General features: G+C 35.4%; 1 protein-coding gene and 1 pseudogene across 1 annotated transcript; both read right to left on the bottom strand.

Moving 5' to 3' along the window:
* Nucleotides 1-16,287: 16,287 nt before the first annotated feature.
* LOC118045992 (uncharacterized) lies at nucleotides 16,288-42,232 on the bottom strand (annotated as a pseudogene).
* Nucleotides 42,233-45,552: 3,320 nt separating this feature from the next.
* Nucleotides 45,553-56,611, bottom strand: LOC118045990 (TMV resistance protein N-like). The gene is made up of 7 exons (XM_035054736.2): nucleotides 56,471-56,611; nucleotides 55,774-56,317; nucleotides 51,546-52,638; nucleotides 51,157-51,432; nucleotides 50,018-51,055; nucleotides 49,034-49,932; nucleotides 45,553-46,866 (listed from the first exon to the last, which is right to left on the bottom strand). Exons 2-7 carry the CDS (start codon nucleotides 56,277-56,279, stop codon nucleotides 45,759-45,761), a joined length of 4,920 nt encoding a protein of 1,639 aa, XP_034910627.1. The 5' UTR covers nucleotides 56,280-56,317; nucleotides 56,471-56,611; the 3' UTR covers nucleotides 45,553-45,758.
* Nucleotides 56,612-63,245: the final 6,634 nt, after the last annotated feature.

Raw genomic sequence — 63,245 nt, 5'->3', positions numbered from 1 at the left:
ACATCATATTTTCACAACAAAGAAAATTTTCAAAACAATATATGTATTAGCCATGCATTTTGGCTTTAATAACCAGTTTATTTAAGCCATGAGAACTAGGCCAATATTTCAAAAATCAAAAATCTTTTTTTGTTTTCTTTTAGTATTTGGGATTACGAATTTATACGTAAAACGTATTCCTAAATATTATTAATGAAAATTTTGGTATGGACGTTAGAACGGTTAGGATTTTACCCGATAAGATAAAGCCTTTCTTACCGAGGAGGATTTTTCTTGAACCATAGACAGACCAACAACTAGAAAAACACGAAAAATACCTTAGATTTTATCAGACAATAAAACAATGCAGCTTACCTTAGGTAAGGCGTATTTGGGGTGCTGATACCTTCCCTTTACGCAACCAGTCCCCGTACCCGATCTTTGAGACCAGTTAGGGTTCCTAGTGACCAAAATACTAGGTGGCGACTCCCATTCCATTTTTCTACCAATAAAAGACAGTATTTTCTTGTATCCCCATAGATATAGATAGATTTACATTGCAGATTAAGAAAATGGAACAACTATATATAATTTTCGCCGCAACGCCGCACACGTGCGACAGAATGGCGACTCCACTGGGGATCTTGTAGACTAAGCTTTGTTTTGTCTGATTTATTGGTGTGTTTGTGTGTTTATTGTTAATATGCCTGTCCTTTTTATTTTCGTATTTATTTTATTTTATTCTACTCATATTATTCATGCATTCTATACAATTGTCTCATGCATCACTTGCTTTATTCTGAAAAGCAACACACAAGCTTTAAGTTAAGGTGGGGAATTAGCGATTTACCCTAAGACTATTGGTCAGGGTTTAAATGCGTGAAACACCCAACTCATATCTGAGTGCCTGCTTGGTAATGGTGGGCATACGTGTCTTAACTGTTCTTGCAACGCCCCCATACTTTCTTTACGAAGAACGTCACTGGGCAGATATGAGACCCTTTCAGACCAGATAGAAAAACTACCCACTCTCACTGATAATTAGAGCTTGTCCTTAGGTTGTGAATCTTACTTTCATTTTGCATCACGATTAATAATTTGAATTCATCAACCCAGGTTTTTGAGCTGAAATCATGACTAAGTACCTCTCTTCCAAGAATATGGACAAGAGTCTGAGTTGGCTCAGATTGCCGAAGGAAAATGCCCAAGAATCGATACTAGTGGTTTACCATGCATTACCAAGGTAAATCACATGGTCAACGACTTAGGAAAGTTGCTGCCTATCATGGAATATGTCGACGAGACTTTGTTTGAAAGGAAGATATGGGAGAATTGCACAGATAATGAGGTTACCTGTACAAGCAGGCGGCGATCAAAGCCCTTCTGAGATTTTGGGATCCAAGTTATCGGTGTTTTACCTTTGGAAACATCGATATGACACCCACCTTGGAAGAATATATGAGAGAATTCTGGACTTTCCAAATGAACAGCCACAGAATCTACCACCGACGCAGATTTGAAGACACAGCTTCGGAAGTAGTCAACTTATTAAGCTTAGGAAAGATCAGCCAGTGTAGAGTCGCTGAAGGGGGTTTTAAATGGAAGGTCATTGAAGCCCGAATGAAGAAAAATGCCGAAGAAGGCAAGTTGGGAGACGAGCGTTATAGGTTGGTGGCCTTCGCCATTTTTGGGCTAAGTGTTGTTCCCTTCCGAAACTGGGGTCATCAGTTTAGAAGCAGCAAGTGTCTTCGTCGAGTATGAGCGTGACCGGATCAAATCCTTCCTCAGCCATCTTGGGGGAAACCATGTTATCTCTTAGTCACTGCCGGACACATGGAAAAGGGGCAATGAGATGTTGCGTCCCTATGTTGTACCTATGGATAATTAGTCATATCGAAGCACCGAGAGACATCTTCAAACAACTTTTGGTGGTTTGACTTGCGACCATTAAAGATTACCATAGATGAGACTTGAAGAATTGGGATGAGAAGGCATGGAGGGATAAGTATGCAACATTGCCAAGTAGCAACTTCAAATGGAAGGCACCGTGGATGAACAACGTTATTTGCACAATGAGCTGCGGAAACAAGACATGGGTTCCTCTAATTGGTGTAACCGGTTACATCAGCTATGCGCCCGCCCTCGTAACAAGGCAGTTTGGCGGAATGCAATATACGCCAAGAACCTTGGGTTTAGCTGATTTCATTGGGTTATTCAAGCACCAACCGTTCATCCAAGAAATGGAGCTTATCCGACAGGATTGGGAAAGACCCGTGAAGGTGAAAAGAGAAGAAGGAAGCAGTTTTGAAACCTCATTCAGCCATAATTATATAGTTTGGAGGAATGAAGATTTTTCTGAAGTGAAGGGTCTCTCTACACAAGAACAGTCTGAGGCGGCTATGGAACCACAGAAAAGGGAAAGAAAGGATGATTTAAGAAAGCAGTTAGACCAGTGTATAATAGAACTCAACAGAAGTAAGGGGCGACAACAACTGTTAGAGAACCAGCTAGAGGAGGAAAATACGATGAGAGAGTTTTCCTGAATCAGCGGTTAGAAAAACAAGAGAAGCAGCTAATGTCTCTAAAGGAATGGCAGAAAAAGGCTGAGGTAGCTGAAGAGATAACAACAGGGGTCCAGGCTGAGTTGAGGAGTCGAATAGCTGATTATGATGAGTTGGTCAAGAAGAAATGGGATAGCAGAAAAAGAATTGGCTAAGGTTAGGAGGGCAACAAAAGGCGTGAATGTTGATAAGGAGACGATGGATTCTTTGAAGAAGGGAAGGAAACTTCTTTTAAAGAAAATAGAAGTTGAAAAGGAGAAGAATCGTCTAGCCAACCTCGATATAGAAGAAGGAAGGAAGGTTAGAGCTCAATACATGGTGCAACTAGAGGAAGAAAGAAATGCGAGAAGGGCCGCTGAGTCTGACATGAGAGATTACCAGAAGAGAGCTGAGTCTTCAAAAGGAAGAATAAGGGCTTTACAAATCGGAGATCGAGGTACGAGAAGAAGAGTTAAGGGAGTTGAGAAAGCCACTACTTCGAGATGGAAGAAGAGATGAGCAAGGCTAAGCAAGAGCGTCAAGAATGCCAAGACTACATGGACAGCTTCGCAGTTCAAATCAATTCCAAAATAGCAGAGCTGGACATCGAAAAGGAGGAGCTACAGAGCACAAGAGATAAGTTGGCACAATCAGAGAATATGGTGCGAGTATTGGAAAGAAGCAATGAAGCATTAGGAGCCAGCAACGAAGCAATAATCGGAGATAACGCTGTATTCCATGATAAGATAAGACATATGTCAAAACAGGTTGAGCACGTAGCCCGTTGTGCGGAAAGGTTGCAACAGCAAGCCACCGAAGTTGGAAATGACGGTTCAAAGTATCGAGAATACATGGGGGCCATGGTCTGTTTTATTAGGGATTTAGCTAATAGGGGAAACGCCTTTTAGAAGTGGCAATGTATAGGACTTCTCTTTTCCATTATTGTTTTGTATGAGCAACTATGTTATTTATAAGAAGTCCATGACGTATTTCCTTTCTTAATGTGTTGAGTAAGCCACTATGATAAGAACTTGGCAAACCCTCCTTTTTGGTAATCCGGTCAACTCAGAAATCTTGTTTAAAGGTTGCGAAAGTCATGAATCGGCTCATAATATTATATATATATATATATATATACACACATTACATATGCATCGCATTCTCTTCATACATTTTGTTTTTTAATTCATCATATGCATGCCAGATCGTGAAACATAGGTCCCATATCCAGAGTCCACCAAACCCGGTCAAGATCAAGAATGGAAAACGAGGAAAGAGCTCAATTAGAGTCGCACTACCAGACCGAGTTGGAATCAGTGAAAAATGAAGTTTCTCGACTGACCAGCCTGCTTGAGCAACTGTTAAGAACCAAGAACGGAGAAGGAACGTCTACCCAACCACCCATAGGAGCACCGTCAGTTCATGTCCCGGGGTTATCTCAGAACTTAGGGGCAGATTCAGCAACGGGGCAGCACTTTGCACCTGCTATTCCCATTCAGCCCCCTCAAGCTCGCACCACTGTAGATTTAACAGCCGAGGGGCCTTCCGATAATAGGTCCACTGGTTCTGTGAACGAGGACAAAATATCAGCATTAGAAGAAAGGTTAAGAGCAGTTGAGGGAAATGATTGGTTTGACGCCCATGCGGGCGTCGGAAATATGCTTGGTACCAAACCTTACGGTACCAAAAGATTTTAGGATACCGGAGTTTATAAGGTACACTGGGTTGGAATGCCCGAACACTCATCTTCGATCTTATTGCAATAAGATGGCTGAGGTGATTCATGACGATAAGTTAATGATCTACTTTTTCCAAGACAGTCTATCGGGGTCTGCGCTAAGTTGGTACATGAGGCTGGATAATGTCAAGATTAAGAAATGGAAGGACTTAGTGGAGGCTTTCCTAAAGCAATACAAGTTCAATTTAGAAATTGCTCCAGATCGAACGAGCCTCATGTCACTGGAAAAGAGAAGCCAAGAGTCAGTGAGGGCTTATGCGCAAAGATGGAGGGACGAGGCCATGCATGTGCAACCCCCGTTAATAGAAACAGAGATGGTGACTTTGTTCGCCAATACATTCAAGGCACCTTACTATGAGCATTTAATGGGTAGCTCATCCCAACATTTCTATGATGTTGTACGCGTGGCCGAAAGAATAGAGCAAGGAATTAAAGCTGGGCGCATAGCGGAGCCTTTAGAAAAGAAAGGTTTTGTTGGGAGGAAAAGAGAAGGTGACGTTAACAATTTGGAGGATGGGTACAAAGGCAAGAAAGTAAATTTTTCGTAGTCCACAAGCACCTACCGCTCAAGTCTCACGCATAAACTTTAACCAATCTTTTTCACCTAACCGAACAAATAACCAACCAAACTACCAAATCACTACCAAGATCACTACCAAAGACCACACCCAAAATACACTTCAGAACAACTGCCGCCTTTACCCATGCCATTGAAAGACATGTATGCCAAGCTGTTGAGCATTGGACAAGTAGCTCCTATCCCTACCCTACCACTACAACCACCATTCCCAATTTGGTACAAGCCTGAGTTGTCTTGCGAGTACCATGGGGGCAATCCTGGGCATGGGATTGAAACCTGCTATGCCTTCAAGAAGAGGTTATTGGAGCTTATTAAGACGGGATGGGTATCCTTTGAAGACAAGCCCAATGTTAATTCAAACCCATTGCCTAAGCATGCTCCAAATAGTGGTGGAATAGGCATGATCGAAGGGGGAAATCAAGGCAAGGTTTTGAAGGTGCCGATGAAAAGGTTGTACGACATGTTAGTACAATCAGGACTTCTAGAGGCAAAGGTGGTAAGGCAATCGGAGAGAGGTGACTACTGTGAGTTCCCACGAAAGAGATGGACATCACATTGAGGATTGTGCAGAGTTTTGCAAAAAGATCGCAAAAATGTTGAAGATGGGACAATTGAGGATTGAACCCATGGAGAGCAGGCGTGAGGTAAGCATGATGGAAGGCCAAGATGAGATGGCAGGAGTTTGCAGGATCCAACAGACTGCAAATGGGCCCCCAAGGCTGGTCTTGACTAAACCGTCCTGCACAAAAGAGAATCACAATGCCATGCCGTATAATTATGGGTATGCCTCCGATGTTCGAGCGACTCTTCCTTTGTTCCAGACGGAGATAAGTGGTTTGACCAGGAGTGGTCGTTGCTTTACGCCTGAAGAGTGGAGAAAGGAAAAGGGTAAGGAAGTGGTAGACCTTGGACAAAGCTCCCGAAGTTAATAAGCCGGTAACGGAAGAAGAGTCGAATGAGTTTTTTGAAGTTGATCAAGCATAGCGAATATTGCATAGTGGATCAACTAAAAAAGACTCCAGCGCGGATCTCCCTTATGTCTTTGATACTCAGCTCTGAGCTGCATCGAAATGCCTTGCAAAAGGTATTGAATGAGGCATATGTACCTCAAGACAATTGAGCATAAAACCATGGAGCATTTAGTAGGGAGGATCCATGCAACTAATTACCTCTACTTCACGGCTGATGAGCTTGATGCTGAAGGGTACTGGACACAACAAGCCTTTATACATTACTGTTAGGTGCAAAGACTGTATTGTAGGGAAGGTGCTCGTCGATAATGGCTCAGCCCTCAACGTGTTGCCAAAGCACATTCTGGAGGAAATGCCGATTGATGAATCTCATATGAAGCCAAGTACTATGATGGCCCGAGCGTATGATGGCTCACCTAGGCCAATACTTGGGACTTTAGAAGTGGAGCTATATGTGGGACCGCAAATGTTCTAGTGACACTTCAGGTTATGGATATCCACCCTTCCTATAGTATGTTGTTGGGAAGACCTTGGATCCACGCAGCGGGGGCAGTAGCTTCGTCATTGCACCAATGCCTGAAGTATATCATGAATGGGATGTTGGTAACTGTAAAGGCCGAGGAGGCAATATCCTTGATAAAGAATGTGGCTGTGCCTTTCATCGAAGTGGAAGATTGCAAGGATAACAATATCATGCTTTCGAGATCGTGAACACCGACTGGGTGCCGGAGAACACTGTGTTAAGAAGGCCAAGGATCTCAGAAGCAGCCAGGATGGCAAGCCTATGCTTCTTAGAACGCGGGATCCCATTTCAGTATAACTTTACTGGCAGGATACCAGAAGGGGTTAAGTCGGCGAGTTTGGAAAATGCTGCTCAAAGATTTGGGTTAGGGTATCAACCTAACCAAAAGGATTATCGGTGGCTGCTGGTCGGAGAAGGGCAAGAAGGATGGCTAGAATTAAAGGAAGAGAGCCTGAGGAAGAAAAGCTAGAAATCCCTCACCTTAGCGTATCGTTCACAAAAGCTGCATTCATAATGCAACCTGATAAAGGAGCCGGAAGCCTGGGTCTAGAACTGGCTCATATGAGCATAAACACCTTGGAGGGAAACGAGAAGAAAAGGGATGACGTGAAAGCAGTCGCGGGAAAAGAAGATGAAGCGCTGCCACAGCTGACGATCCATACGCTAGAAGAAGTCTCCGCCAAGACCGTTGTACGCAAGCTGGCTCCAGGCGAAAAGTTTCAGAATTGGGTGACACAAGAAGCTCCAGTGGTTTTTCAAAATGTAAACCAACTTTTGTTTGCCTTAGCATGTTTTTGTCATTGCCTATGTTTGCTTTGTTTTCTCTAGTTGACAATCAAGGCTCATGATGTCAGCTAGATTCTATATTTGTCGTAGAGCCCACCTTTTTTTTCCTTTGAATGAATGTGAGATCATGCACTTTTTCAGAAATTGTTTTATATATATATATGCGTTTACACCAAGCACTTCCCGCTTTCAGGAATCCTGAAAGCGGATCTCCAACGACATCACATACATTTAGCATCAAGAATAAATGGCCAAACTTGAACGAGCATGTAATAGCTATGGAAGAAGAAGAGTGGGATGAAAGCAATATCAGTGAATTCGCCAGGCTAGTAGAACAACAGGAACATACTTGGAAGCCTGCCACCGAGAAACTCGAAACCATCAATGTGGGCAATGGTCAGCTCAAAGAAAGAGTTGAAAATAGGTACCCTAATTACTTCTGAACAAAGGATAAAAATGATCACCCTATTACAAGAGTATTCAGATGTCTTTGCTTGGTCCTATGAAGATATGCCCGGTTTGGATACAAGTATTGTAGAGCACAAGATACCGTTGGAAGAAGGTTATAAGCCAGTCAAGCAGAAGCTAAGGAGGGCCCACCCGGACGTCTGGATCAAGGTCAAGGCAGAACTCGAAAAGCAGTGGGATGCTGGTTTTTTAGAAGTAGTTAGATACCCACAATGGGTGTCTAACATTGTTGTGGTGCCTAAGAAGGAAGGGAAGATTCGAGTTTGTGTGGATTTCGGAATTTGAATAAAGCTAGCCCTAAGGATGATTTTCCCCCTACCACACATAGATGTTTTAGTGGATAATGCTGCCCGAAGTTCCACTTATTCCTTTATGGACGGTTTTTTTCAGGATACAACCAAATAAAAATGGCTTTAGAGGATAAGGCGAAAACAACTTTTGTCACACCTTGGGGGACCTACTGCTACAAGGTCATGCCATTTGGGTTAAAGAACGCGGGTGCAAACATATCAAAGAGCAATGGTGACTCTATTCCACGACATGATGCACAAAGAAATTGAGGTGTATGTAGATGATATGATTGCCAAGTCTAAAAAGGAACAAGATCATGTGGAAGTTTTGAGGAAGTTATTTGGGAGGTTGAGGAAGTATGAGCTAAGGCTTAATCCTGCAAAATGTTCATTCGGAGTTAAATCGGGCAAGCTGTTGGGATTTGTGGTAAGTGATAGAGGTATAGAGGTGGATCCGGATAAAGTAAGGGCCATCCAGGCCATGTCGTCCCCTAAGACGGAGAAAGAAGTAAGAGGATTCTTGGGAAGGTTGAATTACATTGCTCGGTTTATAGCTCAGCTAACAACAACATGCGAGCCTATATTTCGGCTACTAAGGAAAAAGAATCCCGGAACTTGGAATGAGGAGTGTGAGGAGGCATTCAATAAAATCAAGCATTATTTTACAAAATCCACCTTTACTGGTTCCTCCTGTATCAGGAAAACCTTTTAGTATTATATCTAACCGTTACTGAGGTAGCCATGGGTTGTGTATTGGGTCAGCATGACGAAACCGGAAGGAAGGAAAGAGCTATTTATTACTTGAGTAAGAAATTCACTGAATGTGAGTCCAGATACACGGAGATAGAAAGGCTCTGTTGTGCGTTGGTATGGGCGGCAAAGAGGTTGCGACATTACATGTTATACTATACCACTTGGTTGATTTCAAAAGTGGATCCTCTGAGGTATATATGTAATAAGCCTTTCCTCTCAAGTAGGATTGCCAGGTGGCAAGTTTTATTAGCAGAATATGACATAGTGTATATGACAAGGAAAGCCGTAAAAAGGGAGTGCAATCGCAGACCATCTGGCCGATAATGCTATTGAAGATTACGAACCTTTGGATTTTGAGTTCCCTGATGAAGATATATTGTCAATAGAAAAGGAAGAAGAAAAGACAGATTGGTGGACCATGTTTTTTTGATGGGCAGTAAATGTATATGGTAACGGGGCAGGGGCGGTGATAATCTCTCCTGATAAGAAACAATACCCCAGTTTTCGGTCAAACTACACTTCGAGTGCACCAACAATACAGCTGAGTATGAAGCTTGTATCCTCGGTTTAGAAGCAGCATTGGAGTTGAAAATAAAAGAAGATTGATGTATATGGGGACTCAATGTTGATCATTTGCCAGGTAAAAGGGGAATGGCAAACCAAAGAAGAAAAAATTGAGACCTTACCAGGAATACCTATCCATGCTAGCAAAGGAATTTGAAGAAATTAGATTCACCCATCTGGGAAGGGAGGGGAACCATTTTGCGGATGCTTTGGCCACATTAGCTGCTATGACTACCATTGATCTCAAGTGCAAGGTACAACCGGTACACATTGATATTAGAAATGATCCAGCTCACTGTTGTTTAGTTGAGGAGAGATAGACGGACAACCTTGGTATTACGATATCAAGAATCTTGTGCAGAATCAGGAATATCCGGTGGGAGCTTCTAAGACGGATAAGAAAACCTTGAGAAGGTTGGCTATAGACTTCTATTTAGATGGAGAGATTTTATATAAAAGGTCATTTGATGGAACCTTGTTAAGGTGTTTAGATGAGGCAGATGCTAGAAGGGCATTAAGAGAGGTCCATGAGGGGATTTGCTCAACCCATGCTAGCGGACATATGATGGCAAGAAAAATCCAAAGGGCTGGTTATTTTTGGATGACACTAGAAAAAGACTGTATAGACTATGTCAGAAAATGTCACAAATGTCAAATTTACAGTGACAAGGTCAATATGCCACCCGCTCCTCTGTTTAACTTAACATCTCCATGGCCCTTCGCGATGTGGGGAATTGATGTGATTGGACCTGTAAACCCAAAAGCGAGCAATGGTCATAGATTTATCCTCGTGGCTATTGACTACTTCACAAAATGGGTAGAAGCCGGGTCATTTGCTCATGTGACGCAAAAAGTGGTGAAGAAATTTATTGAGAGGGATTTGATATGTCGGTATGGTCCACCAGAAAAGATTATAACTGATAATGCCCAGAACTTCAACGGCAAGATGATAATAGAGCTTTGCACGAAATGGAAAATCAAGCATTCCAATTCTTCGCCATATAGACCGAAAATGAACGGGGCGGTAGAAGCTGCTAACAAGAATATCAAAAAGATTATTCAGAAGATGGTAGTCACCTATAGGGATTGGCATGAGATGTTGCCATTTGCCCTTCATGCATATCGCACTGCAGTTCGAACCTCGACAGGGTCTACACCATATTCTCTGGTATACGGTATGGAAGCAGTGATGCCCTTGGAAGTAGAAATCCCGTCGTTAAGAGTGTTAATAGATTCTGAGTTAGAAGAGGCCGAGTGGGCCAAAGTGAGACACGAGCAACTGAACTTGATCAGTGAAAAGAGGATGGCTGCAATATGTCATCACCAGCTTTACCAGAAACGAATGGCTAAGGCGTATGATAAGAAGGTTAGACCGCGGATGTTTCAAGAAGGGGATCTGGTATTAAAGAAAATGTTGTCATTACCCGGAGATGATCAAAGCAAATGGGCACCAAATTACGAGGGTCCTTATGTAGTAACAAAGGCATTCTCAGGAGGAGCATTGAAGTTAGCTAGAATGGATGGAGAAGACTTAGCTAGGCCTGTGAATTCTGACTCTGTAAAAAGATATTATGCTTGATATAAGCCTTTAAATCAATACAGCAAAGTTTGGCCATTGATTTCTTTCTTCTTGCATTGATCTCACAACATTCATTTTCGTATTAATCCAAACCGTGCATGTCTTGGTGTTATTCTCATCACTTATTAAAAGGTTTAGCATCAGCTGAACGCATGTCTTCTCTATATAAAAGCTCAGACTAGGATCACACCCCTACGTTGGGGGCAATACAAGATGTTTTTTTCGGAAGCTAATAGATTTGAAAACCAAGCTAAAGCATTTGACAAAAGCATGACAAAAAGGCAATAACAAGTCATACATTTTGAGAAAGTGACTACTTGAAGAAAGTCAAAGACTTCTTCTCCAAGAATATGATCAATAAAAAGAGGCAACACGAGAGATGAATCCAGCATACAAAAGCAAGCTCGTGTTAAGAAGGAGCTTCATAAACTAGAAAAGATGATGGGGCCTATGTTTCAAACCAGGTACGAATGCATGCATTGCATCTAATCATAAATCATTGCATGTTTGTTTTTATGGTTACAGGAGGAGATCTTAGTGCATTCCAACAAGATTGTGGACGAAGAAAGAATCGTTGAGTTGATTCTAGAACAACAAGAAGAGAAGATAATAGCTTCCAAACCTTGCCCGTACGAAGAACGACATCAATATCAACTTTGGTAATAAGGAATCGCCAGATGGGATTCCAAGCTGTTTGAGATCGCCAGAAGGGATCTCGTATTTCACTATTGTGGAGGTCGCCAGATGGGACCTCATATTTCATGTTTGTTAAAAGGAATCGCCAGATGGGATTCCAAGTTGATTAAAAGAGATCGCCAGAAGGGATCTCGGGTTTCACTATTTGGAGGTCGCCAGATGGGACCTCATATTTCATGTTTGTTAAAAGGAATCGCCAGATGGGATTCCAAGTTGATTAAAGGAGATCGCCAGAAGGGATCTCGGGTTTCACTATTTGGAGGTCGCCAGATGGGACCTCGTATTTCATGTTGGTTAAAAGGAATCGCCAGATGGGATTCCAAGTTGATTAAAGGAGATCGCCAGAAGGGATCTCGTGTTTCACTATTTGGAGGTCGCCAGATGGGACCTCATATCTCATATTTCATATAGGAATCGCCAGATGGGGTTCCGATTTGATTAAAGGAGATCGCCAGAAGGGATCTCGTATTTCGATAATTGTCAAAAGAGGGCGCCAGAGGGGACCTCATATTTTCTATTTTTAGGGAATCGCCAGATGGGATCCCAAAAATTTGAGGCCGAAGAGGATTGTCGTAAAGAAGGAGTTTCAGATCGATCAAGCTTCGACCAGATCAGTTTCAGAAGTTCAGACTGGGTTATCTTTATAAAACTTACTACGCCTTTGCTCTGTAAGCATTATAAAGAGGGGGCATCTGTTGTAACCCATTTTTGGGCTAAATAAATAAATAGCCGAAGAAGGTTAGAAAAAATAACAAGAGGCATAAGCGCTCAGAAAATGGTCGAAAGATTGGTCAAGGAGGTTAAAAAATACAGAGATTGGATTTTTGGCAGTATTTTCTTGAAGGATGAGAGCCCTGTTGAGAAGGAAAATGTAAATGTTTGAGGAGAAAAGCCCAAATTTAGATGTTTATGGACTTAATTGGATTTTATTTGAATTTTATAGAGGATTGGAGTGCAAGAAAAATTGATTTTTAAGTCAATTTGGGCTTTAATTAGAAGAAATTTAAGTTCTGGGGCCAAAATATATTTTTTAGGAATTTATTGGGTCAAATCAGGGGCTTAATTGCATAAATATTGAAGTTTAATGGACAATTAGGGGTTTAATTGTGAAAATCCGAAACCAGGGACCAATTTGGAAAAAGCGGGTAAATATGGGGGGCTGTCTTGATTTGATCCAGGGGCGTAATTGAAGAAATTGGGAGTTTATTGATCAATTGAGGGCTTAATTGCATAAATCAGAGGCCAAGGACCAAGATGAAAAACACGGCCAACTATGAGGGCGAGGACCGAATTTGGCAGGGACGTAATTGAAAGAATCAAAAGATAATTGAGGGCTGAGTTGAAATTTTGCGTATTCTGGCGCCATTTTTTAAATGAAACGGCGCGTTTTCCCCAAAACGACGCCGTTTCATAAAAAAAAAAAAAAAAAAAAAAAAAAAAAAAAAAAAAAAAAAAAAAAGAGAGGACCGAACGGTGCCGTTTTGAACGGCACTATTCACCTTTCTTCTTCCTCCCCGAACGTGCAGCAGCATGGACGAAACCTTTGTTTAATCAGGCGGTGCCCCTCTCTCCTCGCGTGCGCTGACAGACCAAGCCCATGCACCTCGGACGATGCGAAGCCAGGAGGGCCACGCCGTGATCGACCACGCTCACCGACCAGCCGACCGGCGCTGCCCCCCACGTTGCCCCAGCTCAACCCACCTTGTTCTGCTCCCCACGCTGCCCATGCAGCCCCGCTCCTTTGTCCGCCTATAAAAGAAGAGGAAAGATGTGAAGCACGGGGGAAAAAAAGGAGACAAAAACCAAGAGAGAGAGAGAAACTGAAGGAGAGAGAAACAGTGGACCTAAAGAAATAAACACCTAAAACTCAAGAAAACGAAACTGAAAAAGGGAGAAGAGGACAGAAGCCGTGGGAGAGTTTAAAGAAAACGTTAACCGAACACGACCCGAGAGGATACACCCGAACTGTGGGGAACCGTCGTTCTGAGCCGCCGATCTCCGCTGCAACACCGTCAACCCGTACGTTCGACCAGCAGCCTCACCTCCGCCGTGCCAGGTATTTTTTCTTTCCCCCCCTACGTTTTCATTTTTATATTTGTTATCCTCCTGCATGCAGAATCGTTCTGCATGCAGGAGGTAGGGGAAGGGAAAATAATTCCCTTCCCCGTGGGTTTTTTTTTTTACACTGGGCCGGGTTTCCGGCCCAGTTTTGTTATTATTTATTTTGGGCCAGACCGAGTCTGGCCCAGTCAAAAGAATTTTTTGTGTTGGGCCGAGATCGGCCCATCCTCCTTGCGGGCCGAGATCGGCCCATCCTCCTTGCGGGCCGAGATCGGCCCGATTCTAGCTAGGTTGGGTTCGGCCCATTCATTTGGGCCGGCCCAACCCGATTTGTTATATATATATATATTATGAATTATAGTATATTGTAATATATATGTGTGTATATTGTGTATATATTTTTTCTACTAAAAAAAAAAAAATATTTCAAAAAATCTAAAAAAAATATTGTTGATTTTCCTGCATGTTTTGGTCAAAAGTGTTTAATGTTGGTTTGTATTTTTATACCGTAAAGATACAAAACCAGTGTTAAAAATACCCGGTTTTCGTCAAAATATCAAAGATTTTCAGAATAAAAAATGTTTTTTGCTTTCAAAAAATTCTAAAAAGTCCCTAAAAATGTTGTTGATTTTTCTGCATATTTTTATCAAAGTGGATTAATATTGGGTTGTATTTTTTATACCGTAAGAATACAAACCCAGTATTAAAATGCCCGATTTTTGTTAAAGCATCAAAAAATAAATATTTTCCAAAAAAAAAAAGGTTTTGTTTTCATGCATAAGGCCTAGTCTCTCCAATATATATATATAAATATTATAACATCATATTTTCACACAACAAAGAAAATTTTCAAAACAATATATGTATTAGCATGCATTTTGGCTTTAATAACCAGTTTATTTAAGCCATGAGAACTAGGCCAATATTTCAAAAATCAAAAATCTTTTTTTGTTTTCTTTTAGTATTTGGGATTACGAATTTATACGTAAAACGTATTCCTAAATATTATTAATGAAATTTTGGTATGGACGTTAGAACGGTTAGGATTTTACCCGATAAGATAAAGCCTTTCTTACCGAGGAGGATTTTTCTTGAACCATAGACAGACCAACAACTAGAAAAACACGAAAAATACCTTAGATTTTATCAGACAATAAAACAATGCAGCTTACCTTAGGTAAGGCGTATTTGGGGTGCTGATACCTTCCCTTTACGCAACCAGTCCCCGTACCCGATCTCTGAGACCAGTTAGGGTTCCTAGTGACCAAAATACTAGGTGGCGACTCCCATTCCATTTTTCTACCAATAAAAGACAGTATTTTCTTGTATCCCCATAGATATAGATAGATTTACATTGCAGATTAAGAAAATGGAACAACTATATATAATTTTCGCCGCAACGCCGCACACGTGCGACACCAACTTCAATATTTTTATCACAAACAACCCAACTTTAATTCCTCCCCGATCCCAAACACCAATTCTTCTCCCATTACCAATATCTCATCTCAAACCTTTTACTAAGGGGTAGGGTGCTTATAAAAATATAATAGTTGTTATTTTTTTAAAAGTATTTTTTTAAAAATATATTAAAATAATTTTATTATTATTTTTTTAAATAATTTTGATATAAATATATCAAAATAATTTAAAAATATATAAAAAATTAAATTTCCAAACGGGTCTGAACCGCTTTCCCAAACCATCATACACATCACACATCATAAATATAAGCGAAGCATTATTTATATTTGATAAACTTTGAAATAAATAAAAAATAATAATAAAGAATGATTCTTATAAAGAATGATTCATCATAAATAAAGAATGATTCTTATATATTTATTCATAAATAAAGCGAAGCATTATTACACGTATGTTAGGGTATGGATATTGTGTATTCATATTTACACGTATGTTGTGTTTGTTTAGTATTTTGAATATAAAAAAGATAAAAATATATTTAACTAAAAAGATAAAAAGAAAATTATAGAATTCAAAACATAAATTTATATTGTGATATATTTTCTATCTTTTTTTTGTTGAATTTAAAAATAATGAGTGAACTTGGAGCAATCCAACCACAAAAAGAAAATGACATAGGGGGAGGGTATGTAGTGGGAGAAGCAACTAAATATAGGAGAAGAAAAAAACATTCAGCTTATTTACAAATCATTTTCAAAAGAAGGAAAATTGAAAAACTCTGTTTCTGGCCTCTCAGGTAAAGGAACCTGAATGAAGAAATTAAACGAGGAAGGTTTTTTAATTGCTATAGACATCATGATCCAATCTTGGAACACAAAGATAAAGGTAAAGGAGTTTCTAAAAAAGAAAAATGAAAGATACTCACATCACTGTGGTCTACCAAATTAGCAAGACAACCTCCATTACTCCATATTCTATCAACAACACTAAGTACCCTCTTATTTACCCTCCTAAGGTATACAAAATTATCAGTATGAGATTTTGTTCAAAGAACATCACATGTTAGTACCAAAAGATGATTTAGTTCAAACAATAAAATATGCATCAGTAACCATGCAAATCATCTAATATGTACAGACCTCAAAGCATCTAATATGTGCCCTCTTAACTGCTTCACGTTGCTGTTTAGCACCATGTATCCGCATGACATCGGATGGTAAGAACAAGTGAGCTCCTTTATCATAACTGCAAAGGGCATTGAGGTTTGCTCGACACGAGTACGAGAGCTATGACACAATTATCTAAGAAGAGCTTAGAGCACACCAAAAAGCTACTTAAATGCCAGGTCCTGATTTGTTACTAGATGCAATAGTGGTGTTAAGAGTTGCTAGAACTACAAGGGAACCAGAATCCAACCACAAACTCATTAAATTCCAGATTAAAGTAGTGCATGTATGAAGAATTTGTATCTTCCAAATTTGTATACGAGGATCTAAAATTAATTTTAGTGGGGACTATGCTAATATGCCTCCTGCAACTTGCATGATGATTGAGTGAAAGAGCCAAGACCCACTACAAACTTGCTAGTAAACAAAGTGCTCTTTCCCCAACGCCAACTCATGAAATGGTTTTCGTCTGATGCTCAATCTGATCAAATAAAGATATTCAGAGTGCAATCACTGGTTTAAATCTTTTGTTTTTGTAGATAAAAAGTGTGTCCAGGAATCTCAGTCCTAATGGGCAATTTACAACCAAAAGCGCTAGGGAGCTTATCAGATTTAAATGCAATAGGTTGAATGGCAGAAGCTGCCATAGAGGCCTCTTCATATTCCAAAGCATGTGTAGTTTTTCCAATGAGGATTGTGATCACCTATTCAAGAAAAACTTAACCAAAGTCCATGAAAAACTAAGTTGCCAAACAATAAGGTTCAAAAATCTCAGTTTGACTGCAGAGATCCGTCTGCGCCATTTCTCCCATGTAATCATTTGTTGTCTCCTTGCACTTCTGACACATTTGAAATTTAAAATAAATACTAGCCCTATATGAATCACCACCTAAAGAAACTAAACTACTTCAATCAAGTTCTGTATGTACTATCCTAATCCTAAATTAACTACGTGTCTGACTTCACATGAAAACACCAACATTGGCATATAAGGAATCACCATGTGCCTAGCCTGTTTGGAGAAACAATATTTTTATGACTTCTTGTGCAAGAAAAAGAATGAAAGACAAACATCTGCAACTTAAGAGGCACCATGGAAATTGCCTACAAATCTTATCTGTTTCAGCTCTAAAATCTAGAAACTAAACTATCTGTTTTGAAAGTATATGGCACCCGACACATGTTCATGTCATAAAGGATGATAAAATATGAAAACTAGATATCACTAGAAGAACAAAATTTGACAGGGTTACTCACAGTTTTCTCTAGGCCTTTGAGGACTAGTGGGTCACATTGAATAACACCATAAGCGAATTTCTGGTAGTGATTCATCCATCTTCGTTTCTTCTCTTCATTTTCCCTGAAATTTTCTTTATTTTTATCAAAGATAATTGTATAACTCTCTGTTTGATCATCTATCTTCGATTGGTCGACGTCATAAGAAACTAGAAACACGTGTCCGATCTCATCTCATCCATGAATCCGACAATCTTGACAAGTTCGTCAAAGCACCAAGGTAAAGAAGTACAACCTCTTGAAAATATAACAATTGACAGCCCTGATTCTTCAATGGCCTCAAAGAGTCTTGATCTAATTGCCATTACTTTCTCTGGTTCCTTCTAGGTTGGCATAATGAATCTGAAGGCTAGATCTAACTTTAAATAGCTGAAACAATTACTAATGTCAGCAACTCTGATGACAGGGAAAACTTTGGCCATCCATTAATGGTACGACGAAGAAAAAGCTAAAGAACTTTATACGAAGAAGCTGCTTCATTGCTTGTAACAATAAAATGGGCAGAAGATGGTTGTGGTGTTTGTTTGTTATCTATATCGAGAACATAACAAACATACACCAAAATTCTTCACCTTTACTCGTCGCTCGTAAGAATGAAATGACAACTCAATGTTGCTAAAGGATTCATTCTTCCATTCTTTAAGCTCTTTAAGGTAATCAAAAGATAGATAGAATAGCCAAAGATGATTTGACAGAACTTGGATAGAGTTACAACTAATACTCATTGGCGAAGGATAATTCTCTTTTCCATTGACTTTGAAATGACAAAAAAGAGAAGGACTTTCACCATTTACACTGAATGCAACACAAGCAGCAAACCCCATGCTCCAACTAGGCACTTGCACACTGATTGAAGATCCCTTACTTTGATGGTTAAACCAGCCTGGAATTTCATTTCCTGGAACAACGATACCAAATCCAGGTCTTGGATGAGACCAACCCTATACCATAAAGAACCAAAATGTTAGATAGATAGAGGGAGAGGGAGAGAGATAGAAAAAAAGTTGGGGTATGATTAAGAGAAGACCTCGAGGTAACTTTCAAGCATGGTCAACCCCATGCTGTCTTGGCCATTATGATTGTACAATTCCCAGCAATTAAGACATATGAAATCTGATCTTTTGGAACCCCTTAAATTTATCGGATCTGGAATTGTTTTTAGGCTTATACAACCATTCAAATATACCATTTGAACTTTATATGGAACCTGAGGCAATGATTCAAGCATCGTGCAGTCCTCCAAGACAAGCATTTCCAGTTTAGAAAGCCTAATTATGTTCTTAGGCAGGCTAACGAAGTTATTCTGGCTCAAATCTAAAGACCTCAATGAAGATAACCAGCCAATATCTTCAGGAAGTGCCCCTTCTCTTAGATTGCAAGAGCGTAAACCCAGTACTTCTAAAGAACATAGACTAGACAAAGAAGGCAACACATCTATTCTTTTGCATCCATCCAAAGATAATACTTTAAGTTTCTTTGAAAGAAAAACGGATGCTGGCAGTTGTCTTATTGAAGTTCCACTTACATCAAACTCCTCCAAACTTTCAACTTTCCCCAAATTCTCTGGTATATATTTAAGTTCAGAGCAGCCAGATAGATCAAGTTTTTTAAGTGATTTCAAACAACCTATGCTACTTGGAATGCTTTTAAAGTTCTTGCAGCTGTTCATGCTCAATAGACCTAAGCCAATCAAATGATGAATCGATGAAGATAGTTTTATAATACCAGTCTCATCCAAACGTAGCACCATCAAACAGTTCATGTTTCCTACTATATCTGGAAACTCCTCAAGTTTTGAGCAGCCATCAAGAGTGCAAACTTTAAGTGATTCCATTTCTAGATTGTTTGGGAGAATCCTAATACTTACGCAATTCACAAAATTCACATATTGAAGCTTCTTGTGACGTGCAAGTGATGGATGGACCTCAGACAAACTTGTACAACCTTCAAGAATCAGGCTCTCGAGATTTGGAATTCCAGTAAGATCTGGAGTCTTGGACAGGTTTAGTGAGTTGCTGAGATTGATGATTTTCAAATTAACTGCACTCTGCAATCAGGTAGGGGAGAAGATATATGGATGCTACTATCATAAATATATAGGAAAACGATAAAAAGAAATACAAAGGCCCTTAAATTAGGTGATCTCACCTTACAACCATACCATAACTGCTCAACACTACTGTTAGCCATGTGAAGTTCAACTAGCTCATCCACTTGTAAGCCAGCTGGCAATGATTTTGAAGGGTATGAATGCCATTCAAGAAATTGTAGCTTATTGGAAAGATCTTCAGGTCCTTCAGAAAGCTGCACGTTGTCGATTTTGAGCAATCTTAGTTTGCTCATTTTAGAGAAGGCTTCCATGTTCCATTGTGCCTCTTTTATTCGAGGCATGTCTAGGAAAATGGCTTCTATTTTTTCTTTTCCCTGTCAACCAAATGGGGAAAACAAGTAAAAAACAAATACAAATTAAAATAAACTTTATGAAATCTTATGGATAATGTTCTCTATCAGTTACTCACTGTGTTGTGCATCAGTGCAAGGCAGACATCCTCGAATGTCCACAGTCTACTGCGCCTTCCAGGCTCTTCAGGGGATTCACAACGAACAATTTCCTTACCCATTATCTGTAATAAATTATGCATCCAGACTTGATCCCGAGAGACACTTATAAGAGATCTCTCAATAAGAATTGGTATTCCAATACCTGCATGGAATCCACGGCTTTCAAGGATCCTTGTTATCCGATCAATTTTAAACCCCATCAGGAAACATGCAATGTCTAAAAATATTTTCTTTTCTGATTCATGGAGACCATCAAAACTAATGCGAAGCACATCAATAATTTTGGCGTCAGGAATCTCATTCATTCTATTAATTGCACCTCTCCATTCAGGGATACTTCTTGCATACAAAAACGAACCTATAACTTCAAGAGCTAGTGGAAGGCCATTAGCATAACCCACAACTTGCTTTGATAGTTCCACGAAATCTTCAGCAGGTTTATCATTTTTGAAAGCTTTCTGGCTAAATAACATAAGAGCATCATCATCATTCAATTTTTTAGCCTCATAAATTTTAGTATCATCATTTCCAGTTAACACATTTGTATCTCTGCTTGTTATGATAATTTTGCTCCTTGGACAAAACCATCCAGGCTCCGCAGCCAAGAATTCTAGTTGTTTTTTGTCATCTACATCATCAAGGATAAGAAGAATCTTTTTAAGTCGTAACCTCCGCTTTATCATCTCAATCCCTCTATAAGAATCCCATACAGAAGAACGTTCCATTAAGATTTCAGAAAGAAGTTGTTCCTGTAAACGACGTGGTCCATCTTTCTCAGCAAAAACTTCTCTAACATTTGCTAAGAAGCAGCTGCCTTCAAATTGCCAACGAATCCTATCATACAGTACCCTTGCAACAGTCGTCTTACCTATGCCTCCCATTCCGCAAATCCCTATGAAGATTGCTTTGCCTACTTCTTCACCTATATAGCCATTTAATACCTCTAGACGAGAATCTATTCCAACTAATTTTTTGCTAATTGTTGGCAAAGTGACGCTTAGTTTGTACGATATGTATTCAACGATTATTTTAATTGATTTCGATTCATTCCTGCATAGGAGGGTGCAAACATTAATCATGTAGTGTGCAAAAATGTATGGTTGTTAGCCAGAAATTAATACACCAACCTTTGAGAAAAATAGGGCCCTGATAATAGATAGATTCAAGAACAGAGAGGAAAAGGAAAGAATAAACTGAAGAAGTAACTAGGATTGTATTGATGATAAGAATGATTTGTACAATAGTTGTCTTATTGCCTATAGAATCACACAGATACTACATAAGCATGCATACAAGAACAAAAGCTAGGAAATAAAATATCCATTAAGTTTGGTTTTAACATACCAAATGACAAAAGGAGTTCTATCATATTTTTTGTTGACCACTAAGTTATTTTTATAATTATTTTGAACAAAAAATTCAATTATCTTGCATAATTAACTTTTAAAAAAACAACTTTAAATTTATTAATTTTTGAGTTTTTTCCCATATTAGCATAGCCCAAAGAAAATTTCCCAAACTAACATAGCTCGCAAATCCAATCCACGCACCTTGAGATGCACTGATATCACATATGCTTCTCACAACTCAAATTTTCACAACCCATTTCTTCATCTTTCTTCTCTATTTTTCACAACTTAATATTAATTTCAATATAATGATAATCATTTCATTAATATAAACTTAATTTTATTTAAGTTGGGCAAAAACATAACAATATTTTAGGCAAAAATTAACTCGTTTTTAGCGATTGCATTTGAAATAAGTATTAACTTTAATTCATATATTTTTTATGTGCAAAAGAATAGATGAAATGATTGTAATAATGGAACTAAAGTTAACTAAATATAAAAATTGAGGGACCAACCCAACAAAAAAAGAAAGGAAGATTTTTTTGACATGTGATATTTGCATGTGTCAAATTGCGTAAGTGAGACCTATGCAATTGATGAAACCGTGCTATTTTGAGAAATGATTTTTTTCATGGGAAAAAATTCATGTAGCCTATGTGTCATACCTTAAAAACTGAACCATAGATGATAACCTATTTAAAATACTAATGATAAGTTTCCATTATTTGGCCTCACTTACTATGGGAAATAATAATGAAAACTTCACTTTAATGTGTAGTTCTTTAACTAAATTTTTGGCCTCCAGGGTTGGATTATTTTTTTTCTAACCTCTAAAAAATATAATAATATTTGAAAGTAAAAAATTCAATACATGCTAGAAAAACACTTTTAAAATATTAAGATAATAATATATTTATTTTAAAAAATATAATTGTAACAACAACACACTAAATCGACTTGGAGTAACTATGGTTAACTTGTGAAACTCGCGATCCGAAGCACAAATCCATGAAATTTATCACAATAAAATAGAGCCCAATTTCATTCAACCAAATATTAAAAGCTAAACATAAACAAAATTACTCAATTAAAAAGAGGATTTTAAAAAAAATTGCAGCTAGATTTAACAAAGAATGAAAAATAAAAAGACTTAAAAAAAACCCAGGTTATTTTTAAAATTATTTAAAAATCTTATAAAAAGTAAATAAAAAAATTAATAGAGCCAAGTTTCTAATTAAATTAAATATTGAATGATGAAACTAGAAAAAAAAAACATGAGTTTTTTTTTTAAAAAAAACCTAGACAAATCTCCTAAATCTAGGTTAGTGTCCCAAATTCAATACCTAATTTATTTATTTTAACTTTTGAAGGCAACTAAGTAATTATACTGAAAAAAAAAACCTAACTACCCCTATCAATTCTATAATGACTATTGGCTGTTATAAAAGACCCTATTATCCCCAATAAGTAGTTTATTATTTTTAGAATGAAAAATTAGTTAATTCATTGTTACAATCCATTAGTAAATCAAAAGACATTTCTCAAGGATTTTAAATTTTTGTTAATACAATCGATAAAGTTATCCTGTATTATTCTATAATACAATCAGGAAAAAATATTCTAATGATACTAAAAATGTCTTTGTAATATTGACTTTTCTAAAGATGCCTCAATAAATTCAATTTAGATAATTGAAATTTTAATATTCGATCTATTAAATAATAGAAATTAGCAAAAAGTTCAAGAATTTTTTTAATTTGTTTTCAATTTTTATTTTTTTAAAAATTGTGACGATTGAGATTTGCGACGTGCTCCTCTTTTATTTTAAAAGTCAAAATTAAAGAAAAATTAGGTTGATCATAGACAAAAGGGTCGTTAAAATGCTATTTAATGAATAAAAAATATATACTAATAATTATTTACTCAAGAATTAGTTTTGAAACTCTTGTTGTATTGTGATTATTTCGATATTTAATCACATGTTTAAATTGAAAAACATTGAAAAAAAGAAGCTATGATCATCATTGAAACAATCCAGGGAGGATTTGAGAATAAGAATAAGTAGATAGATGATTTACCTATTCCGTACGTCCCAGCCAGATAGATTGGTCACCGTAGAGAGACAATCTTTCCAGATCTGGACCTTCTCCAAATTTTCCTTGAAATTTTGTCCATGCTCAACGAAGGCTTTCTCATATGTCTCTGAGGGATCCACATCATAAAAAACTGGCAGAACAGTTTGGCCCATCTCTTTCATGCACTGAACAATCTTGACAAGTTCATCCAAGCACCATGGTGAAGATGCGTAATCTCTTGAAAATATAATGACAGAAAACCTTGATTCTTCGATGGCCTTCCAGAGAGCAGGTTCGATGGTCTTTCCTCTCTCGAGCTCCCTATCATCCATGTACACATCGATGCCTCTCTGTGCCAGACTAGTATATAGATGACTAGTAAAGTTGTTCCGGGTGTCTTTGCCTCTAAAACTAAGGAACACATCATGAATATATAATGGAGGAGGAGAAGATGAAGATGAGGTTATTCCTTGCACGCTGGTGGAAGCCATGAAAATCCCTATAGCGATAAATTTGTACCGATCCCTTCTAGCCTCAACTAGCTCGCTTGGCTCAGCAATTGCTCTCCACGCTATTTTGTATAAGGCCTGCTCCTGTGGTCAAACATGAAACAGAAGGTAAGATCAAGAAATTCGGCAATTACATCTACCAATTAGCAATTTCAAGCTCGAACATATACAATTCTACTTAGAAATCAGAAAACACCAAATTTCTACGAGTATTTCACGAATCTAGACGAAAACAAACCGTGTGGTAAGTGTTGGCTAAAGAGGCACAATTTCCAGCCAAGCCCAATATTTCTTCCTCTTCTGGTATCTTAGTAACCAACTTCCACAGCCCTTTTCTTTCTTTTTATTCCAATGACTTCGAATATTTTCCGGTTTCTTGAGGTCAAGAACTCGTACTGGTAAGTTTCCAATGATTTTCTTACGGATCTTTTTCTTACACTGTAAAGAAGATGGAGTTTCGGTGGAGAAAAAACAAAAAGAGAAATGAAAGGGATATCGAACGCGCATTGGACATCGAACGCGCATTGGCCACACCCATCACAATTGAGTGATTCATATTTTTTAATGAATTATCAAGTCCATATTATTTAACAAAATTTGTCTCTTTTCCAGCGCATAAATCTTTTGCATTCCAAGAACTTTGCATTAATATGTGCATGCAAAAGTTCCAAGGTGATGGCCCAGCGGTAAAAGCTTGGGACCAAGAGGTTTGCTCCCTCTGTGGTCTCAGGTTCAATCCCTAGGTTGCTCATATGATGGCCACTGAAGGCTTACATGGTCGTTAACTTCAGGGCCCGTGGGATTAGTCGAGGTGCGCGCAAGCTGGCCCGGACACCCACGTTAATAAAAAAAAAAAAAAAAAAAAAAAGTTCCAATGTGAATCACAAAAATCGTTAATTATTGTCTAGATAAAAATAGTTAAAATGAAAATAATAAGAATTTATAGAAATATTTTTAAGAAAATAAACTCAAAAACAAAATTAAATTAAATAATCATGTTTATTTCTCTAATCTTTTAAGTTTTTCCTATGACTAACTTTTTCAAAAAGTAAATAAGGACATTTTAGATACAGTAAGAAGTTATTTTTTTATAAAGGAGAAATTATCATTATCATGATGTAGTTTAGTCATTTTATCTCTATTTTTTTTTAGAAATAATAGTTTTTTGATAACATTTTATGCACTTCCTATCACATGTAAAAAATATCAATAAAAAAATTAATTATTTACAAAATTATTATTGTTTTCAAACTAATAACTATAAAGCTTTTATATTAAATATTATAAATTTTTCATTGATTTTTTAAAAAAAACTTAGCCATCACCCTCTTGACCAAATCTAATTATCAAAAAACAAAAAGAAATCCATATTAAACTGAGTTTAGAATCTCAAACTTTAATATTCCTATCACAAACAATCTAATTTTAAAGTTCCGATCAAAAACACTAATTCCTCTCTCATTGTCAATATCTCATCTCAAACATTTGATTAGGGGGTGTTTATGAGTCCAACAATGGTTGTTTTTTAAAGTATTTTTTTGTTTGAAAATATATTAAAATAATATTTTATTTTTTAAAATTATTTTTGACATAAACAAATCAAAACGATAAAAAAAAACATAACAAAATAATATGATATGGATGGACTAATAGAACAATGGTTGGGATAAAAAAAACATCACAAAATAATCTTAAACAAAAAAAAAAATTCAAATTTCCAAATAGATCTAGAACTTCTTTCTCAACCACCTTACTCTATCATATCCAATAATGAACCTCCTTTTGCTTTCAAAATTCTGTTTGTGTGGAAATAAATCTCTTTATGCACTCTGCAACACAAACCATTAGGACTATACTTGAGATGCCAACAATATTTTTATAGAGGGGCCTTATTGAAAGACTCAATTTCTTTAAAACTCATCATGCCTCCACAAGCTTATTTTGTTTTACTAGTTTCAGTTTGGTCCTCAATTTTTTTATTTCTAATTTTTTTAGCTGACCCTTTTATGACAATTTTGTTTTCAATTTCAACATTCAATTCAAGTTTATTTTGTTTTATTATTTTCAATTTGATCCTCAATTTTTTTGTTTCCTTTTGTCCTTTGCTCTTTTGTGTAAGTGTTATTTATTTTCAATTTAGTCCTTTGATTTTGATTTTTCATATAGTCCTGATCAACTAGAAGGCAGAAAAGAAAGACAGACCTCCTGTTTAGATGAAGGCATGCGGCTTTTGTCCTCGGAAAGATTTCTGTTAAACGCTTAATAACTTGAACGACAGAATAATTGAATGAAGAAACAAATATAGGTGGCGACTCCAAACGATCCCCTCCGCGCGTCCACGTGCGACAGCATTGGTGAGGAAAGGGCCAATGATATGGACGGACTAATAGAACAATGGTTGGGATAAAAAAACATCACAAAATAATCTTAAACAAAAAAATTATTCAAATTTCCAAATAGATCTAGAACTTCTTAATTTCTCAACCAACTTACTCTGTCATGTCCAATAATGAACCTACGTTTGCTTTCAAAAATTCTGTTTGTGTGGAAATAAATCTCTTTAAGCACTCTGCAACACAAACCATTAGGATTATACTTGAGATGCCAACACTACTTTCATAGAAGGGCCTTATTGAAAGACTCAATTTCTTTAAAACTCATGCCTCCACAAGCTTATTTTGTTTTATTATTTTCAATTTGGTCCTCAATTTTTTTTATTTCTATTTGTTTTTAGTTTACCCTTTTATGACAATTTTTTTTTCAATTTCAACATTCAATTCAAGTTTATTTTGTTTTATTATTTTCAATTTGATCCTCAACTTTTTTTTGTTTTCTTTTGTCCTTTGCCCTTTTGTATAAGTGTTATTTCTTTTCAATTTAGTTCTTTGATTTTCATTTTTCATATATTCCTGATCAACTAGAAGGCAGAAAAGAAAGACAGACCTCCTGTTTAGATGAAGGCATGCAGCTTTTATCCTCGGAAAGATTTCTGCTAACCTGCTCTTGCATGTTACCATCATCCATAGTATCCGAACCTACAACAACAATATAACAGTTGTCATCATAAACAGACAATTTCCTCACATTAATCATTCCAAACTCCTATGCGGCTATGCCCACCCGTGCCAAATTCAACAATAATTCCGGAAAATCACTATATCACATTCATATAATCGAATTTTCTGTAATTACTTTGCTCCTCTTGCATAAACAAAAAGAGAAAATCGTAAAATAATCGGCAATATTTAATGAATTAATTGATTCAGGAACCTTTTAAGCAATTAAAAAACTGATTAACCACGACATTAAACGCTTAATAACTTGAACAACAGAATAATTGAATGAAGAAACAAATATAGGTGGCGACTCCAAACGACCCCTCCGCGCGTGCACGTACGACAGCATTGGTGAGGAAAGGGCTAATGATATGGATGGACTAATAGAACAATGGTTGGGTTGATAAATCTCACAGATGAGAGAACTTATTAAAACAAAATCAATAACATAAGAACTCTAAGCTCATTAACCCTGGTCCAGCTGACTGAATCCGCCAACGCCAAACTGCAAGTTTTCAACAGGTTGCAACGTCTCGGAGAAAATAGGCTGTGGACCAAGGAGATCAATTTCCAGGAAATCCATTTCATTTAATTGGGGTTCCTGCAGAACAAGGATATCAATTTCCCAGAAATCCATTTCATTTTAATTCGGTTCCTGTTCATAGTTAGGGGTGAATGCGAATGCAACGCCATGTGCCTGATGTGATTGCAATTTTGAGATAGCTGGAAGCCAAGATGATTATTAGGGGTGTTTATTGACCGGTTCCATTTCTTGAGAAAATGATCCGGAACGAACTGAAAATCAATTCAAATTGAACAGTTCAGCTCGGTTCATTCAAAATCTTAAGGTTGTGGGAGCTTTATACATTGCCTGGAGTTTTTGTTTCATTTAGGACCAGGCTGTGGGCTGTGAACCGGTTTAATAACTAAAAGTTTATGTATTCTTGAACATTTTGAATTCTCACTTTCTTTGTTGTTGTCATGGGCTTTGATCAGGTTAATGTTGCTGCAGTTTGTGCCTTGATCAGGTTTATTGTGGGTTTCTTTGGCAAAATATGTGTTTCAGTTTTCTCTTTTTTGATCCACGAAAGTTTTTTTCCCTACCTATAAGGAGTGTTTCTTGTTTCTCATTAACATTTCATTATGGTATTACTCTTAAGGTTGTATGTGGTTTGCATGCAACCATGAAATTGGGTGTTGCCTTTTTACTTCTTAGGGCCGAAGTTGTGTTTTTTTTTTAGTTGCATCAAGAGTGCTTGGCAGGTTTGATTGTTTGTGGCTCATGTCACAGCTTTTTTCCCTTGCAATTGGTTTTTTTTTTGGACAATCTGTTGCTTTTTTGGGTTTTATTTTCAATGGCCCATGGGGTTCTGTTTTTGTTTCATGGCTTTCTAAGGTGTTTACCTCTCTTTTTTCTGCTGCTCTTAAAAACTGATGCATGCCTTTCATCATTTCGATGGTTGCAGACTTGGCAGCAGGTGCTCCATCCAGGGCCTTTTGATATTCAGGTTTTCATGCTTTCCAAGAGTTTGCCTCTTCAATTTGGTTTATTTTGTTGTCTCATTTGTTGCTGACAAGCATCATGTTAATGGGTTCTTTTACAATTGAACATGTGATAGAACCGATTTTGAAATTTCTTTTCTGTTTTTTAAAATGGGGCTTTGAAAGTTCCCTCGACACTACGATTCATTTGTTAAAATGTTTTTGCTTGAAGGTTTGGTATGCTGAATTTTTTTTTAAACACTTTGAAAGTGCAATCAACTCTTAGATTTTGAAACACTGTTGCCATTTATTAAAAGCAATGAGCTTGGGTATGCAAAGTTTTGAAAATTTGCAATGTTATGGCCCGATATATATAATTGTTGCATCTGTCATTCAAGTGTTTTTGGGTTTGTTAATCAATTTTTATTGGTTGGGCATGTGCAGATAGACATGCAGGGCAGAATAGTTAGTCTTTAAGTTCTTTTAACTTGGAAGATTTTTGGCCTTTTTGTTTTTTGTTAATCAATTTTTCAATAATCTCTTGCATCAGCCTAGAAAATTTAAACCACCACTGCCAGTTTTTATTAAAAGGGGTGCTCTGCCCATTTTTTAAACTCTCCTCCACTCGTACTGTTCATAAATATATGACCATTTACATTCATGCTTTATTTTTTGTTGCAGGAACAGTGAGAGGCCAAGAAGACGACATCCTGCACAATGATCATTTTGTTAAATGTTATCTCTTTAATTAGTTTGATTGGCTTCCATGGAACGTTGTATTCTCAGAATAAAAAACGTTTTGTAATATTGTTGTGGCTTGCTCTGTTTACATGGACTTGCTGCTTTATATGAAAAAAGATTTAAAAATTTATTATGTTTGAATGCTTTATATATATATATCTGCAGAAAATAATTATCCACGTCCACCGCTGAGCGTGGGCAACAAAGCTAGTACAAAATCTATAGTATACAGGGATTGCAGGAACATAACTGTGAGTGTTTGGTTTTCATGGGGAAGAAATATAATAGAAAATATGCATGTCTTTTTTTCTGTTTTACTTTACTTTTTTTATTTTTTATTTTTTTAATGTGAATTGATTATATTGTTAATTTTATGCTTTTATTAGTTTAATCTCTAAATGTATCAATAATTACTTGTGACGGAAAAGAATCATTTTTTTGATAGGAGGACTTAATTTGTGAAATTTTACATTTTTTTGATAGTAGGACTTAAGTTTGTTGGAAAGGACTGCCAAGGTGTGATTCTAAATAGTTATTTTGCTATGCATCAAATAATTGTGGCTGCAGCTGATAATCCACCTGGTTTGACGTCAAATGATAATTCACATCATTTTTTGATGAATTGTGCTGTAACTGGTAGCCGACTTGGTTAACCGAATAGGCTGTGGACCAAGGAGATCAATTTCCACTTTCTCTATGAAGATTGTAAAGCGCATAACAATCCTGCACATCTGAAGAGTTATAACCGTTAACGGTTATTGTCAGGATGTAACTTTTTATCTTTTCTTCTTATATTACTTTATTAATATAAATAATATTACCCAAATCCATTTTTTCCTTCATTTACACTAACAAGAGTTTTAGTATTAATTAAGAGTTTTATTGTGACTTTTTAGCATTTATTAGGAATTATTTTCCAGGACACTCTGACCACCTAGCATATTATGTTTTAGAAAGGCTTTTGACAATCGACATTTAAAATCTCGAGTTCGAGGTTGATCTTGAACGCTGAAGGCTCAACATGTCATTTTTTTTTTTCCAATGGCAGTGCAATATTAATTTAATTTGTTTGATTGATTGAGTTTTTGTGTTGAAGAATTTTTTTATTAATAAGGGATTTTTGGGTCTTTTTATATTCAATGAATCGTCAATTTCTTCAGTAGAATGAAATAAAAAAAAAACTATGAGAAATTAGCTAACAAAATCAAACTCTAACTTTCTCCCCAATTTCTTCACCTTTTAACATAACATTTGTTAATTAGCAAATAGTTGTCTGCAACTTTTCCAAATCTGAATTTGGGATCTTGAATTTTCAGTGCTGTGCGTTTTTGTCTGTGACACAAACTTTTGTGTGATAGAGAGATAGAAAGAGACGGCCAAATTTGAGTTTTTTCTTCTTTTCCATTTGTATTTGAAATATATAGAGAAATAGGTAGAGATTATTAACGTGGTTGTCATTTTTGTGCTCTAAAATAGACGTTGGGTTTGTTAATTGTTGCAGGTGATCGTGGGTGATGTTGAGGCTGCCATGGCCATGCAAGAGAAAGGAGAGAGGAGGGCAACTGGATAGAGGAGTTATTGAATGATGAGTTCTACATTAGACTTAGGCATAGGTGGGAAACTGGAGGAAAATATTGAAGGCAGAGATAAGTGATCTTTAATATGAAATATGAGTTGGTTATGCCATAGATTTCCACATTGTTGATGCCAAGTTTATAAGTATGTAAATGAATCCTTTATTGTGTTAGTTCCGTTAGTTTTTTTTTTTTTCCCCTTTAACCTATTTTTGGGAATCATTGTTTAGATGAACATTGAATTACCGATCGATTTGCTAATTAAAATATCACTTTTGTTTATTGATTTATTTGACAGGGAACGCCAAAGTTCTTACCGGTAAAGTTGGAGGACAAGCAATAACTCAAAGTTGCTTAACTAAAAGATTTTTATCTTAAGGAAGGAATGATCATTGCATATACCACATCTGTTGGAATGGAACCAAGGATAGCTTCTGAACACTATTCATTAGTCTTCAATACAATTTACACTAAAAAATTAGCTTCTCTTTTAAGAGAAGCACAGGAGGCTGGAAGCACCATTGTTTAAGCGTCGGAGATGTTCATCGACCAAGCAATATATATATTTTTTTTTTGCATTTTTCCATTTATTTGAATCAATTGGGATGTAGAGCTCATCTTTCACTGCTTAAAATTTTTTTTCTCAATCACATCATAGTGGAATTTTAGAGTTTCTTAGTTGTTAATATTTGACAATCATTGCTGTCTTTTTCTTTGAATCTGTAATTAAAAACAAAAGATTGAGGCTGGTACTTTCTGATTTTTTATCATCTTCTGTAATAGGGTCTTACACAAGTGGAGCAACTAACAAAATCTTCTTCATGGTTACAGCTAAAAGATCATCCAAGTATTTACCCTCAATCTCTCTCAAACTCCTGGCAAACATTATTCCAGATGATTGTTCCAAGTGTTGAAGAATTCAGTATTTAAGGGAAAGAAAATCTTTCGTGAGCTCTTGAAGGCATGAACTACAACAAAATTTTCCTTATTGCCAATAACCACAAATTGAACGGTTGGGATATTTAATGACAATATCAGTGGTGGAGCCGATGGTTGAAAGAAATCATAAATAAGAAAATCTGGCCTTAATGTTGTCAGAATGTTTGAGAAGCTACTACTTGCCATATCAAATGGTTGCATCAAGTTTCGCAAGGGATGATTTGGAAAGATCTGAAATTAAGAAGAAAAGAATAAGAAACTGATATTGTTTGCTGCTGTTTATTTCTTTTTCTTTCTACAACAGGTTTCTGCTAGCTTTTTCTCCATGTTGTTTTTCTCATTTGCATTGCTAGAAAAATAGGGTGCAAAATGGCTATGACAATCATGTTTTTAGCAAAAAACAATTGCCAAAACAATCAAGCATGCATGATGAAGAATCATGTCATGAAATTCAACAATATGATTTTCACTACATTATTTTGGTTTGCTGCTGTTTATTTATTTTTTCTTTTTACAAACAGGTTGATGCAAAAATTGACAATTTTCTTTATAGGTGAAACATGCATTTTCACTTCACTTTACTTTAATTAGAATTTTGTTTTTATATGTATTTGCTCAATCTATGTCGATTTTCTCATTTACATGTGACTATTTTACTTTACAAAATATCGTCGATTTAGTTGGGATTTGAATATAATACTTAGAGATGGATAAGATTATACCAAATTAATTATTTATATCATGACCCATGGTTCGGCGCATGTCAAATATTTTTATTATTCATAAAAAAAATATTTATGTAAGTTTTTTCAATGTATTTTAATAATTTAAAAAATATAAAACAAAAAAATAATATAACCATGTCCTAAAAAACTAGTATCACTAGTTAACCACAATCACATTAAATAATAAATCATCATCATTTTTATGAACTACTTAAGTATACCTTATTTGCAAAAACAATTTTTCTAGAAGTTGAAAGAGAATTTTATTTGAGAGTCCATTCTTTATCTTTTTTTTGTCAGTATTGCAAAAAAAATACTTATTGTCGATACGCGACGTCGGGCGACGACTCCATATCATTTCGTTTATTTAATAAAAAGATTTTGTTTTTTTTTATTTGGGGGGAAAATATATATTTTATTGGAGTCGCCATCTAGTAATATGAGGGAACTAGAAATCCCAAATTAAACACTGGTCCCAGAGATTCGAGTACTGGGTTAGTTATGATTAAGGGAAGGTAAACACCACCCTTAAATCATCCTTTCAAAAGAAAGGTTACCTTTACTTGTGTGTGTTTTTTTTAATTTCAAATGATATTATATTTTGAGTTTCTTTGTAATTTTTTTTAAATAGTTAACGTCGGTCTCTAAAAATAGGAGACTCGAGATTTACGTCTGAGTTACCAATAAATAAATAAATTATGGATATAATCCATATTTGTTTGGTATTTAAACTTTTTTTGGCATCGGTCCTTTTCTATAAAAAGAGACGTATCGACAAACAATATTTTTTTATAAAAACAAATATTTTGATATCATTAAGAAATAGGTATAATTATTCTTGAGAAGTTGGGCTTTGCGCCCACGACCGATAATATGATAAGATAAGTGTTAGACTCGCGTCGTTTTTTTATATAGTTATTTTTTGTTTTATTTTTTTTTTACATGCAAGAAAATTTATATACAAAATAAAAAAATGTTAGAAATCTCAAAAAATTTACCTAAGTGCCACTATATTGGTAAAAGACTGAAATACCCTCAGATTTCTTGAAAAATTACAAAAATGCCACTGGTGGCGCGTGTGGATCACACGTGGTTACTGTTGGCGGCGACAAACTTTTCCGGCGTGATTTCTGACCAACCGATGGTCGATCCTGGTAGATCTAAGTTCGAGGATTCTGATGGTGGTGGTCTTGACGACCGTTGATGGCTGATGAGGGAGAATCGACGACTTGAAGCTTCGGTGGCCAGCGATGATCGCGGCCTTTTTCCGGTCAGATGAGGCGGCTAAAACGATGAAAATCACCAGGGTTTTTCTTTAAAGCTGTGGAGAAACCTTTCTGTGGTGGTGCGGTGGCTTGAGACGGCCGAAACGTGCAGATCCGATGAGAGAGAGGGAGTTGCCGGCGAGAGGAGAGAGAGAGTCCGAGATTACGCTACGGTGTGAATGTGTGCATGGTACACCGGTACCTCTGAACACTGTGCGCAGTTGGATCTAGGATGAGACGATCGGATGGCTGTGATTGGCTAGATCTGCAGGTTGATCTGACGGTTCGGATGAGGAGAGCTGTGATCTAGTGTGGCGCAGTGCACCGAAAGTTCGGTATACCGGGCGACGTGGCGCAACGGGATCAAATCTTAAATTATTTCAAGGGTTGAGATGTGTTGGGATATATTTGGTATTTTTAAAATTGTTTTTTTTAAAAAATAATATCTTACTCTGAAGAAAAACTAAAAAAAATATAAATAGTATCATCAATTCTTTCTCTTCTTTTCTGCTTATCTTTTCTTCCCTGCTCTCCTAGCTATTTATAGCCAATTAGCAGGGGACAACACATATCTACCTTCCATCTACCTTAAATAAAAAAATATATTAACATAACTACTACTTCTATAATACAACTGCCCGAAACTCATTTTTTATCCTGATCGACATGGTTTGACCCGGTGAACTCTGTTTTGGTCAGAAATGACAGTTTTGACCCGAAACAACCCAAAACTCATTTTTTTACCCTGGTCGACATGGTTTGACCCGGTGAAACTTGGTTTTTGGTCGGAAATGACGGTTTTGACCCGAAACAGCCCGAAACTCATTTTTTTATCCTGGTCGACATGGTTTGACCCGATGACTTGGTTTTGATGGAAAGATGCGGTTGACTCGAGAAAAATATATTTTTGAATTTTAAACTTTTTTCTTAATTTTTTTGGATTTTTATAAATAATAATAGAAATAAAATAACATTCAAGAAAATCTTGGTGAATTCAAAATTGGGTTACAACACTTATGTATTTATATTTTTTTCTTACTTATCTATTACTGTATAACAAACATATTTATAAAAATGAATAGTTAAAATCTTTGATGGTTATAATCAAGATGTAACTCTTTATCTTTTTTTTTATATATTAATTTATTAATATAAATAATATTACCCAAATCCATTTTTCCTTCATTCACATTAACAAGATTTTTAGTATTAATTAAGAGTTTTGTTATGACTTTTTAGCATTTATTAGGACCTTTATTTTCTCTTACCACCTATCAAACCTTATTAGAAGAGCTAATAAGAAATTAGTAGCTGGAAAAACCTCTTGGGATCTACGGTCACAGAAACACCAAAAACAAGGACCTGTCCTAGCGTGATGAAAATCCTTGCAATGTTTTTTCCCTCGTGTTGGCTGCTTTGATGAACATGCAAACAAGAAGGAAGATCACATGATGTCTTGCAATCACTACTCACTGTACTTTGATGGTAATTAACAAGGAAAAAAAAATCAAGAGCGAATAAGAAATTAGATCCACGGAAAACTGACGACGATCTTCAAGCTAAAGCAAGTTAGATTCATAACCAAAACTCATGCAGCTGCTGCTCCGCCAGCAGCAGTTGCTCCGGTTTCTCCAGATGCTGCTCCCACTTCTGGATCCAATAAATCCGCAGCTGCTGGAGCCGCTGGAGCCCCCACTGCCGCTGCTTGAGCAGCTGGCGCCGGCACCGTCGCTCCTCAAGCAACTGGGGCTGCCGCTGCTCGAGCAGCTGGAGCCATCCCTGCCGCCGCTGGAGCAGCTGGTGATGCTGGATTCGCTGCTGCTGCTGCTGCTGATGGAGCTGGAGCTGGTGGAGCTCGATCCTCTGCTGGATACACTGGATCTGCTGCTGCTGCGTTGCTGGAGCTCCTATGCCGCTAAGAGTGAGAAGGAGAAGTCAGAAGAGTTGTCTGTGTATATATATATAGCTTAATGGGAATTTTTTTAAACTTTAAAATTATTAATGCATTTTGGGTATTTAACAATTCATAACTTTCAAGAATATATTTTTCAAAAATTTCTATCTTAATTTCGGTTCAGGTAAAATTGTCATAAAAAAATAGATTAGATTTGTTAACAGTAAGTTCTGAAAGCAACACTATATTTCAGCATTCCCGGTTTCATTTACTTGAAGTGGTATAAAAGTCGAGGTACCTTGGCACAAAAAAGAAGTAATTATTACCTTTTCAATGATCTTGATCCAGATGAAATCTCAACTGCACTAAGAATATTCATCCATCTTTGTTTCTTCTCTTCGTTTTCCTTGGAATTTTCTTCATTCTTATCAAAGACAATTGTGCAACTCTCTGTTAGATCATCTATCTTTGATTGGTCGACATCAAAAGAAACTGGAAACACAGTGTCCAATCTCATCTCATCCATGAATCCGACAATCTTGACAAGGACTTCAAAGCACCATGGTAAAGAAGCATAATCTCTTGAAAATATAATAATTGACAACCTTGATTCTTTAATGGCCTCAAAGAGTCTTGATCTAATTGCCATAACTTTCCCTAGTTCCTTCTCGATTGGGATAATGAATCTCCAGGCTCGACTCATGGTTCGTCTCCGAGAACGTGGAATGCAACTCTCGGATCGAATTAAACGGCTGGAAGCAATTCTAGTGTCTGCAACTTTGATGCCAGAGAAACAATTGGCCATCCATTGATGGTAAGAATGGTAAGATGAAGAAGCTAAAGAAGCTTTATATGAAGAAGCTGCTTCTTTGCTTGTAACAATAAAATGGGCAGATGGTTATGATGTAATATATAGAGAAGATAACAAACAGACACCACAATTCTTCACCTTGACTCGTCGCTTGTAAGAATGAAATGACAACTCAATGTTGCTGAAGGATCCATGCTGCCATTCTTTAAGCTTTTTAAGGTAATCAAAAGATAGATAGAATAGCCAAATATGATCTGACAGAACTTGGATAGAGTTACAACTAATACACATCGGCGAAGGATAATTCTCTCTTCCATTGGCTTTGAAATGACAAAAAAGAGGACTTGCACTATTTGCATTGAATGCGACACACGCAACAAACCCCATGCTCCAACTAGGCACTTGCACACTAATTAAAGATCCCTTACTTTGATGGTTAAACCAGCCTGGAATTTCATTTCCTGGAACAACGATACCAAATCTAGGTCTTGGATTAGACAAACCCTGTACCATAAAGAACCAAAATGTTAGATAGATAGAGGGAGAGGGAGAGAGATGGAAAAAGATTGGGGGTATGATTAAGAGAAGACCTGGAGGTATCTTTCAAGCATGGTCAACCCCATGCTGTTTTGGCCATTATGATTGTATAATTCCCAGCAGTTAAGACATATGAACTCTGATCTTTTGGAACTGCTTAGCTTTATCGGATCTGGAATTGTTTTTAGGCTTATACAACCATTTAAATATACCGTTTGAACTTTAGATGGAACCTCAAGCAATGATTCAAGCATCGTGCAATCCTCCAAGACAAGCATTTCCAGTTCAGAAAGCTGATTTATGCTTTTAGGAATGCTAACAAAGTTATTCTTGCTCAGATCTAAAGACCTCAATGAAGATAAGCAGCCAATATCTTTAGGAAGTGCCCCTTCTCTTAGATTGCAAGCACGTAAACCCAGTACTTCTAAAGAACACAGACCAGACAAAGAAGGCAGCACATCTATTCTTTTGCATCCATCCAAATATAATACTTTAAGATTCTTTAAAAGAAAAACGGATGCTGGCAGTTGTCTTATTGAAGTTCCACTTACATCAAACTCCTCCAAACTTTCAACTTTCCCCAAATTCTCTGGTATATATTGAAGCTCAGAGCAGCCAGACAGATCAAATTTTTTAAGGGATTTCAAACAACCTATGCTACTTGGAATGCTTTCAAGGTTCTTGCAAGTGTTCATGCTCAATAGACCTAAGCCAATCAACTGAAGAATCGATGAAGATAGTTTTGTAATACTAGTCTCATCCAAACGTAGCACCATCAAATAGTTCATGTTTCCTACTATATCTGGAAACTTCTCAAGTTTTGAGCAGCCATCAAGAGTGCAAACTTTAAGTGATTCCATTTCTAGATTGTTTGGGAGAATCCTAATACTTTTGCAATTCACAAGATTCACATATTGAAGCTTCTTGTGATGTGCAAGTGATGGATGGACATCAGAAAAACTTGTACAACCTTCAAGAATCAGACTCTCGAGATTTGGAATTCCAGTAAGATCTGGAGTCTTGGACAGGTTTAGTGAGTTGCTGAGATTGATGATTTTCAAATTAACTACACTCTGCAATCAGGCAGGGGAGAAGACATATGGATACTTCTATCATACATAAATAGGAAAACAAAAAAAAAATACAAAGACCCTTAAATTAGTTGATCTCACCTTACACCCATACCATAATTGATCAAGAGTACTGTTAGCCATGTGAAGTTCAACTAGCTTATCTACTTGTAAACCAGCTGGCAATGATTTTGAAGGGTAAGGATGCCATTCAAGAAATCGCAACTTATTGGAAAGATCTTCAGGTCCTTCAGAAAGCTGCACGCTGTCGATTTTGAGCAATCTTAGACTACTCATTTTAGAGAAGGCTTTCATGTTCCATTTTGCCTCTTTCATTCCAGGCATGTCCAAGAAAATGGCTTCTATTTTTTCTTTTCCCTGTCAACCAAAAGGGAATAGAAGTAAAAAAAACAAATACAAATTAGAGATGGAGCATAAATTAAAATAAACTTTATAAAATGTTATGGATAATGTTCTCCATCAGCTACTCACTGTGTTGTCCATCAGTGCAAGGCAAACATCCTCATATGTCCACAATCTACTGCGCCTTCCAAGCTCTTCAGGGGATTCACAACGAACAATTTCCTTACCCATTATCTGTAATAAATTATGCATCCAGACTTGATCCTGAGATATACTTATAAGAGATTTCTCAATAAGAACTCGTGTTCCAATATGTGCATGGAATCCACAGGTATCAAGTATCCTTATTATTCGATCTTTTTTAAACCCCTTAAGGAAACAAGCAATGTCTAAAAATATTTTCTTCTCCAATTCATGGAGGCCATCAAAACTAATACGAAGCACATCAATAATTTCACGGTCAAGAATATCATTTAGTCTATTAATTGCACTTCCCCATTCAAGGATACTTCTTCCATGCATAAACGAATCTATAACTTCAAGAGCCAGTGGAAGGCCACTAGCATAACCCACGACTTGCTTGGATAGTTCCAAGAAATCTTCAGCAGGTTGGTCATTTTTGAAAGCTTTCTGGCTAAACAAAGTAAGAGCATCATCATCATTCAATTTCTCAGCGTCATAAATTCTACCCACACCATTTCTACTCAACACTTGTGTATCTCTGCTTGTTATGATAATTCTGCTCCCAGGACCAAACCATTTACTCTCCGCAGCCAAGGATTCTAGTTGTTTATGTTTATCTACATCATCAAGAACAACAAGAATCTTTTTAAGTCGTAACCTCCGCTTTATCATCTCGATCCCTCTATAAGAATCACATATATTAGCACGTTCCATTAAGATTTCAGAAAGAAGTTGTTCCTGTAAACGGCATGGTCCATCTTTCTCAACAAAAACTTCTCTGACATTTGCTAAGAAGCAGCTACCTTCAAATTGCCAACGAATCCTATCATATAGTACCCTTGCAATAGTCATCTTACCTATGCCACCCATTCCACAAATCCCTATGAAGATTGTTTTGCCTACTTCTTCACCTATATAGCCATTTAATACCTCTACACGAGAATCTATTCCAACTAATTTTTTGCTAATTGTTGGCAGAGTGACGCTTAGTTTGTACGATATGTATTCACCAATTATTTTAATTGATTCTGATTCATTCCTGCATAGAAGGGTGCAAAACATTAATCATGCAGTGTGCTGAAATCAAATCAGATAGTGATAATGGGAAAATAAACATTAGCATATTGTAGCTCGAAAATGTATTGTTGTTAGCCGGAAATTAATACACCAATGTTTGAGAAAGATAGGGCCCTGATAATAGATAGCTTCAAGAACAGAGAGAAAAAGGAAAGAATAAACTAAAAAAGAAACTAGGATTGTATTGATGCGAACAATGATTCGTACAATAGCTATCTTATTGCCTATAGAATCACACAGTTACTACATAAGCATGCATACAAGAACAAAAGCTAGGAAATAAAATATCCATTAAGTTTGGTTTTAACAGACCAAAAGTCAAAAGGAGTTCTATCATATTTTTTGTCGACCACTAAGTTATTTATATAATTATTTTTAACTAAAAAAATTCAATTATCTTGCATAATTAACTTTAAAAAAACAACTTTAAATTTATTAATTTTTGAGTTTTTTCCCATATTAGCATAGCTTGAAGAAAATTTCCCAAACTGACATAGTTTAAGTGGTTCCGCAAATCCAATCCACGCACCTTGAGATGCACTGATATCACATATGCTTCTCACAACTCAAATTTTCACAACCCATTTCTCCGTCTTTCTTCTTTATTTAATCTTTTATTTGGTCTTTTCAATTTATTTAATCTTTTATTTGGTCTTTTTATTTTATCGTTTCATTAATATAAACTTATTTTTTATTTAAGTTGGGCAAAAACATAACAATATTTTAGGCAAAAACTAACTCGTTTTTAGCGATTGCATTTGAAATAAATATTAACTTTAATTCATATATATTTTGTGTGCAAAAGAATAGATGAAATGATCGTAATAATGGAACTAAAGTTAACTAAATATAAAAATTGAGGGACCAACCCAACAAAAAAAGAAAGGAAGATTATTTTGACATGTGAGACCTGCATGTGGCAAGTTGCATAAGTGAGACACATGCAATTGATGAAAAGTTTTTTCCCACCTATAGTATTTTGAGAAATAATTTTTTCATGGGAAAAAATTCATGTAGCTTATATGTCATTAAAAATACTAATTGATAAGTTGCCACTTGTTGAAAACTTCACTTTAATGTGTAGTTCTTTAACTAGATTTTTGGCCTCCAGTGTTGGATTATTTTTTCTAACCTTTAAAAAATAAAATAATATTTGATAGTAAAAAATTCAATACATGCTTGAAAAACATTTTTAAAATATTAAGATAATAATATATTGGACGATATATTTATTTAAAAAATCTAATTTGTGATGACAACTGTTGTAACCCATTTTTGGGTCCCCGCAAAAAATAAAATAAATAGCCAAAGAAGGTTAGAAAAATAACAGGAGGCATAAGCGCTCGGAAAATGGTCGGAAGATTGGTCAAGGAGGTTAAAAAATACCAAGATTGGATTTTTGACAGTATATTCTTGGATGATGAGAGCCCTGATGGATAAGAAATTTTGAATTTTAAGGAGAAAAGCCCAAATTTGGATGTTTATGGACTTAATTGGATTTTTAATTGTTTTTATAGGGGTTTTGATTGCAAGAAAAAATGATTTTTAAGTCAATTTGGGCTTTAATTAGAAGAAATTTAAGTTCTGGGGCCAAAATATTTTTTTTTAGGAATTTATTAGGCCAAATCAGGGGCTTAATTGCATAAATATTGAAGTATAATGGCCAATTAGGAGTTTAATTGTGAAAATCCGAAACCAGGGACCAATTTGGAAAAGGCGCAAAGATAGAGGGGGCTGTTTGGAATTGATTGAGGGGCCTAATTGAAGAAATTGGAAGTTTATTGATCAATTGAGGGCTAAATTGCATAAATCAAAGGCCAAGGACCAAAGTGGAAAACGCGGCCAACTAGGCAGACGAGACCGAAATTGGCAGGGACGCAATTGAAAGGAACAAAAATAATCGGGGGACTGATGTGAACGTTGGTGCGTTTCTGGCTTATGACTTGAGTCAAGGTTTAAGTTTGTGTAAACCCCAACTCTTTACTGAGTGTTTAGACTGATTGTGATTGGTACACGTGCCATCCCACTATCTGCTGGACCTCCATATCGCCTTTACGAGGGTGGTCACTGGAACAGCAAGAGACCCTCTTTTAGAGACCTAGTAGTAAACCTATCCTATGTCTCACGTAAAAGAACTATAACCTATCCTTAGGGTGTATGTTCCGATATATCTTTTGCATCAAAACAAGACTAAACCCCCATGCATTTTGAATTGCAGGATTTGTGAACGAAATGACCATCATCAAATCTTCCATCGTAGAGTATGGAAAGAATTCTGAACTGTCACAATTGACTGAAGGAGACTGCCTTAGAAGCGATGCTAAGAAGATGTCACCAATCAAGAACCTGAATTGCATAGTGAATGAGGTGGACAAGTTAACGACTCATTTTCAGAATGTGGATAAAGATGCATTTTTTAGGAAATACGGACGTTTGATGGAAATCGCAAAGGTAGAAGTTTTAAGCCCAGCTGTGCGAGCCTTAGTTCATTTTTGGGATCCAGACTACCGATGTTTGTCCTTTGGAAGCATAGACTTGTGCCCCACGATTGAGGAATATAGAAGTTTATTAATTAATAAAAAAAGTACCTTCCGAAATTCATATTCTATTTCAAAGCATGCCTACCAAAGCGACAATTTGTTAGGCTTATAAAAAAAACTATTACTAAATTAATATTTTTGTTAGGGTATGGTTATTGTGTATTCATATTTACACGTATGTTGTGTTTGTTTAGTATTTTGAATATAAAAAAGATAAAAATATATTTAACTAAAAAGATAAAAAGAAAATTATAGAATTCAAAACATAAATTATATTGCGATATATTTTGTCTTTTTTTTATTGAATTTAAAAATAATGAGTGAACTTGGAGCAATCCAACCACAAAAAGAAAATGACATAGGGGGAGGGTATGTACGTAGTGGGAGAAGCAACTAAATATAGGGAAGCAAAAAACATTCAAGCTTATTTACAAATCATTTTTCAAAAGAAGGAAAATTGAAAAACTCTGTTTCTAGCCTCTCAGGTAAAGGAACCTGAATGAAGAACTTAAACGAGGAAGGTTTTTTAATTGCTATAGACATCATGATCAAATCTTGGAACACAAAGATAAAGGTAAAGGAGTTTTTAAAAAAGAAAAATGAAAGATACTCACATCACTGTGGTCTACCAAATCAGCAAAACAGCCTACATTACTTCATATTCTATAAACAACACTAAGAGCATCTCCAATGAAAAATGTCATTTTGCATAACTGTGGATGGTTTAGAGATAGAATTGTGGGTTTCTTATCAAAAGTAATCAAAGGATCAAAAATTTTGGCAGAAAATATACAGGAGTTGGCACTCTAATTAAAGGAAATGAAAAATAAAATAAAATGGAATTGAAGTGATTGAGAGATGAATTAAAATGCGCGGGCAATGCAATTTGAGAAAAGAAATGAGTTCATAGAGAGGGTATGATAGTGGTATTAGCATCCCGGCCGCCTTCAACCCTGCATAAACCTTCTTTGGGGTATGATAGTGGAAATTCATATTCTATTTAAAAGCATGCCTACCAAAGCGACAATTTTTCAGGCTTATAAAAAAAATTGTTACTAAATTATTATTTTTTTATTAGAGTAAAGATATTTTGAATTTATATTTACATGTATGTTGTGTTTGTTTAGTAAAAAAAAAAATTGTCTTGAGTTGCAAGATTTATGTTAATTCAAGAATAACTGAGAATTTGGCAAAATTGAATCCAAGATGTTCACCAAAGATATAACCTAAAATTACTACCAGCAAACTTTAATTCCCAATATTTCAGGGTTTTGAAAAATACATTCAGCTTATTTACAAATCATGATCAGTAGTGAATTGGCTTTGTTCACCAAAGATATAACATAAAAATTACTACCAGCAAACTTTAATTCCTAATAAGCTAACTAACTTGGGGCATGAAATGTTGCACTGCACAACGAAGGTGGTTTTTCTGTTTTTGAGAAGAAAAAACAAATACTTTGCCCGTTGTTTATTGGAAATTAATTTTTTATATATAATTTTTTTCTTGAAAAATAAATTTTTTAAAAAGTGAATAATTTTTTTATATTTTGATAGTATCATGAAAAATAAGTTAGAAAATATTTTTCAATATTTAACTATGTCATGAAAAATAATATGAAAAATAACTTATTAATATTTTTTTAAAGTTTAATAAAATAATAAGAAACATATCTTACAAATTAAAAAGTTGAATGAGAATGAAATTGAGAAAAAATCTAATTTCATTTATTATCTCAAATATAATAAATAACAATCAAAATAATGGAGATCAAATATAATAGATAAAAAAATTGAAAGATAATGAAATTTAAAAAATAATTATAAATTCATAAATTATTACAAATAAAATAAATAATAATCAAAAGAATGAGAACCAAATATGATAGATAAAAAATTTCAATTAAGAAAAGGATAAAAGAAAAACAAATAATAATCATAAAAATCAAAACCAAAGTTGATATAAAAATCAAATTAGATCAAACTCTAAGGGATGGAATTAAAAAAAAAAAAGATTCAATACAAAATATATAGTAATCAAAAGTTTGAGTATCAAATTTGATATAATTAGCAAATAATATAATATTTCTAAATTTTTTACAATTTCTAAAAAGTGTTTTTCTTTAACTGAAAAGTGTTTTTCGTTAACCAATTAATGTCGCCTTTTCCTAATGATTTTATCTAATAGATTGTCGGGATTTAGAGCGTTTGTTTGTTTTTTAAAATTTTAAAAAATTGAATTTTTTATTTATTTATTTTACTTCAAATTAAGTTTTTTTATATCATTTTGATATATACTATATTAAAAATAAATTTTAAAAGATAAAAAGTTTTATTTTAAATAAAAATATTTTAAAAAATAACTATATATTACCACAATAATAAACACCTCTTAAAATAGAGAATTGAGAGAATTGTTTAGAATGGTTAGAATGCATGCATACAGCTTGGTCACATTTAAGATCAATTTTCATGTATTTTGAATGTAAAATGCCTGCTGTTGGGAGAAAATGGTTTTAAAACGTGGTCGTTAATAAGTGTAATTGGATTTTAATCAAATGTTAAATTAATAAATTAAGATTTTGTTGAAAAATATTTTTTAGTACGAATATTATAACATGAAATATTAAAATACTTAAAATTAATTTCAAAGAATTCTAAATGAAATTGATTTTTAAAAAAAGCAAAATATAGTTTTTTAATTTAAATATATCATACACCAAAAAACAGAGTTAAAAAAGTGGACAGACTAGCTATTTCAAAATACAGGTTGAAATTTTGCAGAGCACAGGCTTTCATCCGCAAACATGGGATTATCCTAAATTTAAGAAGAATATGTTATATACAAATTAAACATTTTATTAATACTCACAATATATAAGGTCAAGTACTGATCCCACAACAAAATTAAATCTGTTTGCAAAATAAGAAAACAGACAACATTTAATCATTGAAAACATGTTATAAACAAATTAAAATATTTTATTTAGATTAGAAATACTAACATTAGAAAAAATAACAAAAAATAGTAGAAGCGAAAAAATAATATAACCTTAAAATACTGATTTAATAATAATATTTCACTAGTTAATTAAGCATAATCACATTAAATATTAATAATCATCATTTTTATTCACTACTTAAAATACTACATTTAATAATAATCTTTCAAGATTTTTAGTACTAATATAAATAATATTACCCAAAAATCCATTTTTTTCCCTTCATTTACATTAATAAGATTTTTAGTATTAATTAAGAGTTCTGGATATCAACTCCTACTGCTCTCCCCTTGTATTTACTCGTCACCTTTCTATTCTTCTAACACTATTCTCCTCCTTCATCTATTCTCCCCCTCGTCTTCTTCCTCGTTCTACATCAATAGAAAAACTGACGAGTTTCTCATTTCTGTTTTCATTATATTTATAGAATTAGTAGCAGGAAAAACCTCTTGGAATCTACGGTCGCAAAAACACCGAGACGCCAAAATAAAAATATACCGATAACCAATATTGCAAAATGTGAATCAAATTACCCCAAACCAAAACCATGAGCAAAAACTGACGAAGATCTTCAAGCTAAAGCAAGTTAGATTCCAAACCAAACCCAAGGCAGCTGCTGCTGCTGCTGCTGCTCGAGCAACAGCTGCTCGAGCAACAGCTGCTGCTGCTGCTCGAGCACCAGCTGCTGCCGCTGCTCGAGCACCAGCTGCTGCCGCTGCTCGAGCACCAGCTGCTGCCGCTGCTCGAGCACCGGCTGCCGCCGTGGCTGCCACGGCATATGCCGGTGCAGCTGCCGCTGCCGCTCGAGCAGCTGCCGCTGCCGCTCGAGCAGCTGCCGCTGCCGCTCGAGCAGCTGCGGCAGCCCTAGCAGCTGCTGCTGCTCGAGCTGCTGCTGCTGCCGCTCCAGCAGCTGCTGCTGCCGCCGTTCCAGAAGCTGCTGCTGCCGCCGCCAATGCCGCCGCTGCCGCCACCGCTGCCGCCGCCGCTCCAGCAGCCGCTGCTGCTCCTGCAGCCGCTTCAGCAGCTGCTCCTGCTCCAGCAGCTGCTGCTGCTGCCGCTCCAGCAGCTGCCGCCCCTCCAGCAGCTGCCGCTCCAGCTGCCGCTCCTCCAGCATCTGCTCCTGCTCCAGCTGCCGCTGCTGCTGCCGCTCCAGCAGCTGCCACTCCTCCAGCAGCTGCCGCTCCAGCAGCTCCTGCTGCTCCGGCAACTGCCACGCCTGCTGGAGCGGCAGCTGCTCCAGATGTTGCCGCTCCCGCAGCTCCAGATGCTGCCGCTCCTCCAGCATCTGCTCCTGCTCCAGCTGCCGCTGCTGCTGCCGCTCCAGCAGCTGCCACTCCTCCAGCAGCTGCCGCTCCAGCAGCTCCTGCTGCTCCGGCAACTGCCACGCCTGCTGGAGCGGCAGCTGCTCCAGATGTTGCCGCTCCCGCAGCTCCAGATGCTGCCGCTCCAGCTGCTCCAGCTGCTGCCGCTCCAGCTGCTCCAGCTGCTGCCGCTCCAGCAGCTCCTGCTGCTGCCGCTCCAGCAGCTCCTGCTGCTCGAGATGCTCCTCACGCTGCTGCTCAGACAAGTGCTCGCGCTTCTGGAACCACTGGAGCCATCCCTGCCACTGCTTGACCAGTTGGAGATGCTGGATCCGCTGCTGGTGGAGGTGGAGCTGGATCTGCTGCTGCTGCGTTGCTGGAGCTCCTTTGCCGCTGAGAGTCATGAGAAGGAGAGGTCAGAAGTGTTGTGTGTGTGTGTATATATAGCTTGGCACAATGGGAATTTTCTCAAACTTTAATTATTAATGCATATTGTAGGGTCGAACCACATTAAATTGTTACTGAAAAAAAAAATTTCTATCATTCGGTTAGGTAAAATTGTCATATAAAAAAATAGATTAGATAAAAAAGGACTTGAAAACTAAACATTCGTTCTCCCATCCCCACCGCATAGTCAAACTATACATGGAATCGATGTTACCAGATACTTGTTACGTAAATTCGTCGCAGGTTAAAAACATCTTAACAAACAAATTTATAAATATAATTTTTCAATATGTTTTTGTATTTAATTTTTTGAGTGAAAATAAAAAAAATATTATGCATAAATATAATTAAATAAATCAAGAACTACGTGTCTTAATAAATAAATAAAACATTTATAAAAGATAACTAAAAATAAAATATGAAAAATCAAGAAATAGTTGTAGATTAAGATATTTAATTTCACAAGATGAAAAATTTATGCAATTATATTTACTACATTTATTAATTAAAACAAGTTTTTTATTTAATCAAACGATAATAAAAATAGACACATATTAAATTGATTGAATAAAATAAAAGAAAAAATAATAATATTCAAGGCTTCACATATTTATAAATATTATTTGAAATTAAAATCTTTTTATTTTAAAAAATAAAGTTCTTCTACACAAAAGATTTAAAAAAATTATAGATAAACCAGAAAAAACCTCCTAAAACATTAAATGCATAACTAAAAAAATAACCGTAATTTTAAAAAGGATCTCTAAACAACATAAAAAAATGAGAAGAAGATGTTAATCTAAATATAAATAAAAAAATATTTAAGAAAATATAAAAGAAGCATTAATTTAATAAAATTAAAAGAAGAAAAAATAAAAGTTAAGCGTTGTTAGGTATAGTAAATCAGACTAGCCCGAGTGGTCCATTTTGTCTGGGCCTATGTCTATTGACAATTGTTTTTTTGCAAATTGTTTGTGAAAAAAAATAAGATGTTGCTTTTCTATGGACCAAATATTTTTTTCTCTTACAAAATAGTTGTGCATTTTGTACATAAAAAATTAAAAGTATAAATTAAAAAGTCAATACATACATGTAATCAAATAAATTGACAACTATGTGAATAAAAAATATATTAACAATAACTAAAATAAAATTAAAAAATTTGAATGTGTTAATAAATAGAACATTTACCTGGTTATATTTTTTAAATTTGTTTATTAAAATTAATATTTTTATTCAATCAAATTATATTAAAATAAATACACATATTAAATTGATTAAATAAAATAAAAATAGAAAAACAAATATTATGCAAGGTTGTTGTACATGTTAATGTTATTTTGAAAATTCATATTTTTTTATTTTTTTAAAATTAAGTTCTTTTATACAAAAAAATAAAAAAATTATTAATGAATTCAATAATAAGTTTTTTCAAAAATTAAATACGAACAATACTATAAAAATAATATCTATAAAAAAAAATCATAATGAAGAATATTAATTGAAACATAAATTTTAAAAAAATATAAAAAAAAAGATACATAAAAAAAATATCAGTAAAAAAGCAATATGAGAAAAAACATTATGTTGTTGTTGTTGCTTAATTCGTTTAAACCCATGGCTGGAGCATGAACTCAATCGAGTTCAATATGTTTTTTCCCAAAAATTTATATCAACTTTTTAACCAAAAAAATTAAAACATAAGACCTGAAATATAAACTCAATCAAATTTAATAATGACTTGTTCAAGACTCCAGTGCATGCATTCTATTTTGGTTACAAGTTTTTGGATATAAATTGTTATTTGATGGTGTTGTGCATATTTTTTTTAGAAGGTTGAATATATGCAATTATTTTGTTTGTTTAACTTTATTAACACATCCAAATTGAAAAAAAAAGTTGCTGAATAAAAAAAAAACTACTTTAAAAATATTTTGTTTTAAATTCAAAATCTACCTTAAAAGAAAAAAAACTCTAACCACACTATGAACTTGCACGGTATTTTCCCACGCCATATAGAAAGATCATAGATTTGTTGACATTGAGTTCTTCTGAAAGCAACTTTTCGAAGTAATTATTACCTTTTCGATTCAAATGAATAAGTAATTATTACCTTTTTGATGCAGATGAAATCTCAACTTCACTGAGAATATTCGTCCATCTTCGTACCTTCTCGTTTTCCCTGAGATTTTCTTCATTCTTATCAAAGACAATTGTGTAACTCTCTGTTTGATCATCCATCTTTGATTGTTCGACATCATAAGAAACTGGAAACACAGTGTCCGATCTCTTCTCATCCATGAATCCGACAATCTTGACAAGTTCGTCAAAGTCCCAAGGTAAAGAAGCACAATCTCTAGAAAATATAATAACTGACATCCCTAATTCTTCAATGGCCTCAAAGAGTCTTGATCTAATTGCCATCACTTTTTCTGGTTCCTTCCCACCTGGGACAATGAATCTCCGGGCTCGATCTGCGACTCTGATGTTAGGGAAAACATTGGCCTTCCATTGATGGTAAGACGAAGAAAAAGCTAAAGAATCTTTATATAAAGAAGCTGCTTCTTTGCTTGTGACAATAAAATGGGCAGATGTTTGTGGTTTAATAAATAGAGAAGATAACAAACAAACACCACAATTGTTCACCTTCACTCCTTGCTCGTAAGAATGAAACGACAACTCAATATTGCTAAAGGATTCATGCTGCCATTCTTGAAGCTCTTTAAGGTAATCAAAAGATAGATAGAATAGCCAAATATGATCTGAAAAGAGATGGCCTTTACAATTAATACACATCGGCGAAGGATAATTCTCTCTTCCATTGGCTTTGAAATGACAAAAAAGAGAAGGACTTTCATCATTTGCACTGAATGCAACACACGCAACAAACCCCATGCTCCAACTTGGCACTTGCACACTAATTGAAGATCCCTTAGTTTGATAGTTAAACCAGCCTGGAATTTCATTTCCTGGAATGGCGATACCAAATCCAGGTCTTGGATTAGACAAACCCTGTACCAAGAAAAACCAAAATGTTAGATAGATAGAGGGAGAGAGAGAGAGATACAAAAAGGTTTGGGTATGATTAAGAGAACACCTTGAGGTATCTTTCAAGCATAATCAACCCCATTCTATCTTGGCCATTATGATTGTACAATTCCCAGCAGTTAAGACATATGAGCTCTGATCTTTTGGAACTGCTTAACTTTATCGGATCTGGAATTGTTTTTAGGCTTATACAACCATTCAAATTTACTGTTTGAACTTTAGATGGAACCTCAGGCAAAGATGCAAGCATCATGCAATCCTCCAAGACAAGCATTTCCAGTTTAAAAAGCTGATTTATGGCTTTAGGCAGGCTAACAAAGTTATTCTGGCTTAGATCTAAAGACCTTAATGAAGATAAGTAGCCAATATCTTCAGGAAGCACCCCTTCTCTTAGATTGCAAGCGCGTAAACCCAGTACTTCTATAAAACACAGACCAGTCAAAGAAGGCAACCTTTGATCCGTGGGATTCATAGTTATTCTTTTGCATCCATCAAAAGATAATACTTTAAGATTCTTTAAAAGAAAAATGGATGCTGGCGGTTGTCTTATTGAAGTTCCACTTACATCAAACTCCTCCAAACTTTCAACTTTCCCCAAATTCTCTGGTATATTTTCAAGTTCAAAGCAGCCAGACATATCAAGTTTTTTAAGGGATTTCAAGCAGCCTATGCTACTCGGAATGCTTTCAAGGTTCTTGCAGTTGTTCATGCTTAATACTTCTAAGCCAATCAAATGACGAATTGATGAAGATAGTTCAGCAATACCAGTCCCGTCCAAACGAAGCACCATCAAACAGTTCATGTTTCCCACTATATCTGGAAACCTCTCAAGTTTTGAGCAGCCATCAAGAGTGAAAACTTTGAGCGATTCCATTTCAAGGTTGCTTGGGAGAATCCTAATACTTTGGCAATGCACAAGATTCACATGTTGAAGCTTCTTGTGACGTGCAAGTGATGGATGGACCTCAGACAAACTTGTACAACCTTCAAGAATTAGGTTCTCAAGATTCGGAATTCCTGTAAAATCTGGAGTCTTGATCAGGTTTAGTGAGTTGCTGAGATTGATGATTTTCAAATTAACTGCACTCTGCAATCAGGCAGGGGAGAAGAAATATGGATACTACTATCATAAATATATAGGAAAACGATAAAAAGAAATACAAAGGTCCTTAAATTAGGTGATCTCACCTTACACCCATACCATAATTGCTCAATACTACTGTTAGCCATGTGAAGTTCAACTAACTCATCCACTTGTAAACCAGCTGGCAATGATTTTGAAGGGTAAGAATGCCATTCAAGAAATCGTAGCTTATTGGAAAGATCTTCAGGTCCTTCAGAAAGCTGCACATTGTTGATTTTGAGCAATCTTAGTTTGCTCATTTTAGAGAAGGCTTTCATGTTCCATTGTGCCTCTTTTATTCCAGGCATGTCCAGGAAAATGGCTTCTATTTTTTCTTTTCCCTGTCAACCAAAAGGGGAATACAAGTAAAAAACAAATACAAAGTAGCGATGGAGCTTAAATTAAAATAAACTTCATGAAATCTTATGGATAATGTTCTCTATCAGCTACTCACTGTGTTGTCCATCAGTGCAAGGCAGACATCCTCGTATGTCCACAATCTACTACGCCTTCCAGGCTCTTCAGGGGATTCATAACGAACAATTTCCTTAGCCATTATCTGTAATAAATTATGCATCCAGACTTGATCCCGAGAGACACTTATAAGAGATTTCTCAATAAGAACTGGTATTCCAATACCTGCATGGAATCCACGGCTTTCAAGTATCCTTGTTATTCGATCAATTTTAAACCCCATCAGGAAACATGCAATGTCTAAAAATATTTTCTTATCTGATTCATGGAGACCATCAAAACTAATGCGAAGCACATCAATAATTTTTCCGTGAGGAATCTCATTCATTCTATTAATCGCACTTTTCCATTGATCGACACGTCTTCCATTCAAAAATGAACCTATAACTTCAAGAGCTAGTGGAAGGCCATTAGCATAACCCACAACTTGCTTGGATAGATCCAAGAAATCTTCAACAGGTTGGTCTTTTTTGAAAGCTTTCTGGCTAAACAACATGAGAGCATCATCATCATTCAATTTTTCAGCCTCATAAATTTTAGTATCATCATTTCCAGTTAACACATTTGTATCTCTGCTTGTTATGATAATTCTGCTCCCTGGACCAAACCATCCAGGCTCCTCAGCCAAGAATTCTAGTTGTTCTTTGTCATCTACATCATCAAGGATAAGAAGAATCTTTTTAAGTCGTAACCTCCGCTTTATCATCTCAATCCCTCTAGAAGAATCACATACAGAAGCACGTTCCATTAAGATTTCAGAAAGAAGTTGTTCCTGCAAACGACGTTGTCCATCTTCCCTAGCAAAAACATCTCTGACACTTGCTAAGAAGCAGCTGCCTTCAAATTGCCAACGAATCCTATCATATACTACCCTTGCAACAGTCGTCTTACCTATGCCACCCATTCCGCAAATCCCTATGAAGATTGTTTTGCCTACTTCTTCACCTATATAGCCATTTAATACCTCTACACGAGAATCTATTCCAACTAATTTTTTGCTAATTGTTGGCAGAGTGATGCTTAGTTTGTACGATATGTATTCAACAATTATTTTAATTGATTCCGATTCATTCCTGCATAGGAGGGTGCAAAACATTAATCATGCAGTGTGCAGAAATCAAATCAGATAGTGATAATGGGAAGATAAACATTAGCATATTGTAGCTCGAAAATGTATGGTTGTTAGCCGAAAATTAATACACCAACCTTTGAGAAAGATAGGGCCCTGATAATAGATAGCTTCAAGAACATAGAGGAAAAGGAAAGAATAAACTGAAAAAGGAACTATGATTGTATTGATGCTAAGAATGATTCGTACAATAGTTATCTTATTGCCTATAGAATCACACAGTTACTACAGAAGCATGCATACAAGAACAAAAGGTAGGAAATAAAATATTCATTAAGTTTGGTTTTAACATACCAAAAGGCAAAAGGAGTTCTATCATATTTTTTGTCGACCACTAAGTTGTTTTTATAATTATTTTTAACAAAAAATTAAATTATTTAGCATAATTAACTTTTAAAAAAAAAAAAACTTTAATTTTATTAATTTTTTGACTTTTTTTCTATATTAGCATAGCCCAAAGAACATTTCCCAAACTAACATATGCTTCTCACAACTCAAATTTTCACAACGCATTTCTTCGTCTTTCTTCTCTATTTAATCTTTTATTTGGTCTTTCAATTTTTATACAATCTTAATATTAATTTCAATATAATGATCATTTCATTAATATAAACTTATTTTTATTTAAGTTGGGAAAAAACATAACAATATTTTAGGCAAAAATTAACTCGTTTTTAGCGATTGCATTTGAAATAAATATTAACTTTAATTCATATATTTTTTGTGTGCAAAAGAATAGATGAAATTATCGTAATAATGGAACTAAAGTTAACTAAATATAAAAATTGATGGACCAACCCAACAAAGAAAGAAAGGAAGATTTTTTTGACATGCGAGATCTGCATGTGTCAAATTGTGTTAGTGATGCCTATGCTAGTTTGAAAAGTTTTTTACCACCTATAGTATTTTTGAGAAATAATTTTTTTCATGGGAAAAAATTCATGTAGCTTTTGTGTCATACCTTAAAAACTGAACCATAGATGATATTAATGGTAAGTTGCCACTTGTTGAAAACTTCACTTTAATGTGTAGTTCTTTAACTAGATTTTTGGCCTCAAGTGTTGGATTATTTTTTTCTAACCCTTAAAAAATATAATAATATTTGAAAGTAAAAAATTCAATACAAGCTAGAAAAACACTTTTAAAATATTAAGATAATAATATATTAGACGATATATTTATTTAAAAATATAATTGTGACGACAACACACTAGATCGACTTGGAGTAACTATGATTAACTTGTGAAACTCGCGATCCGAAGCACATTTTGGTGAAAACTCCATGGAACCCATATCAAAATAAAATAAGCCCAATTTCAATCAACCAAATATTAAAAGCTAAACATAAAAAAAAATTATTCAATTAAAAAAAGGATTTAAAAAAAAATAAGAGCTAGATTTAACAAAGAATGAGAAATAAAAAGACGTAAGATAACCTCGGTTATTTTTAAAATTATTTAAAAAATCTTATAAAAAACAAATAAAAAAATTTAATAGAGCCCAGTCTCTAATTAAATTAAATATTGAATAATGAAACTGGAAAAAAAACATGAGCTTAAAAAAAAAAAAGCCTAGACAAATCTCCTAAACCTAGGTTAGTGTCTCAAATTCTCAATCCGTTAAATCCTAAATCCAGACTCAACCAAAAAGCTTAATTCAATGTTAAAGTATGAAATCAAAAATAATCTATATATATATATATATATATATATATATATATATACACCAATTTTTTAAAAATTTGCCAAGGTAAAAAAAACATAACAATAAAAAATGAAGGATGAAATCACCAATAAAATAAAATAAAAATAATCTCACATAAAATAAATAGTAATCAAAAGAATGAGAATCAAATCTAATAGATTAAAAAATTAAAAAGTATAAAATTAACAGCAAATTTCAATTCTAAAAAAATAATTCAAATAAAAAAATATCAACTCAAAGAAAATAGAACAAATATGGAAAAAAAAAAACAAATTGAAGGGTTACTATAAATGTTTAGAAGGTCGGGTGCAGAATTTGAGGATAAAAACAAAAGAAAAGAAAGTCATGTGGTGCCAAACTAGAAAAAATTACTCCACACATGCCACTCAGGGAGGCAGGTCACATCATGGTGAATCCAAAAACATCAATGAAGGCCTTTTTTGGGTGTCATAAGACATTGCTCATGCTGCTTAAATAAAACAAAACAACTTACTCGCTTGTGTGTTCTACAAACAAGCCAACCACTTTTTTTTATCAAAAAAACAAAAACAAAAACAAAAACAAAAAAGCATGAACAAGCCCTTGAAGACAAGGTAAGTATTTTTAATTTTAAAGGAAATGAAGTTATTTTATTGCACCCTGAAAAGTGAAAAATCTTAAAAGAGCCCCTATAGGTAATTTATTTTTTTTTTTTTAAAGATAACTAAGTAATTATACCGTTAAAAAAATACCTAACTACCCCTATCAATTCTATAATGACTATTGGCCCTTATAAAAAGACCTTATTCCTAATAAGTAGTTTATTTTGTTTAGAATGAAAAATTAGTAAATTCATTGTTACACTCCATTAGTAAAAAGAAAGACACCTATCAAATTTTAATTCCAAATATAAAATAAAAATATTCACAAAAAAAAAATTAAAAATAAATTTGTCTCTTTGATTTATAAATAGTTTGAATTTTTTAATTCAAGATGGAAAATCTTTTTATTTTATTTTGAAAAGCTAAAACCAACATATTCAAAAACTTTGGTCAATTTTTTATTTCTTATGATGAATTTGTTGTCATTTCTTCACAATTTTACTTTTTTAAGCTAACTTTTTATTTGTTCATGCTAGATTTGTTTTCAACATTTTTATACATTTTAATTTTTTTGTTTAATATTTATATTATTTTCAAAATATAAAGAAAAACCTAAGAATAGAAAGAAGTTATATATAGAGATTAGAAATGCTTGATCACATCAGTTCAAAATATCATCAAAAAAAAAAAAAAACATGCATATGAAAAAAATACACATTTACTATCATGCTTGTTCATCAATGAAACAATACAGGGCAGATTTGAGAATAAGAATAAGTAGATAGACGATTTACCTATTCCGGACGTCCCAGCCAGATAGATTGGCCACCGTAGAGAGACAATCTTTCCAGTTCCGGACCTTCTCCAAGTTTTCCTTGAAATTTTGTTCATGCTCACCGAAGGCTTCCTCATATTTCCGTTTCCGCTCGGTTACCTCTGAGGGATCCACATCATAAAAAACTGGCAGAACAGTTTGCCCCATCTCTTTCATGCACTGAACAATCTTGACAAGTTCATCCAAGCACCATGGTGAAGAAGCGTAATCTCTTGAAAATATAATGACAGAAAACCTTGATTCCTCGATGGCCTTCCAGAGAGCAGGTTCGATGGTCTTTCCTCTCTCGAGCTCCCTATCATCCATGTACACATCGATGCCTCTCTGTTTCAGATTAGAATATAGATGACTAGTAAAGTTGTTCCGGGTGTCTTTGCCTCTAAAACTAAGGAACACGTCATACATATATAGTGGAGGAGGAGAAGATGAAGATGAGGTTATTCCTTGCACGCTGCTGGAAGCCATGAAATTCCTTTCCACGCTATTTTGTATGAGGCCCGCTCCTGTGGTCAAACATGAAACAGACGGTAAGAGCAAGAAATTTGGCAATTAAATCTACCAAATAGCAATTTCAAGCTGGAACATGTATAATTCTACTTAGAAATCAGAAAACACCAAATTTCTACGAGTATTTCACGAATCTAGACCAAACAAACCGTGTGGTAAGTGTTGGCTAAAGAGGCACAATATCCAGCCAAGCCCAGTATTTCTTCTTCTTCTGGTATCTTAGTAACCAACTTCCAAAGCCCTTTTCTTTCTTTTTATTACAATGACTTCGAATTTTTTCCGGTTTCTTGAGGTCAAGAACTCGTACTGGTAAGTTTCCAATGATTTTCTTACGGATCTTTTTCTTTACACTGTAAAGAAGATGGAGTTTCGGTGGACAAAAAACAAATAGAGAAATGAAAGGGATATCGAACGCGCATTGGCCACACCCATCACAATTGAGTGATTCATATTTTTTAATGAATTATCAAGTCCATATTATTTAACAAAATCTGTCTCTTTTCCAGCGCATAAATCTTTTGCATTCCAAGAACTTTGCATTAATATGTGCATGCAAAAGTTCCAAGGTGAATCACAAAAATCGTTAATTATTGTCTACATAAAAATAGTTAAAATGAAAATAATAAGAATTTATAGAAATATTTTTAAGAGCAGGGGTTGGGACACACACGTCACAGTTTTTTTTTTTGAAAGAAGCTGATATTATTAAGTAATGCAAAATTGTGCAATGCAATCATTACACAGAGAAAAAGTTTGCTGAATTAGCTAGCAAACCTATTTAACATAAACCCTACAAACTCAATAAAAACCTTCCACCATCTGGTTCCTACATAGGAGCCAAAAGAATGCCCCAATCAACATAATCTGCATTGGATTAAACAAAGTACCGATAAATTATCTATGAGGGTCATAGCCAAGCCACAAAATCAGATATTCTGTGCACTCCTTGTTTAGCGAGATGATCTGCCATGTGATTGCTTTCCCGGTAAGAATGAGAGTAGGTGATTGAATCAAAAACATGAAGCTAGCCTCTGAGCTGAAGAGAAGAGTTTATGATGAATCCAAGGCCTATTATAAGAATTATTCATCCAGCTAATGACATTGGCAGAATCAGATTCGATAATAATATGTTTATGATGTAAGAAGCAGTTAGAGGCTGACAATTCGATAGCTTTGACTACTGCTCTCAGCTCAGCTACATTAGAGTCTAAGATCCCAATCGGCATAGAAAAAATACCTAAAAGTATTCCATGATGATTCCGCAAAACACCACCTATTCCGGAGGGGCCAGGTTTTCCGATAGAGGATCCATCAACATTCCATTTGAATCTATTCGTCATAGGGGGAGACCACATAATACCAATCCTCAACTTTTGAGAATTAGTCCACCGAACCAGACCTTCAGCAGATCGAAGCAAATCTGAGGAGGAGTAGGGAAAATCCGGTTCAATAGCCTTTAACCATAAGCAAAGCCGAGTAACAATAAGGAAGAAACAAAGTATCATAATCTGGGATCTTCTGCTTAAATATTACATCATTGCGAAGAAGCCACATAGACCATGTCGCAGAAAAGAACAACATCACCCATACTTTTTTTTGAAATTTGCCATAAACCAAAGAGTCCCACTGAGAGAAGAGATTTGCCAAGTTCCTTGGACAACACCGAGCTAAGCCCCACCAATTGATGATTTTAGACCAAATGAGCCAGTGCTTGTAGCAATGAATAAAAAGGTGGTCGACCATTTCTTCCTCAGCCAAGCAGATCGGACAGATTGCAGCTGAGATATCCAGTATGCCTCTTTTAACTAACATGCTGCGGGTGTTGATTTTGTTGATGATGGCCATCCAGCAAAAAACCTCTACTTTAGGTGGGACGAGACCTCTCCAAATCCCCTTAAAGGAGAAGACAGTGTTCAATGGAGAACTAGGAGATAAAAGCCCACATAGAGATTTAACCGAGTATCTTCCTGTGTTATTGGAAAGTTGAAAAGTATTTTTTAATGAATTTTCAAACTAATAACTACAAAACTCTTACATTAAATATTATAAATTCCAATTGATTTTTTTTAAAAAATAAACTTAGCCACCACCCGATGAACTGGAACTAATTAACGAAAAACAAAAAATATTCATATTAAATTGAGTTTAGAATCTCCAACTTTAATATTTTTATCACAAACAACCCAACTTTAATTCCTCTCCGATCCCAAATACCTCTTCTTCTCCCATTCCCAATATCTAATCTCAAACCTTTTAACAACGGTACTTGAATATATAATAGCAGTTATTTTTCTGAAGTATGTTTTTTTATATATATTAAAATAATTTTTTATTAATTTCTAAAAAAATAATTTTGATTTAAGTATGTTAAAACAATTTAAAAATATAAAAAAATTAATTTTAAAAAAATCAAATTTCCAAACAGTCTGAAACCGCTTTCCCAATCCAACTTTTTGGGATATTGATTCGAATCTCTTTAAGCACTCTACTACACAAATCATTAGGATTATTCTTGAGGTGCCAACACTACTTTTATAGAAAGACCTTATAGAAATAATCAAATTTTTTAAAACTTATGTCGTCGTAAGCTTTGATTTTAATGGATATTTCCAACTTCTCCGGTGCACCTTTCAATTTTCCATAGATTTATAAGTTTCTAATTAAAAACTGGTAAGGAATAAGATACACAATTTGCCACCGCCATAGTTTTCAATAACACTTCCCTTGGTGATGCCATTTTTTGCTTTCAAGATTGGAGTTTTTCTGCATTTCTATCAATACAAAAACCTCAATTCTTGATCGCCCTCACCTTGTCAGAAACCTTAACCAATGAACTAGCCCCTCTGTCGTCGTTGCAACAACTCCACTCCTTCACACCAACCCAAATAGCCATATCAAACCACCACAACATCAACCACCCATACCAGCAGCCCCAACAACCACTCTACAATCACCTCTTTCCCTCTCGTCAACAATTCAATAATTATAGCTTTGTTGTTAGTAGGTCTTTTCTTTTTATTGCTCCCCCAAAAATTGGTCCTTCAATAAAAGTTTTTTATTTTCATCATTGAGCCTTTAATAAAAGTTTTATTTCTTTTTAATTTAGTCCTTCATTTCTAATTTATAATATATTATACTTTTTAATTTGGTCCTCAATTTATATTTTTGTTTCCTTTTTCCCTTTTGTATAAGTGTTATTTTTTTTCAATTTAGTCCTTCGATTTTGAATTTTCACATATTCCTTTTTTTATTTGGTCTATATTCTTTGGATTTTTTTTCCTTAACTCTTTTATAAAAGTTTTATTGGCTTTTAATCTCACCATTCAATCCAAGTTTATGGTGGATTATTTTTTTCAATTTTATCTTCATTATTTTTTTTTATTTTCGTTTTTGTTCAAGTTATTTTCTTTTTAGTTAACCCTTTAATTGAAAAATTTTAGTTATCCTCTAATTTATTTTATATTTTGATTTTTTATCCTTATTTAAATTTTTTTTTTAATATATTAGTGCTTGTATAACAAAACTGAATCCAACCTCTAGGATAATGTAGCCACCATAGCTCGAACACCAAATGCAAACTCATAAAAATGGTTCTCCGTCCAATAATGAAAATTCTTAACGCCGCTATGAATCCCAGCCACCCATCTCCCGACACTTTCTACCCGTAATTAAGATAGCATAGACGAAGACTCCAAGAGATAATCCAATCTTTCTTCCTGCTGAAGCACCATTAATTGCCTGCCTCAACTGTAATGCGGTTGATATTAATCTCCGAGGCCGAACGGTCACCAAATACTCACAAAGGAGGAAGAGAACCAACCATCAGCGACATCACCCTCTTCGCGAACTTTATTTTCATTGGCTCAAAAGTATAAATTTTGATGGATTAGCACACAACACATCAAGCAGTTGGTTGGAAAGGATTGTCAAGGTGTAATCATGAATACGTTTCTCTCACATTGGTGGATGCCGTTGCAAGAGCCAATATATATATATATATATATATATATATATATATATATATATATATATATATATAATGAATAGTTGGAAGTATCTCCTAATAATTAAAAAAAATTGAAATTTTTAAATATGCACCTCGAGTTAGTTATGCAAAGCCACGTCGTCCTTGTAGTATTATTTTTTATGAAAAGTTAATTTTATTATATATTTAATTCTAATTTTTTATTGCTGTTAATTAAACTATTTTTTTTTTTTTAAAATTTCTTTTGATTAAAAAATAAATATTTTAACGTTGGTTCCCAAAAATTGAACACACGTTGATTTTATTGTTTAAATTTAATATCAATTCTAAGAAAATATATGATAATAAAAATATGCATAAAAGAGAACTTTGGTATCAGCACTAAAATAAGAGATTCATATATATATATATATATATATATAAAGAATAAATTAAAAAATATATTTTATTTACAAACCGATGCCTAGAATAAAATAAATAAAAAAATCAAATTCCCACTTTCATAACCCATGAGCTTATTCTTCCATTCAACTTAATCCTTTACCACAGTTTTTACTGGGAAGCTATGTTTTTTTTTCCCCACTCATCCCTCGTATGGCTATATGACCAAGTTGGTTAATCTATCTATCTATATATAAAAAATTAATGACAAACCCAAGCATTTATTCCCTTAACAAACATATAATCAACATAAATCTATGCATTCAAACCATCATAATATCAATAACTCACCTTCACATAATACCAATTCTACTCAATCCAAGAAGAAACATGAAAAGCAACACGATGGATCATCATGGAGAGTTTTCTTACCCTTAGAAAATATAAAGAATCAAAAGCCAAAACAAATTGAATCAAGTTCTCCTCCACCCTTCCCTCTTTTCTTTTCTTGTTGACAGTAATCAAGAGAATTATATATAAGGCAACCTCATCGAGTAGGTGGAGCTAAAAGAAAGATAGAATACAAGGGGAACTTGTAAAGAAAAAGAAACTAAGCAATGATGGACCTAATTAGTTAATTCAGTTCATTATACATTTAGGATTTCTAAAAAAGATCCAAGTCTGTGTAGTTGAAATTTTTAACTGAAGACTTCAACCAAAAAGCTAAACCGTAAAAGGTGAGATAAAATATCACATCCCAATCTGAAGCCTTAGACGTGAGAAATAGATAGTTGCGTGCTATCCAAATTGACAGTACAAACCTTTACAAAGAAGGGTACTGGCATGACGTTGAAAATTTCCATTGATCAAGCCGGACCATTCAACCTAAACGACCAAACCAGTTCAAGAATCTACCCTAGAGAAACCATGTTATAGGACACCGATGGAAAAGATGATTTATTGTCTCAATTTCCTTGCAGTAGAAAGGGCAAAGAGCTTCCTTATATTAATGATCCTCCTCTTAGCTATAAAACATTTTGTACTAAGGCTGCCATTTAGAAGGAGCCATATGCACACATCACTTTTGGAGGGGCATACCCTTTCCAAAGCAGAACAGGGAAGGAGTGATTTTCTGTAGCCGAGAGACTATCAAAGAAGAGGCATCTTGAGTGAACTGAGTACACGTCGGAGGTGTGGAATTTCCATATCTTGCGGTTTTCACCATCAGAGAAGACGAGACCATGTTGCACCTCTACAATCAAGCTCTCTTGTATACAGATCTCACAGGGTCGGAGGGGTCTTCTCCAAGTTAGGTTGAGCAAAGTATCTGTCGAATTATATATATCTGCAAGGCTGGTTGTTTGCTGCAGGGAGAGGTTATAAAGTCTAGGGAATAAGAGCTAGAGACTGGTTACAGAGCCTAGCCAGTAGTCAGTCTAAAATTGGATGTTCCTCCTGTCACCCACCTTGAACCCGACATTGGGATGTAGAGGAGTGGCTATGCTTTGATTCAAGGAGATTGACGAAACCATGCCATGCTAAGTTGGAGATAAAGAACCTGCAAACACAGAAATAACATTTGTAAAATGAGGCTAGTATTTTCAAAGTATGTAGTCTTTCCAAATTTTTGTTGTGGAGGGATCCCATCCCGAGACCGCTATAGGATTTACTCTTGATTACCTCGTGCCAAGCCACCTTAAAAATGCCACGAGGGTTTGAGGTTCCCTTCCAAAGAAAAGAGCGGATTATAGAGAAGATGACTTTAGTAATTCCCTTTGGTATAGCAAAACTGACGCAGCAGTAAACAGTGAAGGAATACGATCAACGTTAATATTCCGTAAAATTGTCTAAAACGAGAGAAACTCTCAGAAAACTCAAAGGTTTTTATTCAATAATAATTAAGTAGTTTGGCCAGAGGCTTTACAATGGTATTTAAAGCAAAACCCTAACTGAAACTCATGACGGATAAGGAAACGACATAAAACATTAAATTTACCATAAAAGGCAAATTTGAGATAAATACAGAATATGAAAGGCCTATAAATCCTGAGCAAGCAGGAATTGACGAAAGTCAATTCGGGCTTAAAAATCAAAAGTTATGGCTAAAACAAAACTTTCCTAAAATGGCAAAAATGACGATTTCGGGGCCGAAACGATGGAATTTGGCCAAAAATGGGTGGACATCAGGGGCAACGCCACTGACTTCTTCTCCAAACGGTGAAACGCATTGACCCGGTAAGTTTCGCGGCATTCCGACTTTCGACACCCCGGCTGCCGAAATTCAGTTGCCTTTGAATTTCAGGGGATCCCTCTTGAGCATGTATGCTTCCGCTACTTTTTCTACATCAGACTCCTCCACTTGAAAAGAACTCGACCTCGAGTTAGGTTCCGGATCGGAATCAGGATACAAGTGTTCCTCTGCATAATACTGAAACAAATCTGCAACGTTGAAAGTCTTGGAAATGCCCATGGTTTCGGGAAGGTCAATCACATAGGCATTATCGTTGATCTTCTTCAAAACCTGATACGGACCATATTTCTTGGGTTTCAGCTTGTTG

The sequence above is a fragment of the Populus alba genome, chromosome 17, assembly GCF_005239225.2.
Source record: "Populus alba chromosome 17, ASM523922v2, whole genome shotgun sequence".
Lineage (NCBI taxonomy): Eukaryota > Viridiplantae > Streptophyta > Magnoliopsida > Malpighiales > Salicaceae > Populus > Populus alba.
The sequence above is the reverse complement of the archived record's forward strand: the minus strand, read 5'-3'. Positions and strand labels throughout refer to the sequence as shown.

What these genes read in the sequence shown, in the direction of transcription:
- LOC118045990 (XM_035054736.2), bottom strand. Translation starts at nt 56,279, where the DNA reads ATGGCTTCCAGCAGCGTGCAAGGAATAACCTCATCTTCATCTTCTCCT. An exon ending in AATTATGGTATGGGTGTAAG is followed by an intron (nt 51,056 to 51,156) that starts GTGAGATCACCT and finishes GCCTGATTGCAG; the next exon opens with AGTGCAGTTAATTTGAAAAT. An exon ending in ATTTCATCTGCATCAAAAAG is followed by an intron (nt 46,867 to 49,033) that starts GTAATAATTACT and finishes CATGACTCTCAG; the next exon opens with CGGCAAAGGAGCTCCAGCAA.